The sequence below is a fragment of the Sorex fumeus genome, unplaced genomic scaffold (genome assembly GCF_029834395.1).
Source record: "Sorex fumeus unplaced genomic scaffold, SorFum_2.1 ptg000098l, whole genome shotgun sequence".
Classification (NCBI taxonomy): Eukaryota; Metazoa; Chordata; class Mammalia; order Eulipotyphla; family Soricidae; genus Sorex; species Sorex fumeus.
The window spans coordinates 44564824-44636912 of NW_026606155.1; the positions used below are offsets into that span (position 1 = coordinate 44564824).

Sequence of the window (72089 nt, forward strand, 5' to 3'; positions counted from 1 at the left end):
CTACTATCCTTGGGTGTTAGTCTCCCATTCTGTTGCTTTATATTCCACAAATGAGCGCCGTTCTTCTATGTCTATCCCTCTCTTTCTGACTCATTTCACTTAGCATGATACTCTCCATGTTGATCACTTATATGCAAATTTCATGACTTCATCTTTTCTAACAGCTGTACAGTATTCCATTGTGTAGATGTACCAAAGTCTAAGTAGTTGGAAATTTAAATTACATAATTAAATTACAATAGGTAAAGGTAAAGGTAAAGGCCCTCCCGTTGATCGTCGATTTGCTCGAACGGGCCCAGTAACGTCTCCATTAGAGACTTTGTTGTTACTGTGTCTGGCATATCGAATACTCTCGGTAGCTTGCCGGGCTCTCTGAGAGGGGTGGAGGAATCGAACTCAGGTCGGCCATGCTGGCCGCTTGTAAGGCGAACGCCCTACCCGCTGTGCTAAATTACAATATATAGTTGAATTAAAGACAGAATAATAAAGGGATAAGAAACTCAAAAGGGAATGAAATAGATATTGAGAACAGAGAGTATTTTTGTAAGAGTACTAATAGAAAATGTAAGACTAAGTTAATATTTAAGATATGGTAGCCAAAACTTATCCAAAATGAATAAAGGGTACAAAACCTCAGATTAAGCAATCATGATGGATCACAGGAGCTTACATTTTGTCACTAGAAAACAATGAGAGAACAGCCAAGCAGGTTTCAAATGCAGCCAGAAGAAACTCACATAATTACTGGCTTTTAAGTTTCAGGAGACTTATTCTAGAAAGAAGTAAAGGAGGCTCAAATATTGTTTATCATAAAAACACTAATTCAAAAAGCTATAAGCACACCTATGCTCATTGCAGTAATATTTAAAATAGCCAAGATCCAGAAACAACTCAAGTGTCCAATGGCAGGTGATTAGATAAAGAAATGGTGGTAGATTTACATAGTGGAACATTACTCAGCTCAGCTATAAAAAGGATGAAACCTTGCCTTTTTTCTGTATCATGAATGGAGCTGAAGGAGTTCATACTAAACAGGGTAGCACTGTAGCACTGTCCTCCCATTGTTCATCAATTTGCTCGAGCAGGCCCAGTAACATCTCCATTGTGAGAATTGTTGTTACTGTGTTTGGCATATCGAATACACTACGGGTAGCTTGCCAGGCTTTGCGGTGCAGGCGAGATACTCTCAGTAGCTTGCTGGGCTCTCTGAGAGGGGCAGAGGAATCGAACTCGGGTTGGCCGGGTCAGCCACATGCAAGGCAAACACACTACCCACTGTGTTATCGCTCCAGCACAAACAGGGTAAATACTCTAAAGGAAATGGGGCAAGAGAGATGACACAGAGTAAAGTGCTTGCTTTGCATGAAACCAACTGGGTATGATTCCCTACATTCACATGTAGTTCCCTAAGCATCACTTAGGCACAGAGCCACCAGTAAACCTTGCGTATCACTGGGTATGGTCCAAACTGACATAACACCTGCCACACACCAAAAAAAAAAAAGAGAGAGAGAGAGAGAGACAAAAATAAGTCTGAAAGAGAATGACAAATACCAGCTGCCTCACTCATGTGTGGAATATAAGAGAACACAATAGAATAGACAACTAATGTGAACATATCCTTAGAACCTAACCACAGAATGAGTATGACGAGGGTGGGTGGGGGGTAGGCTAAAAGGGTTCAATGGATCATGGTAAAGGACATGGACACTGTGGTAGTAGATGTGTATGGTTATACATTGTAACCTGAAAACACATAAAGATTTATGCTCTTATGAACCAATGTTACCTAAATAACAAATTTAAAAATGATAGTTTGTGATGCAAAAACCAATGGTGAGTATAAATAAGTGGGAGACACTGATTAATTTTTACTACATGAAACAAAAATAGTAACGATAATAATAACAAGGACAGAATTCTTTGGCATATGAAAAGTTCCATGTTCAACTACCTGAACAGTTTTTGAAAATATAATGTTATTAGAATGCTACCACATTCATTTATTTATGCATTCTCTGAAGTTTATTTTTGTGTTACAGTTGCAAAGTTAAGTTTGTCAACAAACTCAGACCCTGATTCTTCTTAACCACCATAAATCTTTCTGCCTATTTGTAGAAAAGAGATCAGACAAGTTTTTTAACATTGTGATTCCAACTCATGAGAACTTACAGAACTACTGACTTAATACAATTTTTCTCTTGACCTAGTGGTAAAACTTGCTGTGGAAAAGGCACAGCTACAGCAGCTTAACTCATTTATTTGAAGACTTGTCTTGAAGTTTTTTCTAAATGCAATAATGGCTGGTGCTTTCCAATCTTTGCTGCTCATCGAAAATGCTCATTTCTCAGCAAGAGTGCTTACCTAACAAAATTCTATTACTTTCCACTTTATAAATTTCCACCCACTGTTGTATCTGAAATACTGCTTTTATTATCTGGGGTACAGAAAACTTGGAGCAATTTAACTATAAGAACAAAAGCAGATTTACTGAAAAGTTCAGATTTAAACTTCTTTGTTGATGGATCAAATCTAAAGACTTATAAATAAAAGTATGATGAGAGCAACACTATAGCAGGTCTAACTTCACCTCCAGGATATGACCCCCTTGCAAAGTTAGCCAAGATGGCAGCACTCATTACAATCACCATAGTTTGTTGGTAACTTAGACATAAGAGAATTAATAAAATAACTATATATTTCATATAATGTTATATAAACTAACATATAGTAGACATGGGGGTATAGTCTATGATTTTAGAATGCATAGCATACAATAAGGAATTTTGATTAGAATAAATTTAGAAATTAACAGAATATCCAGTCCTCACGCCAGGCTGTCTTCACTGGGGCAACTCAGAGGGGGGAGACTGAGTTGCCCTCCCCACCCCAACAGAGCCCTGGCAACTGAAAACCCAACCACCGCCATGTTCACAGCCACTCTCCACAGGCTCAGATGAGCCTCATCCATGAGGGAATCTGCCGAAAAACCTAGGTATGTGGGGTCTGTGACTGAAATCTCCAAGCTCACTCAGAGCGGGAATAGGCCCTCCTCCCCACTTCTCCCCAGTTCACCAGTAGCTTGGCAGTCACACCCACAAACTGCCCCTAGTGCCATATAATCTCATAAATAACCATGATCCAGAGACTCAGAAATAAAGCTCCCAGAAGAGAGCAGCAATAGGCCTCATCCATGAGTGAATCTGCTATATAATCATATTCTAAATTTTAGAATTTCTGGAGCGAATGCGGCCATACAACCTCTCATACTATACATCACTCATGTACCAAGAGTAGCAGACAATATTTGATTGGGTTTAAAAAAAAACATGTTTGTAATCTCTTATACAAGGGTTGAATGGCTCCAGGATGAAATACAATAATCTTCACACACGTTTCCTCTAAGGAAACTTAATTGGACCATTTTTAGTGAATTAATCATAATAAGCAATACAAAATTCATTGTTTTGTTCTGCTTTGAGGGGCACAATTTGAAATTTGAGGTGAAAACAATTGGAATATGGTGGTGGCAAAGTGCAATGGTGGGGGATTGGTGTTTGAATATTAAATGTAATGAATTATTATGAACAACTTTATAAAAATTTAAAATAAAAAATTTAGAAATTAATGAACTTTTTTTGATCTTGGGTAGCTTTTAATGTTGGGCTTTTGATGATGACCAACCAAACAGTTCTCATGAGCCTGGGAACCAGAACCAACAGATACTCAGAAAACTAGGTAAGGCTGCTGGATGCTTGGGCTTGAATATGGAACTATAAGGATCCTGCAGTGCTAAGGACCACCAGGGTCACTCCAGTGATGTTCAGGGGCCTCCAATGTCAGTGCTGAGAATGTGGAGGTGGGGGAGGGGAAGAATGAGTTACCAGGATTCAGATTCAAGTCCTGTTCATATGCAAAGTATATGTCCCTGACCTCTGAGCTATAAGTTCAAAGAGGTCATTACAAAATGCTAACAATTAGATCCATAGTCAACAAAGAAGTACTGAGAGAAATTTGAATGCAAATCACATAACAATAACATCTGGCAATCTCATGTAATAAATTTACATGAAATTACTTACCAGCATAAAGAAAATTTAGCCACTATACTACATTAATATTGGTGCATATGTTCATAAGGGTTCCTGAGAAATAGAACAAATGGAATACACACAAACACACAAAAATACACAAACACACACACAACAAAGATTTATCATACTCATTAGATCACATGATTATGAAGGCTAACAATCCCATTATCTGCCATTTGCAAGCTCAAGAACCAGAAAAGCCAGTGGTATAATTCAACCCATATCTGAAAACCCAAAACCTTGAGGGGGTAATAATTTCCTACAAGGAAAAGAGGATTTACCCTCCCTACATCTTTCCTTAAATCCAGTTCCTTAATTGATTTGATGTTTGCTGATACTGGTGAGGGCAATCTGATGTTCATTTATTCCACTGCTCTAAATTTTAATCTAGATAAGGAGGCAAGGAGGAACCTTGGATCACTGATGGAGGGATGTTGACACTGTGGGTGTAGATTTTGAACTTATATGCCTGAAATCCTTATTAACAATATTTTAAATAATGGTGCTGAAATAAAATTGATTAAATAAATTTTAATGTCTTTCAGAGCAACCTGATATACCCAGAAATAATGTTTTACCAACTGCTCATGAGTTACTTAACCCAGCCAAGTTGACACATAAAATTTAGTGTCACAAGGAAAGAACTTTAGTAAAATTTTTGGCAATGTCTCTGATACACATTTTATGTTACTAACAGAGCCCTAGTGAAACTTTAAGAGTTGAAAAAACAAAAGTCCCCAAATTCAGGTCCACTTTGAACACTTCCAAATGAATTTCATACTAGTTTGCCCTGGAATGGATGTTTAATATACTCCAGTCATTGTAAATTTATTCTCAAGATAGACTGAAGTCTTTCTTTGCCAGAAAGCTCTGGCACTATTGTAGGAAAAATATTTCATTTCTCAAACTGGAAAATTCAAATATATCTCTCCAGTGAAAGGGACACCAATTTTTTTTTTTTGCATTATTAAAGATCTTTTAAAACCTGACTACTTACTCAGAAAGTTTGGACCCAGATCACATTCATTTTTCAGGAAAAGAGAAGAGGAAATGGAATTCCGAAATTCAATTTTGCCAAGCCCTTAGGGCCTCTCAAAGTTCTGTGTCCCAAGCATTCCTACTAGTTTTAACGACTCCTCTGGGGATCATCAACTCTTGCCTTAGGAGTAATTAACAATCTCCTCAGGCGTCTAGGTACAGTACTTCCAATTCTAATCTCCACATACTCCTAGCAAAGAAGCTTTATCAAATATAGCTCATATGCCTGCAACATATCCAATGCTATTACGAACAAGAGCAGATTTTCCACAAAATTCTCCTAACCCCTATGCAAACTAAAAATCACAAGACTTAAGGAAGTGACAATGTACCCATAAGCAGGGCAAATCACACAACCAAATTAACTACTGATACTTAACAGATTTTCCACCCAGCTTCCTTTGATTCTGTCCTTTGTGTTGATATCACATAATTTTTCTGACTAAATGTACTCGTTTTATTAGGAAAAATTTTAAAAATAGCAAATAACACAAAGACAGAAATCTAAAATCTCCTGTTATATCGTATCTAGAAAAAAAAATTTTATTTCTAATAAAACGAACATTTATGGGTGCTAGTCACAATACCCAAACTTTCACACAAAGAGAGCTCAGAACAGAGTAAGAGTCCGGGGTGTTTATTTGGAAGCTGCCTCAACTATTTCCAATTTTACACATAAAGCAATTTCTCTTTCACTTCAGATTTGCCTACTTTATGGTCTCAGATTCATGACCAGGGTCTCAAAATAGAAAAATTACTTGACAACCACACAGGGATATTTTGACCAAAAACAAATGACAGGGTGGCCCCTGATGACTCCAGCTATTGACATCAAATTAGACCTGCAAAACTATTAGATCTAAAACACACAGCCTATTGGCTAGCACTTGAAAGTAAAGCACTTGCAAGTAAATCTTCATGAAAGGATTCTTGCACTCAGTTAAATATGACATCAGATCTATTCTATACCATCAAATTCCCTCTTCAAAAAAGAGACAGATTCAATAACTTCATAAACGCAGAAAAACTGAACCATGTTTGAGAAGGGAACTCTAATCAAGGAATTCTAGATTGCTGCCTTGTCTTCTAGATTCTTCACTTCATTTTACAAGAGGCCTAAAAGCAGAGAAACATCTCACATACTCTGCATCAGAGAAAAGTAAGAGAGACAGCAAAGACTAGAAGGTTCTATCAAGGAACTTATTTATAAAGCCTGGAAATTGAACTGAATTCTCCATCATGTTTATATTTTTGAGAGGGCATGTGCATTCCTTAAGAATGTACGGGTACAGCAAGAAAATGACAGGCTATATCCTGCAGAACCCTCTGGAGTCTTCAATACTAGTCAAGATATCTGGTGCACTAACAAATCACAAAATTAGATGACTTGGCTAATAACCTTATATCTGGTAACAGAGTCATCACATTGAAAAAAAAATGTTTTTCTGGCTTACTTTGGTTAGACTTGTTAACTACTTAGAAGAACTTTACAAATTCTAATAATTATCTTGAAATATGTCTGTGATAGGTGGTTTGTTCTTTGTCTTTATATAATTAATTTTTATTTATTTTGCTTTTTGAGTCACACCCAGCAATGCATAGGGGTTACTCCTGGCTCGTGCACTCAGAAATTACTCCTGGTGGTGCTCTAGGGACCATATGGGATGCTAGGAATCGAACCCGGGTCGCCCACGTGCAAGGCAAAGGCCCTACCCACTGTGCTATCACTCCAGCCCCTATTTAATTAATTTTTGGGGAGGTGGGGTGCCAGTGATCTGCAGCCCAGGGCCTCACACATGCAATATAAGTGTTCTACTGCTGAGCTACATCCCCAACAAGTAAACAAAGTTTTAATTCTGCTATGCAACTTTTGTCCCTTTAATATGACTCAACAAATGAAAAAACTTTAGTTTCTAAAAACAAACCCTGGAATGCTGCTCTGGTCTTCTTCCCCACCAGGTCAGTCTGCCCACTGGTATTCAAACCCGGGACTTTGTGTTCGCCCTGCACAGCTCCAGGCGTCCTCTAGGACCCTGGGACAAAATCAGACGTGAGCATCTTCCTCTTCACCCCCAAAGCTGCTCTGGTCTTGTTCCCCACCCAGCCTTTACCCCCCCCCCCCCCACACACACACCAGGTTCCCATGGGGGAGTGTCCTCTTCTGAAGTGGCCGTGGCTTCCTAAGAAGTGGGCACGGCCTAATTTTAGGTGGGCCAATGCTCACATGGCCGCAGGTAGTTTAGTGTACCAAGAATCTAGTATAACATCATAGTTCCTATACCTCCACACCAACATGAAGAAACAACGCAAATCCCCACCACATGGGGAGGACGATGAAAAGAGTCCAAAAGGCTCAGTAGGTGTTACTGACCTAAGGGACCTCTCTGAGAAAGAATTCAGATATGAAGTCATGAAGATGTTCAATGAACTCAATGAAACAGTCAGACAGATATCCAGTAAATTGAAAGAGGACATGAAAGAAACAATGGATTGCACAATTGAGAACATACAGGAAAAAATGAGAGCAGAAATTGGAAAGCTACGCACAGAAAAGTCACGAATGAAAAATTCCGTAGATAAAATAAAAAACTCAGTCTGTGCCCTCAACAGTAGAATGACCACAGCTGAAGACAGAATCAGTGAGCTGGAAGATCAGCAGCACCAAGCCAACAGGCAACAACAATCAATAATAGCTCGAGAGCGAATCAGAGTCCTAGGAGATGATTCCAAGAGGAACAATGTTAGAATCATAGGAGTACCAGAAGCTCAGGGAAACAATCCCAATGAAAAAGTCGCGGTTAAACAAATCATTGCTGAAAAATTCCCAGAGCTCAACAATGCAGCCATTCAGATTCAAGGAGCCCGAAGGCTGCCAGCTAAAAGAGACCCTAACAAAAACACTCCAAGATATATCATAGTTAGAATGATCGATGCCACCGATAGAGACACAATACTGCAAGTAGCAAGGGCAAAGAAGGAAATCACATACAAAGGATCACCCCTTCGATTCACAGCAGACCTATCAGAGGAAACCCTCCAAGCACAAAGGCAATGGCGGGATATAGAGAAAAAAACTCACTGAAATGAATGCTTCACCAAGAATACTCTATCCGGCTAAATTCTCACTCAAACTCGAAGGAACGGTACACTATTTTCTAGAGAAACAGCAGCTCAGGAACTTCATAGACTCAAAATCAAACCTAAAACAAGGGCTAAAGGGGCTCTATAAGATAAGACAAACCCTACAAGCACAACAGACTCTTACAGAAAGATGACACTAAACCCCATAACAATAATCTCTCTCAATGTCAATGGTCTAAATTCACCAATTAAGAGACACAGAGTGGCAAAATGGATTCAGAGACAGAACCCAACATTCTGCTGCCTATAAGAAACTCATCTCAACAGTCAGAGCAAACACAGACTCAAAGTGAAAGGGTGAAAAACAATACTGCAAGCAAACAGCTCCCTCAAAAAAGCTGGGGTGGCCCTACTAGTATCCAACAACATCAAGTTCAAGTTGAAAAAGATTAGAAGGGACAGTGAAGGCTATTTTAAGTTCATCAAGGGATGTGTACAACAGGAAGAAATCACACTTTTAAATGTATACACACCTAATGAGGGAACAACTAAATATTTAAAACAACTGCTAACAAATTTTAAGGAGGACACTGCTAGCAACACAATAGTAGCTGGAGACTTCAACATCACCTTATCACCTCTGGATGGATCAACAAGAACAAAACTCAACAAGGAAACATTGGCTTTGAAAGAAGAAATAGAAGAGAGAGAGCTTATAGACCTATAGAGGGCTTTACACCCCAAAAAGAAAGAGTACACATTCTTCTCCAGTGCACATGGAACATTTTCCAAAATAGACCATGTGCTAAGACACAAAACATACCTCAACAGTATCAGGAAGATAGAAATAATATCAACAATCTTTTCAGACCACAATGCACTGAGAATAGAATTGAATCACACACAGACACGGAGAACCAAGTCAAACAAGTGAAAATTACACAATGGAGTACTATGTAGCTGTTAGAAAAGATGAAGTCATGAAATTTATATACAAGTGGTACCATATGGAAAGTATCATTCTAAGTGAAATAAGTCAGAAAGAGAGGGACAGACAGAAAAATTGCATTCATCTGGGGAACATAAAGTAACAAAATGGGAGACTAACACCCAAGAATAACTGAGATAAGTACCATGAAGTTTACTCCACGGCTTGGAAGCTAGCCGCACATGCTAGGGGAAAAGGCAGCTCAGATAAAGAAGGGAGCACCGAATAAAGGGTGTTGGGAGGATCCTCCCAGGATGAGACATCCGTGCTGAGAGTGGACTGTGGGCCGAACATGATTGCCACTCAATGCCTCTGTTGCAAACCACAGCACCCAAAAGGAGAGAGAACAAAAGGAAATGTCCTGCCACAGAGGCAGGGTGGGATAGGGGGGATGGGGAGTAGAAGGGATACTGGGATCAGTGGTGGTGGAGAATGGGCACTGGTAGAGGGATGGGTGTTCGATCATTGTATAACTGAAACCAAAGCACAAAAATTTGTAAGTCTAAAATCATATCTCATGGTGTTTCACTAATAAAAATTTAAAAAATAAAATAAATAAAATAAAAACAAACCCTGTAGCACTGTCCTCCTGTTGTTCATCAAGTTGCTCGAGCGGGTCCAGTAACATCTCCATTGTGAGACTTGTTGTTACTGTGTTTGGCATATTGAATACATCACAGGTAGCTTGCCAGGCTCTGCCATGCGGGCAAGATACTCTCAGTAGCTTGCCGGGTTCTTCGACAGGGGAGGAGGAATCGAACCTGGGTCAGCCGGGTTGGCCGTGTGCAAGGCAAATGCCCTACAAAGTGCTATCGCTCCAGCCCCTAAAACGTATAAATGTTGAAACCCCTATCCAAAAAAATTGCTACCTAATTATGATAGCACAGCGGTAGGGCATTTGCCTTGCATGCAGTCAGCTTGGCCGAGCTGAGTTCGATTGCTCCGCCCATCTCGGAGAGCCCGGCAAGCACCCGAGAGTATCTCGCCCCCACGGCAAAGCCGGGCAAGCTTCACGTGATGTATTCAATATGCCAAACAGAGTAACAACAAGTTTCACAATGGAGACGTTAATGGGCCCACTCGAGCAACTCGATGAACAATAGGAGGACAGTGACAATGACAGTGAAGATGTGATCTGAAGACTGAGAGATTATATATCCAGTTTTTACAAACGTTATGTAATTAAAGGGCTGAAGCAATAGCACAGCGGGTAGGGCATTTGCCTTGCATGCGGTCAACCTGGCTGGCCCAGGTTCGATTTCTTTGCCCCTCTCAGAGAGCCCGGCAAGCTACTGAGAGTATCTTGCCTGCACAGCAAAGCCTCGCAAGCTACCCGTGTCATATTCAATATGCCAGTAACAAGTGTCACAATGGACACATTACTGGGGCCGCTCGAGCAAATTGATGGACATAGGGAGGACAGTGACAGTGACAGTGATGTAATTAAAAGTTACCAAAGTTATTTGGCTTCTCTAGCATGAAGTGTTAATGCATGCTGGGAAGGAGTGTGAAAATTATATCTAAAAAAGTAATCTTGGCTTGCAAATTAACACTTCAAAAATGGTCCAAGTTCGATGAGTTGGAAATGATTACTCTGGACAGGAACTGAATGCTGAAAGTAAAGTAAGTAAAGGGATAGATATATGATAAGCTTTCAGAACCTGTATTGCAAACCATAATGTCCAGAAGGAAAGATAATGAGAGGAGAGAGAGAGAGAGAGAGAGAGAGAGAGAGAGAGAGAGAGAGAGAGAGAGAGAAGTGCTTGCCATAGAGGCAGGCTGGGGCAGGGGTCAGTGGGAAGGAAGCTGAGGGACAATGGTGGTGGGAAATGTACACTGGTGAAAGAACAGGTATTGGAACATTGTATGATTGAAACCTGGTCATGAACAAGTTTGTAACTGCATATCTCACAGTGACTGGATTTAAAAATTGGTTCAAGTACTAACACAAGTAAAAGACTCTCTTGCATTATGATTATTATTATTACGTGGAATTCCCTTACATAAGCATTAGATTAAGAAAAATTCCAAAAGACTCTCAGGTATATGTTCTCCTGAAAGGGACAAAATGGCAAAGTTCCTTCTTCTTGCCTTCAAACTAACATGGGTCTTCCCCAATATCCAAAATTAGCCTCACTGTCATATATCAAAAAGCAATTTGCACTAATTTATGTGGGAAAATGTTTGAGTTTTCCCTGACCCCAAATCATACCAAGTAACACATTACACCTAAAATAATACTCACCTATAGCTAAAGCAGGAATGATAGGATAAATACAGTCATTCTAGAGAAGAAATCTCTCTTGAAGCTTGGTGTGTGGCCTTTAGAATAGCTGTGGCAAGATAAACGCTGAACAGCTTTTTTTCCCCACTTTTATTGCAGAAGCAAGTATCCTCTTTAGATTTTCTTCCATCTGTGAACACAAAGACTAATGTAGGTCTTTTGTAAACCTGAAGTCAATAACCTGGACTTTGGAGATACCTGCAGTGTTCCCATTCTCTGGAAAAGACTCAAATTACTATCTACAACAATAAAAAGGATTTGTTGCTCAGTGAACACTAAGTTCAAATGAAAGAATCTTAAATGTCAAATACAACTTTTAGGCTCAAAGTCTCATTTCATAGTAAACAGCTACACCTGAACTTAACAAACACCATTTTCAGTTTCTAGGATTACATGCCCTAATACTTGTATAATAAAATATGAATTTTTTAAAATTGCTCTCAAAAAGTAAACATTTCAAAAACTGCTTCCAAAAAGGATAATTTAGCCTTTCAATACTAGGAAAGTCTGAAATACATCTCTGACTTGATCTCTGATTATTTTTGACCATAGATAGAAAGATGAGCTCTACTTCCTATGAATTGTCCCAGAAAGAGAAGCCAAAGCTAGCACTGAGCTCTCTCAGAAAAATGAAATGAAGCTGCACTGTGCTAAGTTAAATCACAATACTGTTGTTCTCAAGGTGCAGAGCAGATCTCTATGCTGATATTTTACTTTCAAATAACTGAAAAGCATGAGGAAGAAAAATTACCTCAAATAATGAGGTGTTCATAAGGAAAGCACACTCCGGGGCTAAGGCTTTTGGTTTGTTTTTCTGAGGTTCTTCCGAATCTTCTCTCCTCTTACTAGATTCATCTTCAGGCTGTTAGAGGGCTACAAAATCCTAGGAATCACATTCGGATAAGGCAAGCTTCTGAGTCTCTTTAACAGTTAAAGAAGGATCTGGCCTAGAGGAATAACACACAATGGCTTAGAGAGACTGTCTTGCAAGCATTGGGTGATGAGTTCACATGGACTAGGGGTGATTTTGGCAGTTCTGCTGTTTGAGTCTGATAGCCCCATCTGCCATCCCCAGTATCACAATGATTTTCAGCATTATCACAGCCAAATGTGTGGAAGCACCATAAAGGAGCATCAAAACTAAAATGATTTGTGCAATAGCCTTGAAGTACAATCCTTGAGCACATGCATGAGTAGCACCATGGCCACTGGTGGGCACCATAGCTGTGTGAGACCCCTGGCGATCACATGTGCAACTACAACTAAAGCAGTGCAAAGGACTTAAGGAATTGAGCATTGAGACTCAGTGAGCATCGAGACTGGCTGTACAGGCACCACCACTCCATGTAACCCTCAGGAAGCAAACTAAATGTGCCAGCACCTCAGGCAGATAGGTGTGGGTGCAAGCTCATTATCATTTCAATAGCAATGAAGGTAAGAGAGGAGGGGATGAAACCCCATCTCCTTACTGGCACCAATGGTTCATATCAATTGACCATGTCAATCATTGAGTTTGATTACTATGCCTCAATACAAAATCCATCCCTAGAAAGAATGGGGTCAGCTTCTAATCACAAAGAGAACACAGAACATTAGACTGTCATATCTATGATGATGGTAGAGGCAGGGCAGCCTCTGTTATTCCCTGTTCCATCTCAGTAGGCTGAGAACACAATCAGGGAAGTGACTTTTCATTTTACAAATGGACAGAGACAAAAAAATGAAGTCAGGTCTCTCTCCCTCTCTTCTTCATGTTACTGCCATGAGTCCACTTATGAGATTCTTAGAGTGATCCAATCCACAGAAACAGAAAGTAGAATAGTGGTTACTGGGGAAAGTAGATGAGATACTGGGGTCTCTTAACCGTCCCCCAGTCTTTCCCATAGCACAGGTTGTGTTAAACAAACAGTAAGCTTTTTGGTTTCAAGGAGTTGACAGTCAGGTTTTGTAAATATAAATGCAGCGATTATCTTGTTAAATGATTCTGCATACCAATTAAGGCCCCGAGACATTTGTAGACTGGTTCAGCATCACTAATTAGGATAATAAATGTAAGAGAAGAAATATTACAAAACAGAATGACTTCACTGCCAGAGAATGACAAAACCCCACTAGAGTTCCCTTATAAGTGAAAGTACTGTAGGCCAGAAAGGATTTTCGGATTTCAGTTGACACATTAATCACAACTAAATATGAAGCATATTTATGGAATAGCTGATATGTTAAGGAGTTTTAGAAATATTAACTATTGTTGAGTTGGTGCAGGGAAAGATACAAGTAAGAACATTTAAAATTTCCAACTAAGTATATACTTAACTGTGTGAAGAGACATTACGATTAGAAAGTTTCTCCAGCAAGTACAAATGTTCATTCCAAATACATGGATTGATGTATTTCAATCTAGTAACAATCATTTTTATCCAATAGGTTTTAGTAAAATGCTGACACTAGTTTTTAAAAATTTGCTACTTGTTATTCAAAACAAAGTTTATTTTCCCTACGCTTTAAATAGTGGTTATTTACATTTAGATTTAAAAGAAGTTCAAGTAAATCAAACCACTGTTTGATAAACTGAAATCCTATTTTTCCTTTTTCACATTTTCATTTCCAAGACACCACCAGTCTGAGCTGTGACAGCACAATGAAAAGCAATAAACAGCCAAAAGTAGAGAGGGAGAAACTGATTCCATTAATGAATATAATACTGTTATTAAAACCATATGTAATTAATCGAAATAATCATTTTAAAAAGAAAATAAATGTGTTCAAGTATATAACCTTACATATAAACTTTCAGCTTACATTTTGTGTTATTAAAACCGTATGTAATTAATCAAAATAATCATTTTAAAAAGAAAATAAATGTGTTCAAGTATATAACCTTACATATAAACTTCCAGCTTACGTTTTGTGTTATTTTAGTTTTTATGGTCTCAAGACAAATGCTAGATATAAAATACCAACACTTATTAAATCTGCAATACTCAATTAAAAACTTAATTTTTTTTTTGGAGAGATGAGTGTTGGACCATTGTATGACTGATACCCAATCATGAACAGCTTTGTAATTCTCTATTTCATGGTGATTGAATAAAAAATAAACACATATAAAAATCATTTAACTTTGGCAGAGTACAAAATGAAAACTTTATTTTTATATTTACACAATTACCCAGTAAATACCATTTCAAATCAATTGGGGATTAGGAAGCATCTCCCAAGTGTGCTCAGAAAGTTAGGATCCCCTCCAGGACACGATTAGTCACCTAAGGCGAGGTGCAATGCCGGGGTGTGAGGATGCAGTGCTGTGCAGGTCTTACTGAGCTGGGGGTTACTCAGGCTCTTCAGTGGTGCTCAGGACCCTCCAGAGTCAAACCTGGCAGTGCTCAGTCTTCAAGGCTGCACCTGGCAATGCTATGGGGACCATCTACGGTGCTGGGGACTGAACCAGTATCAGCCACATGCAAAGCATGTTCCTTAACTTCAGGGCTATCTCTCCCACTGTCAAATCAATTTCTTATAAAGATCTACACTTCAGATTTGTCAATATACCTCAATAAAGCAGAGGAAATTTAAAAACTAATTACTATCATTCTACATCAAACCATGGCTAATGCAAAAATGAATGTCCAGCCTATCATAATGAAGTCTGGAGCTATGCCTAGCACTGGGTTGTATAAGGACACAGTGACTTGCAAGAAAATTACTTCAAAAGCATCCTTTACTCCGGGTGCAAATGTATCTGCAAGAAATGCTGCTACTACCATTGCCTCCTGGGCAGCACAATTTTGCAAACCAGGGCCGTTTGCAAAGTGGTGTCAAAGTATACTGCAGCAACTGCACCTGATGCCAGGAAGAGCCTGCTTAGGATGCAGTATAGTAAAATGCTAAACTGAGTTTTAAAAAAATCAATTCTGATCCTGAGCTAGAGAGATGGCTCAATGGGCTGGAGTGCAAGTTGTGCATGTAGAAGGTTCTTCAGTGGTGCTCTCTAGTACAATTCCCAGCACCCCACTGTCCCCTGCCAGAATGACCCCCAAAGCACCTGATGAGAAGTCCCAAGCACCACTGGGTGTGGCCAAAAAATTTTAAAAAATTAGCACAATCCTCTTCCAATGGGAACCTATCTTTTTTTGAAAAAACTCTATGAAATATAAAATGAAATATGAATGAAGATAAGTTGTTTACTTAAGGGAAAATTACCTTTTACTGTAATAATCCTTAATTCTTTAAGTAGTATTTGTTAGCACAAGAATGCAAATATTTAATTCTGGTATTTCTGTGTACTATGTGAAGTAATTTTCTCAAAGGGAAATTTTAATTTAAAACACATTTTTTTTAATATATTACTGAATTCTCAATCTCATACTGGGATAAAAGGACAAAATTTAAATCAGAAATGGATTCACATTTCACCTATTTCTGTCATGGCTCTCAGAGCTTTCACCTGAAAGATGTCTCATGCTTACTTACCCATCTGACATTATAATTAGGAACAAATGAACACAGGAAAATAACGTACCACAACTCTGGATAGTAGCATACATACACAGCAATCTGAAAATTACCAGTACTGCTGATTAGTATGCAGTATGTGGTAAGCTGCATTTCCCACTGGAATGTTAAGATTTGACAATATTTCCAAGGTAGAGGAGAGCTTGCCTTCTTGGGCTTCTGATCATCTTTAACACGTTCTTTACTTGTTTTCACTCGGGAGAAGTCCGTGTTCTTTCTTGAATATGTATTCGTCTCTTTTTCTTCCCTCACAACTAAGTAAATTTTGTTCAATTAAAAACTACCCTGTTTCGTTAAAAACAATAAACAAAATATAGGTAGAACAGAATGATTTCTGCGGGAACCAACCAAGAGTTCTCTAAATGCTGATACTGCTCTTAAACTCTCCTGAACTATTTGTAGTTAAACTGCCAGACTGAGTGAGTTCCTTTAAACTGATAATGGAAATAAAAAAGCATCTATTATTATATTAATCATAAAGTATCTGTAAGCCTTAGTGTGAGTGAAAATTGATTATTTAGGTATCCACAACGATAATCCTGAAGAACTCTCAAGTCATGTGCTTTTCTAAACTATGAAATCTCTGTTACTACAGCCTACCTTTCAATTTTCTATATACATGTATTTTCTCATTACTAAAAATCCTGAAACTTCAGCATCATAAATATGAAAATACTCCTTGAACAATGAGCACTCTTTTCTTCAACCATCCCAAGAGAATAAAATGTGTACTTGACTCTAGCCTTAGGATTACAGACTTAAATACATTAAAAAGTGATAGGACTATTTGTACAGTGTTAAATACAAAGCATTTATAAATATGCAACTAGAAATCACATCCATCTTTAACTTCAGTGAAGCACTTAGAAAAGTTTATTTTGTGCTTTGAATACATTTTTTAAAGCATTCTAAACTTAATAAACATCCAAACCATTCAACGGTTGGATATTTAATATTCTAAAAAGAAAATTAAAATTTAAAAGAAAATTGCTATACAACATTATATTCTAGGTCTAATGGATTCACACATTAGAATCTAGACAAAAGAAAGCTGTACAGAAATTGCTGACTACATAATAAACAGGTGATCGATTCATTCTAAATGTTTGTGGTTTCCCCCTAACTACATTACTGTAATCCACCACTAAGATTAAAATTCAGTTCTAGCTCTTTAAGGAAGAAAATATCCTAAATATCTCCTCTTGATTATTTCCCACCTGTAACATACCACACTACAGATAGAACAGTAGAGATGTACTCTATCTTCAAAAACAGAAGAAAGTTATGGTTCTAAAACACACAGTATACACCCACATCGTATAATCAACTAAGAGCTTTCTGTATACTAGGGTAAATTTACAGTGAGAACATACACTCAAAGGTGGAATTTTTTCCTGAGTAGAATGCAAACTTTTATATCAAATTAAGCTTCTCATGATTTTCAAAAATCTAAAATACCAAGGCTTTTCCATACATGAAATAAAAATCAGGAATGTTCATCTTCATAACAAAAATTATTAAAAATAAAGTTCAAGTAGAGCTTAACAAGAATGATGTAAAATCTGAAATGAGTAGCCAAAATTTTAATTAGCTGATAGCTCAAACAAAAAAGTATGAAACCAAAAAAAGTACTAGTTATTAAAACATATTGCTAAGAAATTATCTAACTTTGAAAATAAAAAGTGTAACTCATGGTATTTAAGAAAAGTACAGAGGCCCAAGAGATAGTACAGCACATAGGGTGCTTGCCTTGCACATGGCGAACCCAGGTTCCATTCCCCAGCATTCCATATAGTCCCCAAGTCTGCCAGGAGTGATACCTGAGTGCAGAGCCAGGCGCAACCCTTGAGCATCACCAGGTGTGACCCAAAAAACAAAAATCAAAAAAAGAAAAGAAAAAGAAAAGTACATACCCCCAAAAAAAAAAAATCAAAAAAAGAAAAGAAAAAGAAAAGTACATACCATACATTGAACAAAGAGGAACAGAAAGGCAAGCAATCTGTATAGGAATCAAGACGGCACAGTAGATTAAGAGAAAAAAAAAAGCCTCCCTAAATCAGTAGCAATTCCTATAGGGAAGCACAAATTATATGTAGAAAATTTATGATTATTTTTATTAGTTGCATAACCTAAAAATACAAGAAATTTTGTAGTCTACCTTTTAAAAAGAGCATAGAGTTGCTACTAATATATGCATTTCTTGAGACAAGGGGCAAAGTTCCCATTTATGGGAAATGTTCTTTTTTTTCACACAGTGAAACTGAGAAAAATTATATCAGATGAGAAACTGTTTTCTCTAATCTCCTTAAATACCTCAATAATGTAATACTTGGGAAATGTAATTTTTCAACTCAGACTTGAAAGGTTTTATTACTTAAACACACAAATCTCATTGCTTGGCACCAGATATTTCCAAAAGCTCATCAAAAAATTTAAAGAATTCTATAAACCATCATTTTGTTCTTAAATACAACTTTCAAAGTTCTTAGCTACTTTACTTTCTGAAAGTAGACCTTTCAATCCAATGACAATCAAGACTGAATTCTGCAAGCAATTCACAGTTAATTTCAACCCAAAAGAAAAGCTCATTCTTCTGTTTTGTCAAGACCATATTAAGATATCTATAAAAGTGAACTAGGATTTATCTGTGGCCAGTGACGGGCCCACAGGACGCTGTCTGAGGGCACTCTGTGACAAGTCTTTGTGTGTTTCTTCTTTCCTTTCAGCTTCCTCTTCTGAAGCATCTTCTTCATCAGCCTCTTGTTTCTTCTCCACTTCTTTCACCGGTAGAGATGATTCCGATAATTTGTCTTAAAAATAGGAGAAAGATCAGAAATGTGTTTTTTGTTGATGTTTGAGATTGGTATTAGAGTAAGAGCAAAATTAACTGCTTTTGCATTTACCAGTCTTATGTGTGGCATTTGGGGAAAAAAAAGTTAGGAAGAAAAAAGTTAGGGAGAATGATACTGTTTCCAAAAGAAATGGTCTGGGGGGTTGAAGAGATAGTATATATAATGGGTAGGCATATACCTTGCCAGGATTAATCCTCAAAATTCCATATGGTCCATGAGAAACTACTGGGAGCACAGGAGTAAACCCTGAGCACTTCAGGGTATGGCTTCCAAAACAAAAATTAATTAGTTAATTTTTAAATGTATAGATACACGGCCGGGAAGAATGCAACTAAAAATCATAACCCAGATTAATGCTGTGAATTTGAGATCTTGTGAATTTGAGAAGAACTACAATACACCAAAATACTGTATAAAGATCAGTACATTTTTGAGTATGTACACACATACACTTATACCCTAATTTTTTGCTACCCTGGCATCGAGATGGGCCTGGCCAAAGTGCCATAATGCTTAACTAAAAGTTAAGAGCTTGGTCATGGACAAATGCTGTCACAATCCAAAAAGTAGTAACCAGATTCGGACCCTGCTAGGGTTAGGAATGATTGATCTGGCCTGAGCGCTGTAGTCTGAGTCTGTGGCAAGATGTTCCCAGGAGAGCTGCCCTATAAGCCTCAATGTTATCTCTTAAGTGTTCATACAAAAATGCACAAAAATTTGTAAGTCTACAACTGTACCTCATTGTGTCTCACTAATAAAAATAAAATAAATAAATAAATATTAAGTGGTTGATAGTTATTGGACTGAGGAAAGGAGAAAAACACCTTAAGAGGTATTTTGGCCTTGAGCAGACAGGAAGGGCTTTGGAATACCTCTTCCGTAGTGTTTCCCTTGTTTCCTTTTCCAGAAGGTGGGCCTTCTGGAAGGGCTTTTTTATGCTGATTTTGCTACCTGACAGGGTGCTGTGTCAGCCCAGAATGCTGGGAAGTTGGAGACAAGAGAACTGGGGAGAGCTTGAGAAAGAGCAGGGAGGCAAGATGGACCCTGGAGAGGCTAGTAAGGGGGATAGAGAGAGAAGAACGTAGAAGAAGAACACAGGAGCAGGCACGTGGAGAGAGAGAGAGAAAGCCCAGGCTGCGAGACGGAGCACGAAGAGATGAGCGGGAGAGACAGGAGACGGGAATGAGTAGCAGTGAGAGACTAGAATGGGAGGCTCAGAGAGACTGGGGCAATGTGGAGCATTTTTTTAATCAAAACAACAATGAGATATCATCTCACACCAGAGACTGGCACACATTCAAAAGAACAAAAGCAACCAGTGCTGGCATGGATGTGCGGAAAAAGGGACACTCTTTCACTATTGGTGGGAATGCCCACTAGTCCAGCCTTTCTGCAAAACAATATAGACAGTCCTTCAAAAACTAGAAATTGAGCTTCGATATGACCCCGCAATACCACTTCTGGGAATATATCCTGAGGATGCAAAAAAGCACAGTAGAAATGACATCTGTACCTATATATTCATTGCAGCATTGTTCACAATAGCCAAAATCTGGAAACAACCCAAGTGCCCGAGAACAGATGACTGGTTAAAGAAACTTTGCTACATCTACACAATGGAATACTATGCAGCTGTCAGGAGAGATGAAGTCATGAACTTTGCTTATAAATGGATAGACATGAAGAGTATCATGCTAAGTGAAATGAGTCAGAAAGAGAGGGACAGACAGAGAAAGACTGCACTCATTTGTGGAGTATAAAACAATATAACATGAGGCTGACACCTAAGGACAGTAGATACACAGGACAGATAGATTGCTCCATAGCTGGAAGCCTACCTCATGAGCAAAGGGGAGAAGGCAGCTGGAATAGAGAAGGGATCGCTAAGAAAAAGATAGCTGGAGGAATTGGTTGGGATGGGAGATGTGTGCAGAAAGTGGATAAAGGACCAAACATGATGGCCTTTCAGTGTCTGTATTGCAAACCATAATGCCCAAAAATAGAGAGAGATTATGGAGAATCATGTCTGCCATGGAGGCAGGGGGAGGGTGGGAAAGGGGGGATATACTGGAGATATTGGTGGTGGGGAATGTGCACTGGTGGAGGGATGGGTGTTTGATCATTCTGTGATTGTAACCTAAACATGAAAGCTTATAACTATCTCACAGTGATTCAATAAAATTAAAAAATAAATAAATAAGAGAGACTGGGGCAGGCAAGTGGAGAGAATGGAATAGATGGCAACTGATCAACCAACCTGCTTGGCCCTCCTTTCCTCCTCCGTCTGCCCCAAGGCCCAGGCCGCCCTGGCCGCCCTGGCTGGGGGAGTGGCCTGGGTCCATCCCAAACGCAGGTGGCTATGGGAAGAGCCATCGGGGGCCCCCCTGACCGCCCCTTGAGAGTTTATACAAGAGTTAATAACCCCCTTCCCTATTCCTCACTGCACATGGCTGTAATCCAAACTACAATTTGCAGTAGCAGTTGTACTCCCATCACCCATGCCACCCTCCTCCCCAAACACAACTTAGTGGTATCTAGATACTTTTTGTTGTCCAAACTGAGAAGGATGGCAGTACTTGCATCTAGTGCAATGCTGCTGATTATCTAACAGTGTACAAAAGACAATTTAAAAATTATCCAGCTCAAGGACTAAAGAGGGAGAGAGTTTACTTATGTGCCTCCAGTTCAATCCACAGTAGTACATGGCCCCCGAGAACCACTAGGGGGGCCCTGGTGATGCCCAGTGAATATGGCTCATATTTTAAAAATGAACATTACACAACTCAAAAGGTCATGAGTGTCCAGAATATGAAGGTTTATAATGACTATTACAAGAAATGAGCGCTTTATACAAGTGAAATGATCCAGAATTTCTCCAGAAGATAAGTGGATATAGGGAGAAATCAGGTTTTCTTTTATACTCTATGGCTTTCTAAATAATTCCGTGCTAGAAAAAAAAGCCAAAAATAGAGCAAACAAAGGCACAGAGATAACTGAGAAATCTAAAAACAGCATCCTAACACTCGAGTCCAGGATCCATTCAACTCTGACTTCAATCTTTCTTGTTATATGAACCAAAGACTCCTACTTTCCTTCATGTCTGACTTACTTGGATGTTTTCCTAACCAAATATGGGATGAAAAAGCAATTTGAATCATGTGACTTCCACAACAGGAGAGTACAGCATTAAAGCATAGATTAGTAACTACCAGCTCTTTCACAAGTTGAAAGACAAATATGTTGTTAGGGTTAGGTTTATGAAGTATAAAAAAATGTAAACTGTTCAGGGTCAGGGTTATAACATAAGTGCTACATTCAGGATATCCAGGTTCAGTACACAGCACTGCCTGGTTTAGTCCCCTGGGTTGGTCCTTTGAGCATCTAATCATAGGTAGCCCTTAAGCACTGCCGAACTAGACCCCAAATAAGTAGTATTTTAATTGATCAACTTTTAAATTGTTTAAGTAATCTACATTTTTTCCTGTAATTTTTTTAGGGGGCTACACTCAGTAGTGCTACTGAGGGTTGAGAGAGAGGGAATGGAGGGTATGTGGTACCAAAGACAGAATGCAGGATGGTGAGCTTTTCCCAACCTTACAATTTTTCCCTCTATATCAGTGGCCCTTGTTAAATAACAAGATTCCCTTCCCTTCCTCCTTTATCAGCACAACCTACCACTTAGTCATTGAACAAAGTATCAATAAATACAATTTCACATTAGAAGTTTTGATCAAGAAACCCTCAAGCATCAAAGCAATATAATGAAACAAATGCCAGGTCAAAGGTCACAATACTATTCTTAGCCCTTCTGTATGACGTTGGGTAAGCATTTCACCTCTCTAAACCTGAGTTTCTTCAACCACAAAAAATGGGAAGTACATCACTTATGCAGTCGACTTGAGATATCTGCTCAAAAGTAAGCAAATGACAGGAAGCAGAGTTCTTCATAAACCTCAAACAGGAGGGGCTCCCATGACAAGAAGGTTACTAAAAGTAAATGACTGGTAGGAAACTGTATTGAAGCAGATAACAGTCAATGCGTTTAGTTACACAAACTCACAGTGAAGCCTATGTCAATGCCAGTCCTAAACCGTAACTAAAGTTTCCTGTCCCAATACCCAACCAGTAAAACCTTAGCTACCATATACAGAAAATATCCAAAAGTGGTTCCTATCCTAATGAATTCAAGAATAGAACCAGTAAAACCTTAGCTACCATATACAAAAAATATCCAAAAGTGGTTCCTATACTAATGAATTCAAGAATAGAATGCCCAACTATTCCTTGATTTAAGTATATTAGGGCTGGAGCAATAGCACAGCGGTAGGGCGTTTGCCTTGCACGCAGCCAACATGGCCGACCAGAGTTCGATTCCTCCGCCCCTCTCGGAGAGCCCGGCAAGCTACCAAGAGTCTCTCGCCCGCACGGCAGAGCCTGGCAAGCTACCCGTGATGTATTCGATATGCCAGACACAGTAACAACAAAGTCTCCAATGGAGACGTTACTGGGCCCGCTCGAGCAAATCGATGAACAACAGGAGGACAGTGATGACAGTGATGAAGTATATTAAATGGATCCATGATTATCAAAGAATTTTCAAATAAGCTGGTAGCAGATCAAGTTTATTAATCATCTCAATAGTATATAATCACAATTTATATGCACCTTCCATATTACAAAAGCCAATAAAATATCTATGTTCTAAAATCCAGTGGGTGAACTTTCTTATATGATATATGTATCTCCTTTCCCATTCAATATAGATACCACTCCATTTTAAAAAACTTAAGATAAAGGGAAGCCTGTTAAGTCTAATTTACATTTGTATTTTAAAATATACTTACTGGAAGGGTATGGCTGGGGTCTACGTCTTTTTGAAGGACAAAGGCAATCGGCCACAAATATCATACACTATAAAAACAAACATAAGAAATCTAAATGTCTAATATATGATACAACTAGTACTAGAACTATATCATCAAATTTTTAAATAGTCTTAGTACCCTAAAAAGGAAGTACTTACAAGTCCTAGTAGTAGTCCTGAAAATAGAGTGGCTAGAGCAAAAACTGTGTATGATCCCCAAACTGGTAATCCAAGGTCTTCAGTAAAATAATTGTGACAAGTCTAAAAAAGAAAAAAAAAGAAAGAAAAGAAAGGACTGAAAAGCTGGTCATTTAAAAAATAAAGTTAAAAATGTTTTAAATAGATATAAAATGTTAGCCATACCCTGATCCACATAGACAGCTGAAAGAGCGCTGACATGCTACTCATCCTAAAAGAAAAGAGGCTCATTATGATGTAGTTTGAAAACAGAATATATAGATCTCTATTTTCCTTTCTTTTTATATATACACATTTATTTATTGAATCACCGTGAGAGCAGTTACAAAGCTTTCGGGTTTAAGTCTCAATCATACAATGATAAAATACTTGTCCCTTCACTAGTGCACATTTTCCACCACCAAAAACCCCAATCTACCCCCCATCCTAGATCCTCCCCTACCTGTGTGGCAGACGGTTTCCACATTACTCTCTATTTTGATTACATTCAATATTTCAACACCAGATCCACCATTATTATTTGGGATTTTGGCCCAACACTCACACCTACTGAAAAGGCAACATTAGACAATTTGTTTCCTATTGCTGATAATGAATAATATACAATATCGTGTGGGCGCGGTAGCAGCCTTGCGATTTTGGAATTCGGAAATCTTAATAATTAAATCTGGAGGGATTTCTGCCAAAAACCGCTGGATTTGGAGATTTGTTTCTGAGTTTCTGGGACCATGGATTAAGCCGCTTGTTGAGTAGCCAGAGGGCTCGTTCGTGGGCGGTGTCTATCTCTTTATTTTCTATATGTAACTGTTACTCCTTCTATATATAGCAACAAAATCTGACAGATTTTATTGTCCTTTTAATCAAGATAAAGTGATCACTGACTTCATATATGTAATTGAGACTCATTAATTGAAAGTAAACTTATGAATTAAAGCAACGATATGATGTCCTCCTAAATAAAATATTTAATAATTTTTTTTCCTTTTCATCCTTTAGCTTTGAGTTTATTAAACTTTCAACTTTCATCAGTCACTCCAATACAGTCTGAATAACAGGTTTTAAGGTCTCTGGAAGTAGGCTGTATAAATTACGTACAACAGTAAACTAATGTCAACTCTTACTCTGACTTAAGTGCCCACAAATAATGAGGAGAGAAGGAAGCCTGAAGGGAAAATATGGAACACCTACTGAGACTGTCTTTCCCAGGTAGCAATTAACTGCCCCTTTTACTAAAATAAAACTTACCATAGCATTAGTTTGATATGGCTTCAAAACAAAACAAAACAAAAAGTGACTGCAACTGAAATAAATACTAAGTCATTGTCATATAAATGAAAAGAAATTTTCCAGAACTAATTGGCTTCTTAGGTGGACAACCAAAAAAAGGGCACAGGGCTAGAAAGCTTGTTCAACAGGCTAAATGCATGATATGCATGTGGGAGGTCATGCTTCAATCCTCAGCACCTCATGGGTCCTCAAGCTCTGCCAGGAGCAACCCATAGGAATAGCAGACATAGGAATAGCTCCCTGAATACCACTGAATGAGCCAAAGGCAAAAGACCACAGGCAGGACAGGGGAATGAGCAGAGCATTTGCTTTGCATGCAGTCTATCTAGGTTCAATTACCAGTAGCCCATATGGACTCTAAGCCCTTCTAGGAGTGATCCCTGAGCACAGAGCCACAAGTAAGCCCTGAGCACAGCCAGATGTAGCTCCTAAACAAACAGTAACACTCTTCCCAACTATAACAAAGCAAAAGACACAGAAGAAAATCAAGGATAAAAGTTTGAGACTTCTCATTCAAATTACTAAACCCAAAGAGTAGCTTTACACATCATACTGCTCACACTCTTAAGGAGTTTACTTAGATTCTGCTGATAAAAAGTTCCTTTCTACAAAAGCCAAAATATTCCTGAAATGATATTCAACTTCTATATAATGCCTGTTACTTTTTTTTTTCTTCTGCTTTTTGGGTCACACCCGGCAATGCTCAGGAGTTACTCCTGGCTCATGCACTCAGGAATTACCCCTGGCGGTGCCCGGGGGACCATATGAGATGCTGGGAATCAATCCGGGTCGGCAAGGCAAACACCCTACCCACTGTGCTATCACTCCAGCCCCAGCCTGTTACTTTTATATGGATGAAAATATTATTTCACTTAAGATAAGGTCAAACTAAAAATATCTCTGAAAAATCCTTTAGATTCAAGAAATAAACCGTGAATATCTTCTTCCATGAAATATAATTATGATCTAATATATTATAATCGGTTTGAGGCTCTTCATGTTCCTGGAGCGAGCAGACGCCATTGGGCTACACTACCGTGTTACAGGAATGGAGATGTTTCTGGCGCCCACTCGAGCAAATCGACAAGAGTGAGAGGATGTCAAGTGATCAAGTGACCAAGTGATATTATAAAATAAGTAAGACAAAAATTACTTATACTTACAGAACAGAACCTGGGCCAAACCATGCTGAAACAGGTTCAATATTCTTCCACTCTTTTTCACTTATGAAATTTATGAAGTCCTTCTTAGTCCTTGGGCCCTGGTAGCGTCTAAAATGACCATCTTTACAACTAGAGGATATTAAAATGAAATCTTAACCACCAACAACTGAAAAACACTTGTATTTGTTCTATTTCTCTAAACTCATTTCAAAGTGAATCCCAATTTTGAAAGTGATCAGCAATGCACAAGCAATAAATTAATACTATGTACTTATAACATCTTAGTTCCAATTGAATGAGGTTTCTTTTTAAACAGCCTTAAGTCTTTTCCAGTACACACACACACACACACACACACACACACACACACACCACAAAATGAGCCTTAAAATAAATTATTTTGTTGCTCTTTCCAATAATAAAACAATGAAACATTAGAAGTAGGTATGTGTCGATTATATCTCAAAACTGGAAGGTAGGAAGAAGACACCTACGGAAAGGAGATAAATCTCAGAAAAATCACTTTAAGCCCATATATAATATACATATTAAAGCAGCAATTATATGAAGTTGTTAGGAGAATGTCTGCCCCTTAGTAATTATTAGCTATTACTCAACTATGGATTAAAGATACACAGAATTTTTCTATTATTTTCTGTCACAATGACATCATCTCAGCCATCAAGCTTGATAACTCACTACTTCAGGGCTTCCCTTCCTCCTTTTTCAGTAGCAGTTTCTGAAAATCCAATTTGACTCTTCCTGACAACTACCTTTTTCCCTTCCCTAGTATATGGAGTTCTGATTCAGTCACCCGTGCTCTGGATCCCACAGCATATCCATGTGACACACTTTAAAATATAATACTGTCAATCAAGCCGATCTAACTGTTTTATCATGAAGTTCAAGGACTTCAATGTCAACTTGACAGTAGGGCTAGGAGACCACCATTCAGAACTCAAAAGCAGGAGACAAGTCCCAATTCAAAAGAATCAAAGTTTTGAGTAGAAAATGGCTTTTGGGCCTTTGTTTGGAAGATGGATAGGAGTTCAACAGGCAAAGAGTAAGGGAATAAATAAGATAACCAATGTGACTAGAAGAAAAAGGGAAGGACAACTCAAGATCAGTTCAGGGGTATTATTGAGAGATAAAAAACAAAGTTACTCTAGTTACTTCAGGGGCATTTAGGATAAAGGACTGAAAGAAGGAAGAGGGAGAAAAGCTATGATGGAAACTGAGAATAGGCATTTAAACAGATACAATGTAAGTAAGGATAAAAAAGACGTAGGCTAGTATAAAAATGAGAGGGAAATATGACAAAGAGCTAGATATAGACACACAAAGAACTTCAAACTCGTTGCTTCCCTAACTGTAGGTGAGAGAAGTGCTTCCTTCTAACTCACCCCCTAGATTACATTAAGGTAGAGGGCAGGTAGACATGTTTAGAAGATAAAATCAAACTAAGAGACCTGAAACTGAAGACCACACACTCGTTTATTCTGAAAACACCTATGGCAACCTCTCTTCCCACCACAGTTGAATGATAGCACTTTCTTAATTTGATAGACCGTGCTTTTATTTATGACGTTAAGGAGATATGCCTTAGGATCCAATACTTAGTCTATACTCCAGAAAGTTCTCCTCCAAAGCTGGGTTTAATTCCCAGAACCACTCCAGAGCATGGTGATTTTTCCCTTATCAAAATTCCTACAAGAACCACAACTCTAGGCTCATTTACTACTCTGAATATTACCATACCATTTTATGCAAATATCACCTCTAAAACAATGAGAAGTATTTAAGAACAGGGACATTTCATACACCATTCTAAAGGTGGCTGGACTAGCAAACACACCTTCCAACATACTTGCTGAAAATGCTTGCTCTTTGAACATGATCCAGGCCAGATGCCACCAATTCTGATTACATTTCTAATGCACTCCACTGTATAAAGAAACTTCAAATACTTACTGATAAATAGTAGGAAGAGCAGTTATGATAAATCGTCCACTCAGTCCTGCAAATGATAGATTATAAATAAATGTAAGAAATAACACACAGATTTTATATGTTGCCACTATGTGCTGCTTAAAAGTTGATTCCAAATTATTCAAATACAAATAAAGTTTATTTAAATAGTAAGCATGAGTATGAAATTAACTTCAATTGTAGCATTTTATAAAAAATGAAAAGAACATCAAGTAGGAACTTATGTAAATTGAGAACACCCTTCTACATATATCTTAGTTAAAAAATATGTGGAGTTTGAATATTAAAAGCATTTGATCAATTATATATTGATTATACTGTGTATAAGACTGCTAGCGATAAGTGGGTTCAGCACATAAATCTTAGAAAGGTATGAAATCACATTCATAAAACAAAGGATGAGCTTAAGCATTGTTAAAAAAGGAAATAGGATTCTTTCACAAGATAAGCAATAATAAGAGCTTGTAAACTTTAGTAAACACGTATTGAACACTAACATAACTATGGTGTGGGCTTGTTTTGCATCTATGAAAATGAGAATATTCTCTATTATGCAATGCTGTGTCAGGATTAAACAAAAAAATACAAAATACCTGGAGCAATGCCTATAATAGGTAAATGCTCAACAAATATTAGTTATTAATATCATAAGGAATGAGAGCAGAGTGAAGAACCCAGATTTACTGTCACCAAGGACATGTTAAGAAAAGTTGGTCTGAGAAAGAAGCATCCTTGCAAGGCTGCTACTTATCCAGGGGACTAAGTCAAGACTGTACTTGACCCTACAACTGAGCAGGCTGTCATCAACAATTCACGACAAATCACATGCATTAAATTTAGCACCAAATGACAGAGGTTTCCATCACTTGTCAGGGAATGTGACCTTGACTCTACAAAGAATCTTAATCACAAGCTCTTTTCTTCTGAAGTTTGGCACAAGTGAAAAGGATGTCTTGGTCCAATGTCCAATACAGACCACAGCATTCTAAAAAGTCTGAAAAACCATGTTAGAGCAAGAGGTTCAACCAGCAACTCTTGCACGCTTTCCATATTTGAAAGGCCTTGAGTCTGAAAGGCCTTGGGTTCAATACCCAACAATGTGAAAAATATCTTTCTGAAAAAGGCATTGCACCTACAAAGCTAAGGCCTGGGATACAAAGGGGGAAAAGATCAAATGCAGTTCTGTGGGAAAGAATGGGGCAGAGGCAGAGTTCCCCAGCACCTTCAGAATCACCCACACAAAGAACCAGGAGATCTGCTTTTTTGATATCACAAGCTGAGTTCTGACTAGGGAGGAGAGTGGGTAAATTTTGCTAGCTGCAGACAGTTATGATCTTAAAACCCAATGAAAGAGCAATGAAGACCGTGTAATGTGGAACAAACAGGACAAACATCAACCCAATATGCAAAGAAGCACAATAAATCCAACTTAACAAACAGTACCTGTCTGATCTGTGACGTCTACTTTTGCAACATTGACCTCAAGATCTTCTCCCCATTCAGCAAAACTTTCCCATTCTGGTTGAAGGTTCTGACATGCAGGACACCATGGAGCATAACTAAGACAGAGTTACAAATAACAATAAAAAGTTAGATACTCTAATGTGACCATATAGGGACTGCAACTTTAAAATGATTAAGATTTGCAAAGAACATTTTATTCTTAAAACATAGGAGCAAAGAGGCTAACTTGTAAAGAGGTTAATTTGCATTGATCAAATTCTCTGAGAAGGAAGAATTATGACGATGCTACTCCAAAGCAATTCTGAAAGTAAGTTTTTTAGTTACATGAACTTCTCGGATACAAAACAGCTCTTTACAATCCTTTTAATGTCTCTATGAAAAATGTATCCACTAGAAAGTGCCAAGTTAAATTTGGAGTTCACAAGTTTCAATAATTCCATGTAAAATCGCACAAATGTACGGTGGCAGTAGGGAAAAAAATTGAAAGCCACACAAACCCCACCTTAAGGAATTGCAACTCAGTTCAGAATGACTGCCACAAGGATAGCTGGTCTGGTAAGGCAGGATATTTTTAATTAAAGAAGTTAAAAATCTGCATTCCAGTATAAAAATATTACCTGAAAATTTAACCTACATAGAAAGAGTCAGACAGACAAAATTCTTGGTCAGCACCTGACCTTAAGACCTACCATTTATTAACCTAAGGAGAAACACATTAGTATTCAGCTATTCTTCTGTTACTCAGATCTTCCAAGACTGTGACATTTCCCTTGGATTTAACATTACTTTATTGTACATTATCTTATAATTTACTCATTTTTTAAAAAAAATGGAACCAGGGAAATAATAAAGCTTCCACCGGTTTTACGTAAGTGCAGTTTCTGTATTTCATCACATTTTCTTAACTTCTTTTATGAAAGCGAAAGTTCTAAAACAGGCATTGTTTAAGGACTAGTGCCATATATGAAAGTCAAAGTCCCCAGTAACAAATTGCACTACAATTATAATATCTTTGTGGCAAAACTTTTGAACAAAAACATGTCAAGGTGAAGAGCTGATTTCTAATAAAAGCAGATGAATGTTAGGAATACTACTTCCCTTGTCCAAGTTCCTTAATTTTCTTGACTGCTTTCTAAAGATGCAAACTCAATCAGCAGGCCAAGGGAGCAGGGAATGGGTATAGGGAGAGGGGAATACTAGCAATACACTTCTACAGATGCTCTAATTCAAATCCTTTCATACTCCACTTTTAAATGCAATATTTATATAGTTTGAGCAAATGGGTTTTGTAAAAAAAAAAATCTCTGAGCAACACTTGACTACATCTGGTATATAAATTCATAATCAGCAATGCTGAAAACATTTCTTTTGAAACCGAGTATTTTATGAACCCACTATAAAACACATTCTCAAGACAATGAAAACTAAATGCTGTTACTGGTTATATCTTCTCCTCTGCAGTTTCAATAGTGCCTGAAAATTCACTTCACCAACTTATAGATTACATGCATACAATAAACATTTCCACCATATTCTCCATATATAAATACTCAATGCCTTTTGTGGATTTTATGGTTGTTAGGTTAATGATCCTGGTTCTCAATTCTCCTGTGGACGATATCCACCTTCACCTCTCTAATTAACTGGCAACCCAAAGACAAAGGGAAATACATAATACTTTGTTAAAGAGAGATGGTGTGTGTGTGTGGGTTGGGGGGGGGGTCCTAATAATTTATTACCGCATGCTTACTATGTGTTACCTTAAACTCTAGAAATATCTCACTTTATAGAATGTATACAAGATTAAGGACATGTCAAATGCTTAGTAATCTCTAGTACACTGTTAATACTCAATTTAATACTGCTTTTATTAGTGTTACTATATTTTGCTAGCATACCAATTTAGCACCTAAAGCAAAGGTATAGAGTTTTATATTCTACTGTTCAGAAGTAATGTTATTTTCTTTCTACAGTAAACAATGACCTGGCACTTTCTCAAATTTATTATCCACCCACATATTTTCTTTTGAGGCTACCCCCCTTACAAAGGCCTAAGAGTCAGAGCCCAAGTTGAAAAACATACATGGAGTACATTGCAAAAACACACATCAAAAGCAGAAACATGAGTTGGGGTAGAGAGAGGGTAGGGGAAAGCGACTAATAACGAAGAGAACGTGTATGTGAACCAACCAACTTAAATTTACTTTGCATTCAAAACCGAACCAAAGGCACCTAATCTATAACGTTAAACGAGTCCCGATTTCCAACTCTACAGGCTTATTAGACAAAAGAAGGAAGATTCCGCTCAATTCCCTCTTTTGCAACGTTCTGGAAAGTCTCTGCAAAGGATCGCTTTCGAATACAACTATAGGGAAGTTGTCAGATCCATCACCTCTCTGCAAAGCCTTCAAGAGACTGGGAGAAGAGGGAAAAGAAATGCAACCTCCGAGGAGCAGCCCAGTTTTAGAATCAGAAGCAGGGAACACACTTCACAGGAAACTTAATATTCCCTGGAAACCGACAGAGGGGTGGGACCCAGCCGGGACCAAATTCCAAGAGGAGTTTGGGGATCTGGTCGAATCCGGGGCAGCCGCTCTGGGGTTCGAAGTTCCAGTCACCCGGAACTCAGTGCCAGGCAGAGGGGGGAGTCAGGGGCTAAACTCGTCGTCAGTTCAGACGTGGATGGGGGACCCCAACCTGCCCGAGCTGGGCATCCCGACACGATTGCGCCACACTCACAATTCCAGCATCCACTCTCCTTCCAACAACTCTCTCCAGTTCTCCTCGGTGATGACGCGCACGTCGCTCCGCCGTCCTTGTGTCCTGGGAGCGCAGCACAGCAACAGCCCCAGCGCGGCCAGGTGAAGCGCGAGCGTCCGGGAGTGGACCATGTCGGCCACTCACCCACCCCGCAGCCGGCGCTGCAGCCCCCACCTCCGCCCGCCCGCCCGCGTCCCACTTCCGCCCCGGGCGCGGCTTTGCGCGTGCGCACAGGCGTGACGCGCGCCGCGAGGACGCTCACTGCGCACGACCAGGCCGGGTCCCAGCGTGCAGGTGGAGCAGGGAAGAAAGAGACGCGGTTATCCCCAACAGTAGCGGACTCTGCATCGCCTGGCGTGCCCCCAGTGTTGACCCGACTGGAAGAGCAGGAAATGTAGAAAGGGAGGCGCTGCCCTAAAGATTTTGGCGCCAAAATGACTAGCATTTATACTTAGACAATTGGTGAGTTTGCATTAAAGCCAGTTAAATGCCCTTCGGAATGATCATTCGTTTCCGTTTAAGTTTTTGTTAATGAAGTTGACGAGTGTTCACATGAATCAAAATATTGGTTTACTTCTAGGGGATTAGAGGCTGGAAAAGTGTACGAGGTGATTCTTTTTTTTTCTTTATTTTTCTTATCTCGCTCTGAACAGTGCATACCAGGGCGTGCACATCATTAAAAAAAAAAAATCAAGAGGTACATGTGAAGGCTGTATGGTGTATGCTTTAAGTGAAGAGAACCTTGGCTTAAAAACTCAAAATGTGACAAGGCACAGGAGCTCGTAACAAACATTTGTTTGGTTTTATTATTATAATTATCATTATCATTAAAGCAACATGTTTACAGTGGTGTTGACATTTATGGTCTTGGTGCACATGGTTACCACCACCACCAAAGGATCTAAGGATCCCTCATCCATATCCATGTCTCTGTGTTATTTACCCTTTCCACTACTTTTTTTTTCCCCTATTTGAAGTTCTTGGGGCTTGTTCTCCAGTACACAGCGTTTGTTTTCAATCAGTATTATCTCTTACCTTGTTTAGTTTCCCTCTGCACTGTAGATCAGTAAAGATCATTCACTGTTGTTCTCCATCTGGTTGGTTTTATTCAGCACAATGCCCTCCAGTTCCATCCAAGATGCAACAAATTGTATGATTCCATCCCTTATAGCTGCACAGTATTCTATTGTGCATGCCACTACTGTCACATCTGTAGTTGAGATATCCCAACTGTTGTATTAAACATGCAGTAAGCATAGGTATGCTTGTATCTTTTCAGGCGATAGATGCCAAGGAGTGGAATTGTTGGATCATAGAGAAACTTTATTCTTTTTTGCTTCTTTTGGGGCTACACCTATGGTGTTCATGACTTACCACTGGCTCTGTGCTGAGGGATTCCTCCTGACAGTAGTCAGGGCACCCATATGTGCTGCCACAGTCAAATGAAGCATCTTACCTACTCTGCTATCTCTACAGCCCAAGAAGCTCTGTTAGTTTTTTGTGACACCCCATATAGTTGGGTTTTTTGAAATTTTTCATAGAGGCTGAACCAGACATTTCCACTAGCAGTAAATGAGAGTTCTTTTTGAAATGTTTTTGGAATTTTTTAAAATTTTTTATTTTTTGCATTTTGGGTGCACAGGGGTTACTCCTGTCTCTGCACTCAGGAGTTAACTCCTGGCGGTGCTCAGGGGATCATATGGAATGCTGGGAATCGATCCCAGGTCAGCTGCGTGCAAGGCATACGCCCTACCCGCTGTGCTATCACTTCAGCCCCTAGAGTTCTTTTGAAACACATCCCTGCCAACACTGGTTGTTTCCTGTATATCTTATGTATGGCCATTGTCACTGGTATAAGATTGTTGTTTTGATATGCATTTCCCTGATAATAAGTGATGATGAACATATGCTTATTGGCTGTCTGCAAGTACACCATACACAAAAATTAATTCAAAATGGATTAAAAACATTAAAATTAGATCGGAATCTATAAAATACACTGAGGAAAATATAGGGAGAGCTCTCCAGGATCTGGATCTCAAAAGCATCTTGAATGATTTCATCCCACTGGCAAAAAGAGCAAAATTAAAATATTTGAGGTTTTCCCAAGCATTTGTAAATACAAAATGCAACTCAAAATATGAGGTGCATTTCACACTGCTGTGAGAAAGTATAAATCAGATGAAAATAGTTGCCTTTATACTTCCTTGACCTCATAGAATATTAGACCTCTACTGCAAACATTTTCTAGTAATCAAATGGTTAATAGAGTCAAGCATTTTTCTCAGTAAACCTGACTGATAGCAGGCAGCCTATTAAAATCACTGATGTAGGTGGGAGACATGTCTCCTCCAAAGAAGAAATTCTCCCGGATGGTTCAAGAAATATTGCAGGTCACCGGACTCCTGGCTTCATGGCCAAGCGTTGTTGGTGACGAATGCAGTAAGACAGGAAGTAGCTCAACAAAGGGAGAGTACTGCTGACTTCCTGCTCACTGCCTTGCTCTCCTAGAGGAAGTGCCTGGCTGAACTGGATCTGGTAGAGGTTGCCATGAACACTTGCCCAGTGTGGACACTTATGTCTCACCGGCTTAACTGGGAGGTAGTCTAGCTGCATCTGAGGTCCACTTACTCTTCACAACAGTAGCTAGTTCTCCAAACCTCACACCCACTCCAGTTCTCTAGGACCCATGGCCTTAAACTGAATTGTGATCTCCACCTGATGTAAGCAGGCAGGTAAATTAGGGAAGGGCCTCCGATATCATGGCAGTGAAATTATGGAAGGTAATAAAGCTTGTCCTAAGGCTGACCCACCTTATGACCACAGAAAGCAAGACCTTATAAGACCTTCTCCACCAGCAGACCCTGAAGAGACTGAACCCCTCCCTACAGATCATCACGTAATCACTTAACTTCCCGTTAGTCATCGATTTGCTCGAGCGGGCGCCAGTAACATCTCCATTTGTCCCTGTCGCGTGCTAGTGTAGCCCAATGGCATCTGTTCGCTCTGGGAACATGAAGAGCCTCAAACTGATCGTTCATGATCTTGACGAAGAAGTCTGACCATCTGGTAGGTGGGCGGCCACGTGGTCTTTTGACATCCCGTGGAATCCAGTCAGTAACAGCTCTAGTCCAGCGGTCGTCTTTAAATCTCATTACGTGACTGGCCCATCTGATTTTTGACACCTTGGCAAACAAGACAGAGTCCCTGATTCTTGATCATCGACAGATGTCAGAACTCCGGATTCTTTCTCTCATTTGAGTGAAACGTGATATTCCAAGCATAGCTCTTCAATTCTTCTTTGGGAGACCTGAATAGCGTTCTCATCTTGTTTGCGTAGGGCCCAGGTCTCTGAGGCATATGTTAATGCAGGAAGAATAGTGGAATCAAAGAGATGTGCTGGAGCCAGAGGTTCTTCCTCCTCTCAGTTATTTCTTCGATGTTCTTGAAGGCGTTCCAAGCCGCTCTCTTCCTCCTGTGCAGCTCAGGTGCCAGGTCATTTGTCATGTTGACTTCTCGACCTAAGTACACATAGCTGTTGCATTCGGAGATGGTCATTCCGTTGAGAGCGAATGGGGCATCAGGAATGAGGCTGTTTCTCATAAACATTGTCTTCGTAAGATTCAGCTGTAGTCCGACCTTTCCACACTCACGGTCAAAGTCGGCCAGCATTTGTGCCACTTGGCTGATGTTTGGTGTTATTAAAACAATGTCATCAGCAAAGCGGAGGTGGTGTAATTGCCGACCATCTATCTTCACTCCCATTCCTTCCCATTCCAGTCGTCGCATGATGTTCTCGAGTGTGGCACTGAAGAGTCTTGGTGAAATGGTATCACCCTGCCGAACCCTTCTCTTGACATCAATGATTACTTCTTTGTAGAATGGTGAGATCCTGGTAGTGAATCCGCAATACAGCTCACGGAGGATCTTGATGTATTGGGCTACAGATAGGGGCTGAAAAAAAGTTTTCTGAGGACCCTCAATTCCTTCCTTTAATTCTATTAACCCTCAGCTAGCCAGACCACAGAAAGCTGACCCACCCCACTAGAGAAGATTCAGCAGAAACAAAGGTCAAAAAAAGAAGTTTCAATGAAAATTACTCCCAACTCTACCCCCTTAATAAGCCCTAGCAATAAACCCTAGCAATACCCCTAGCAATAAACTCTTACCTTCCTCAAAAGCTCCACATTGAGTTGGAGAAACTATAAAAGTCACCCTGAACAAAAGAAGGGTGTGCATATGCTGCCCAAGCTGATGTGCTGCTTGTGCCCATGTGGCTAAGTGCATGTGTCACCCACATCTCCCTCTTGAGCTGTGTACTTTCATATGTAATGCTGGGATGTGTGTAGGGGCTGTCTCCTTTGGAGAAGCCCATGTTCACTCTTGAGTGGTTACTCTACTCTCTCACTTTCCCTTCCCCCCTCCCCTTCCTAAAACCCTCCAAATAAAATCTGCTTCACTTCACTGCTCATCTTCCTGAAATTCTTTTTTGCAAGACTAGAACCCAGTAACCCTTGGTAAGGCCTAGGACTAACTTTCCTTTCCTGCAAAGAGCAGTTCCTCACCCTAACCCGAGTCCATGGCTCCCCCAAAAATCAAATAGTGGGGATCAACTCCCATGCTGAGTCCAAGCAGACTTCAGGTGTGGCTTGCAGGCCACCTCATGGCCCTGATCGGGCTCTGATCTAGGCTGTGCTAGGGCTCTTTGCAGATTTTATCAGACCTAGCCCTCCCAACCAGCCTCAGGGTAGAAGAGGCAGATCAGGAGAAAGTGACCACCTCTATCCTCTTTGCTTCAGTTACGCCACCCTTGGGGGATTGGGGGTGGGGGGAGGAGAAGTAAGGTATCTTTATTCAGGAACTATAGGGAATGAGAAAAGAAACTGAATATGGGTTTCTCTGGAGGAGAACTGGGGGCAAGTCCCCATCCCAAGTGGAGGGTGTATACCTCCCAAGTGTAGATATAGGCAGCCCCCCTCAAAGTGAGGAATACTCTTGTGTGCCTTTGTTTATAGGGTTTTCTCAAAAGACCTCCCAGTTGGGGATAGTATAGATAAGTCTATTGTCAGGGTATTGTCAGAGGAAGAGCTTAGAGCTTTTCATGGCCTTCTTTCACATTCTTATTACAGTGTTTTGTTCCTGATAAAGGCTTTTCTTGATTTTTATTTTTTGTTTGTTTCTTTGTTTGTTTTTATCTGATCTTCTCTCAGGGCCCAAGCCTTTTCTGGGCCTTTGTCTCTGCAACTTCAAGTGTTTCTAGCATCCATGATTTTTTGCTGGTTCCAGAGTAACTTCCATAGTCCACATTGCCGGGGTCCCTTCTCTTTCTGCCTGCTTGAAACACTTGCTGGTGTAAGCAGGTAGATTAGTGATTACATCATAGCAATGAAATTTCTGGGAAGTAATAAAGCCACCAGTCCTAAGTCTAACCCACCTTGTGGATTCAGAAAACAAGACCTTCTCTGGCAGCGGACCCTGAGGAAACTGGACCCCTACCTACAGAAAGGGCCTGAAGGAAATTACTTCCATTACTTTAATTCCTAGAAGGCTGGACCCACCCTCAGAAGATCAGCAGGAACAAAGGTCAAGACAAGGAATTTCAAAGAAGACCACTCCCAACTCTTCCCACTTAGCAACAACCCTAGCAATAGACTCTTATCTAGCTAGAAGTTTTATTTTCTTTTTCTTCTTTTTTAAAGGTAGGTGGTTAAATTTAGTTTCTCTCTTTAGTGGCATTCCAGATTTTTATCATGTATCATTTCATTTGTGTAAAAATATTTAGTAATTATTAATTTTTTTCTTTTGATGGCGGTGGCCATACCTGGCAGTGCTCAGGAGTGCTCAGGAATCAGTCTTGGCAATGTTCAAAGGATAGCATGCTGTACCAGGGATGGGACTGGGGTGAGCCTCTAACAGATGCAGTAAGTCAAGTGCCTTAATTATGTCGTATGTCTCCAGTCTATGGTTTCCCCCCTTTATTGGGGGGGTGGGGTCACACCCGTAGGAAGGATAGCACAGTGGTAAGGCATTTGCCTGAGAGCAGCCGGCCCTGCCGATCCGGGTTCAATTTCTCCGCCTCTCTCGGAGACCCCGGCAAGCTACTGAGAGTATCTCACCCAAGGGGCAAAGCCTGGCAAGCTACCCGTGATGTATCCGATATGCCAAACACAGTATCAAGTGTTCACAATGGAGACGTTACTGGGCCTGCTCGAGCAAATCAATGAACAACGGGAGGACAGTGCTACAGTGCAGTGCTACCCAGTGATGCTCAGGGGTTACTCCTGGCTTGCACTCAAGAATTACTCCGTCCAGTGCTCGGGGAACCATATGGGCTGCTTGGAATGAAACCCGGGTCAGTCACGTGCAAGGCAAACGCCCTACCTCTTGTGCTATCACTCCAGCCCCCATGGTTTCCCTTTTTATGTCATCTTTATCCATTGGCAATGTAGAACTGTGTTGTTCATTTTCAAAATTTGTAAATTTCCTAATTTTTCACATTACTAATTTCTAATTTCACTCTGTAGTGATCAAAGACTGCACTTTCTATGATTTCAGTTCTTTCTAACTTATTTGTTTTATAACCTGGTATTTTATATCCCAGAGTGCTTCCAAGCACTGGAGAGGAATTTGCATCTGTATACTGTTGGACAGAGTGCATTATAGATGTTTGTTAGGTCTAGTTAGTGTAAAGCATCATTCAAGTCTTTTAACTATTTTTTTTAAATCTTCTAAGTTTTTTATCAGTCATTGAAAGCAGACTACTCCTAAAATTTGGCCAAGAGAATTGTGATGCGAGGATGTCAAGGGAACAGGGACTGGGACAACAGTAGAGGGGTCTTAGCATTTTGGTAGTGGGCATGTGTAGTTGTACTAAAGTATAAAATAATAATATTGGTACCATTGTAAAAAATATAACAGATAAATACTTTGAAAGATCAGGAGGTGGGAAATTTTAAACAGCAGAGGATTGGTTATAGAGATAGTAAAACAGGTAAGGTTCTTTCCTTGGATACAGAGAAACAGGTTTGATCCTGGCACCTCTTATGGTCCTCTGAGTCCTATCAGGAGTGACCCCTGAGTGCAGTGCCAGCAGTAAGGCCTAAGCACCACCAAGTGTGGCCCCCAAACCAAAATAGTGAAATATTGGTGGATTATTATTAAATCTTTCTATTTTCTCTAATTCTACAATTTCTCATGTATTTTGGAGCTCTGTTGTATAATCTTTTATTATTACATATTTCTTATAGATTGATTCTTTTTATTCTTTTAATAACTAGATTTTTTCTTTACATCGAGTACCATTTTTTCAAAGGTTCATAATTTTTTTTAAGTTGGGGTGACACTATTATACAAGAGTTTAAATGTTTATGTGCTGGAGATATAGTGTTACCACAATATACTCACAGCTAAAGTTATCACAACACATTTCTACTGCTGTTCCTTCCTGTAAATCAGTTTTCCCTCCACCCCACCCCTTCCCTTGGCTACCTCAATTCTAGGTTCAGTCTAGGAGTTGATTTTCTTTGGACACTGTTTTCCCCCTGCTTTGTATCTTTTTATATCACATGTGAGCAAGATGATTGATTTGGTATTTGTCTTTCTTCTTCTGACTTATTTTGGTTAACATGTAGTCATTTTCTGTTTTATAGACTATTTTTGTCTTATAGTCATATAGACACTTCTAGTGGATTTATTAAATTAATACTTATAAATAGAGTCCTTATAAGTACCACACGCTGGAGCGATAGCACAGTGGGTAGGGCATTTGCCTTGCACATGGCCGACCCAGGCTCGATTCCTCCATCCTTCTCGGAGAGCCCAGCAAGTTACCGAAAGTATCCCCCCGCACAGCAGAGCCTGGCAAGCTCCCCGTGGCATATTTGATATGCCAAAAACAGTAACAAGAAGTGTCACAATGAAGACTTTACTGGTGCCCGCTTGAGCAAATTGATGAACAACGGGAGGACAGTGCTATAGTGCTAAGTAGAGCCCTGGGGTGCTGATAGCCAGACATTCATCAAAGACCAGAAGGGAAGTTGAAATAGAGAAGTTTATTACTCATAGGTCTTGGGGAAAATGCACAGTGTTTTGAGGATTCTGGACAGAGAGCAGATAGAATTTAACAAAATCTGCATTATTTGTTAGGATTCTAAGAACTGGAGAATTCAAGTTAAAAAGAGCAGGCTCTGGTTAAGCTTTCCAAGAGTCTAATCTAAGAAGTGTGCAAAGAGAAAACTCTTGGAGGAGGGAAGACTGTTTATCATGAGGGTCATTGAACAAGCATCATATCAAGAATTTACATTTGCTTGCTTCTCTTGTGGTTGTTATCTAGCACTTGTGTACCACTATTATTGAGGAGTTAGTGTCAGTTCAAGGCCTTCACATGCTGCTTGCTACTCAAAATAGATGTGGAGGAGCAATATTATGCAATAACTCAACTAAACTTCCTTAAGTAATACTATCTGTAAGATATCCTCAAATGATCTCTTGACTTTTTAAAGTCAAGACTAGAAAAATTAATTCTTCTTCTTTCTCATCTGCATGGAAAAAGACAAAAGTCACGGTCATTCTAAATTTATGAGGCTGGCATTAAAATTTAACTTTAAAGAAACTTACTGAATATTTTACTATGTTCCTATTCATGCATACAGTGTTTAAATCTAGCTAGAGAAAATTCTAAATGTCAGAAATACTATCAAATGAAACTATAAATAAGTTTATAAATTAAAGTTTGACCACTAAAAACGTTGCTAATCACTGAATAATTACTTGACAAGTTTCAGGGGATTTTTAGCTTAAGGTTAGCTTTATGAACCTTAGCACAGCGGGTAGGGCGTTTGCCTTGCACGCAGCCAACATGGCTGACCCGAGTTCGATTCCTCCGCCCCTCTCGGAGAGCCCGGCAAGCTACCGAGAGTATTTGATATGCCAGACACAGTAACAACAAAGTCTCCAATGGAGACGTTACTGGGCCCACTCGAGCAAATCGATGATGAACGGGAGGGCCTTTACTTTACTTTACTTACTTACTATAATTGTCCAAGAAGCACAAAAAATGCTAAAGCTACATTTTTAATGTAGACAACAGAGTTAAATTCTGAAGGCTAGTCTATTTCAGCAGGGAAAAGAAAAGTATGCTTGCCTATCACTAAAATCTGACATAATTAACAGTTTTTTCTACGCAGATCACACTATGCATAGAAAGAACCATAAGTGATATAGAATCAGGACAAAAAGAAATGCTTGAACTGGACAGAACAGAGATGATTATCAGAGAACACCTGCATATGAAAGTCACATTTCCCCTGCATCTGAGAATTGGCAGTTCCCTGCATATCATAATATCATAATAGGGCAGCATTGAATATTAACTTTTATTCACATGTATATAAATGATAATAGTTAATAAATTATATATATGAATATGAGTGGATATAGATAGACACACATGCATTGATATGTCATATCTAAGAGATAAACATCTCTCTGAAAGTTAACTTAATCACTTAACTTCCCGTTAGTCGTCGATTTGCTTGAGCGGGTGCCAGTAACGTCTCCATTTGTCCCTGTCGCGTGCTAGTGTAGCCCAGTGGCATCTGTTCGCTCTGGGAACATGAAGAGCCTCAAACCGATCGTTCATGATCTTGACGAAGAAGTCTGACCATCTGGTAGGTGGGCGGCCACGCAGTCTTTTGACATCCCGTGGAATCTAGTCAGTAACAGCTCTAGTCCAGCGGTCATCTTTAAATCTCATTACGTGACTGGCCCATCTGATTTTTGACACCTTGGCAAACGAGACAGCGTCCCTGATTCTTGATTGTCGACAGATGTCAGAACTCCGGATTCTTTCTCTCATTTGAGTGAAACGTGATATTCCAAGCATAGCTCTTTTTATTCTTCTTTGTGAGACCTGAATAGCGTTCTCATCCTGTTTGCGTAGGGCCCAGGTCTCTGAGGCATATGTTAATGCAGGAAGAACAGTGGAATCAAAGAGATGTGCCAGGAGCCAGAGGTTCTTCGTCCTCTTAGCTATTTCTTCGACGTTCTTGAAGGCGTTCCAAGCCGCTCTCTTCCTCCTGCACAGCTCGGGTGCCAGGTCATTTGTCATGTTGACTTCTCGACCTAGGTACGCATAGCTGTTGCATTCGGAGATGGTCATTCCGTTGAGAGCGAATGGGGCATCAGGAACGAGGCTGTTTCTCATAAATATTGTCTTCGTAAGATTCAGCTGGAGTCCTACCTTTCCATACTCACGGTCGAAGTCGGCCAGCATTTGTGCCGCTTGGCGGATGTTTGGTGTTATTAAAACAATGTCATCAGCAAAGCGGAGGTGGTGTAATTGCCGACCATCTATCTTCACTCCCATTCCTTCCCATTCCAGTCATCGCATGATGTTCTCGAGGGTGGCACTGAAGAGTTTCGGTGAAATGGTATCACCCTGCTGAACCCCTCTCTTGACATCAACGATCATTTCTTTGTAGAATGGTGAGATCTTGGTAGTGAATCCGCAATACAGCTCACGGAGGATCTTGATGTATTGGGCTTGAATGCCCTGATTGGCTAGGGCTTCAATGACCGCTTCCGTCTCAACAGAATCAAAGGCCTTCTTTAAATCAATGAATGTTAAATAGAGCGGCATCTTGAACTCCCAAGAAACCTCAATGAGTTTGGTTATTGTGTGGATATGGTCGATGGTGATGAATCCTTTGCGGAACCCGGCTTGCTTTCATGGTTGTCCATCTAGTGTTCTGCCAATCCTATTTAGGATGACTCGAGTGAACAACTTGTAGATGACAGACAATAGGCAGATCGGGTGATAGTTGCCAATGTCATGAATGTCTCCCTTGAAGAGTAGTACGGTCCTGCTGGTTTTCCATTGGGATGGAACCTTGCATTCAGACAGGTAGCGAGTGAAGAGCCGAGCCAGTGTATTGATGAGTACTGATGGCAGGTTCTTCAGGTGTTCAGGTCTGACCTTGTCTGGGCCGGGTGCTGTTTGTTTCTTTACCGACGAAATGGCGTGTGGGATTTCGGAAGGGAGAACATTGGGAATGACATATCCATCCTGTGGAATTTGGTATGTAGGCAAGTGGACATGGCTATCGAAGAGATTTGAGTAGAAGTCATGGATAATCTTCTCCATTGCCGTTCTGGAGGATGTGATGGATCCATCAGGACGTCGGAGGGCAGTCATCCTGGTCTTGTAGTTGGCGAAGGACAGGCGGGCATTACGAATACTTTTCCTGGCTTCTGCCGCATCTACCAGCACTTCTGCTCTTCTCTCTTTGAGGTCTTCCTTGATCGCATCTCTGCACTGCTTTGCGAGCTCGGACATTCGCTTGCAGTTGCCTGAGGCATGCGCCAAACCACGCTGGAGAATTAGCTCAAGAGTTTTCGAAGACAGGTGATTTTTTGTGGCTATCTCTCTCTTGGCGTTCCTCGCCCATTCATGGAGGTGCTGAACCAGTCGATCATATTCCTCGTCAATGTTGTCAACAATGGCATCTTCCCATGTTGCCGCAATAGTGCCAAAGAGTTCCCAGTTGGTGGTCATTCTGGGAGTTCTCTTTTTGAACTTTGCAGCCCTTTCTCCCCGCTCTGTGAAGTAGAATTTTGCACGAAGGAGACGGTGGTCCGATCCTGTTCGAAATTTTGGGACAACAGCGACATCGGTCAGGCAAAACCGTCGATTGAATATGATGTGGTCTATTTCGTTATGGAATCGTCCACTGGGAGACTCCCATGTCCAACGTTTAGATTCTGCCTTCTGGAACTGTGAGTTACCATGGATGGTCTTGGTCGACATGATGAACTCAGACAGTCTCTCACCCTGTTCGTTCCATTCTAGGCCATTGGTCCCAATGTGAAGTTCTTCAGCTGATCTTCTCGGTCCTATCTTGGCATTAAAATCACCCACAATGATCTTATAGAAGGTGTGGTCTTCTTTATAGAACTTCTCCAGCTCCATGTAGAACTTCTCGATTTCTTTTTCATCATAATGAGATGTTGGTGAGTAGACAATGAAGATAGAAATGGCAGGCAGTGAGCCACATCTATTCAAATGCAAACGTCCGATTCGGGTTGTTAGGCATTCGAATGAATCAATGCTCTTGGCCAAGTTTGTGTTGACAAGGACACCGACGCCTCCGACACCTCTTTTATCGCATGTTCCAAGGAACAATTCTTCTCCAGTGTCAAAAACGGCATGGTGAGATTGGTGCCTTCTTATCTCTGTCAGGCCAATGATGTCGTACTTGATCTTTCGCGCTTGTACCATCAGGTCCTCGATGGATGTATCTGATGTATCTGATCCAACTTCTTAGAGGGACAAGTGGCATTCAGCCACCCGAGATTGAGCAATAACAGGTCTGTGATGCCCTTAGATGTCCAGGGCTGCACGCGCGCTACACTGACTGGCTCAGCGTGTGCCTACCCTACGCCGGCAGGCACGAGTAACCAAAGTTAACTAGTATAGAAAATGTCCACATAACTATTACAGATTAAGTGTGTCTCCACAAAATGTATATGTTGCAATCCTAAGCTTTAGGATGGTATTAGCAAGTGGAATTTTGAAAGATCACTTGGGTTATATGAAGTCATGAAGTTGGAACCACTAGATGGGATTAATTCTCACAAAGAAGAGACACCAGAGCTAGTTCTCTTTGCCACGTAATGATAGAGTAAGAAGGCAGGAAGAAGGGCCTTGCCAAGAACCAAATCTGCTGACACATTGAGCTTTGACTTTCCAGTCTCTAGAACTGTGAGAAATAAATATTATTTAAGTCATCAAATTTTTGATATTTTTCTTATAGCAACCTAAGCATGCTAAAATATTCAGTTAAAAAATTAAAAGGCTAGCAGAAAATGAGGCCCCTATAGCCATGCCAATGGACTCCACACACACCAGGCTGTTATCACTCAGGGTGCCCCAGAGGGGGGCAGGTGAAAGCTCTCCCCCGCCCAAGGGACCCAACCCTGGCAGCCGACCTCCACAATCCAAATGTCACCATGCTCAAGGCTACTCTCCACACGCTCAGGCTGATCCTCACGCATGAGAGAAGTCCCACGGAACCCAGGTAATGAGGAACTTTGTCACCTTGGACTCTGGGCTCAACGGGACCTGAGAGCAGAGATCCTCTGCCCGTTTCCCCCAGTCTTCGGTGACCCAGAAGTCACTCCCATAGGCCTCCTCCTGCTGGCACCAGATAATCTCGTCATCAGCCACCCTCCAGATCACACAGCTGCTTCTCCCGGGAGAGAGCATAAAATGAGGCCCCCATAGCCATGCCACTGGACTCCGCATCAGGCTGTTTTCACTCAGGGTGCCCCAAGGGACCCAGCCCCGGCAACCGACCTCCACAACCCAACTGCCTCCATGTTCAAGGCCACTCCCCACACACTCGGGCTGAGCCTCACATGTGAGTGAGCATATTCCTGGACCACGCGACACATCATAAAATACTCTTTACCCATTCTCCATAATTACCACACCATATTTGATGGGGTTCAGAGAGTAGGCAACAAATTATAGAGGGAAATATATATATATATATATACGCACGCATACATATTTTCAGATATATATACCAAAGCTCACATCACCCAAACTTTAACAACACGTTAGTGATATCCTATAGAATATCTTAATGGCTCCTGCCAAAATAGAACAATCTTCACACTGTTTCCTATATGAACACTTTTTTGTAAGCATTTCAGCAGTTCTTCTTAAAAGACAATACAAAATCTATTCTTTTGGTTGTGTTTTGGAACAGGGATTGGGCCTTGGGATGGAAACATACCGAATTTGGTGGTGAGAAGGTATAAGGGTGGTGGGATTGGAGTTCGAATATTAAATGTAATGAAATATTGTGAAATAACTTATAAAAAATTTTTAAAAATTAAAAGGCAGTAAGTCAATACATTTTGTTTTTAAATATATTCATAATATTTGGACTGTATAGTATAAATTACATTTGTTTTTATATTAATTATCTCATTTTTCCATTTCTGTGTATCAGAAATTCAGGAGTGACTTAATTCTAGGTGATCTGCCTCAGAGTTGTTCATAAAGTTATTGGAAAGATGTTGTTCATATTATGTAAAGATTTAACTGCTATTGGAGGATTCCCCTCCCAGATGTGATTCTTATGTGTTTGCCAAGTTGGTGGTGGCTAGTGGGAAGGCATTGGCAACTTTCCTGATAAACTTCTCTCTGAGTTGCTTGAAATCTTCATGATTGGTTTCTGATAGAATAGGCCATCTCCCAAAGCAAGGCAGTATCAATGATTTCTTTTATGATGTAACTTCTGAAAGGTCTCTTGCCATTAGTTATTTCCACAATATTGTATTGGTCTCAAGGATTAAATCTGTTTGTTACGGGAGAGTACCAACCAAGAATGTGAAACAAGCAGACAAGGATCACTGGGGAGCATCTTGGAGGCTAGCTAACACAACTGATAGTTCCATTTTAATGTCACAATGGTTTAGGGCACAATGATTAAAAGCCTGATTTAGGGGATCATACTAACCAACATTCCAATTTTTGATGCACTATCTACTTACTATCCTTATCTGTTGTAATAAAACATTTCCTCATAGCTTTTCTCTAAGCATTATTTAGTTACCACATGAGAAATAATTCTTTAACAGATCATGTCATTTTGCAGCTCAAAATCCTCCCATTGTTTTCCATCAGACTTAGAAATTCAACTGGTCTACCAGATTCTGACCTAGGTGCTAACTGGCTTAGCCAATGCCTCTAAGCCTTCCCCCATTACTACTGCTGCTACTACTGCCCCCACTAACACTTACCCTCACTACTACTCTGCCTTACTTCTCACTGTTCCCTTCCCTAATGCCCCTCCATCCTCTGTCTACCTTGTCTCTCAAAAAATGCTTTACTTTCTCTTACCTCAGAGTCTTTTGATCTTACTCTTGCTTCTGACTAGAAAATTCTTTACTTATATGTTTTCATGGAATATTCATTCAAATCTCTACTTAAATATTAACTCCTCAGAGATTTTCTCAAAACACTCCTCCCATACCATTATCTTGCTTTAATTTTCTCCTTATTGCATTCTCATTAAGTCATATTATTTGCTTGCCAATTATGGCTATTGTGCTTCTCCTTCATTAATCTGTCAGTTCCAAATGGATTATGTCTCAATCATACCTTGTCCTTAGTCCCTAGAAGTGTGCCTAGCTTAGAGTAAGTGTTCCACAAACATCTATTTAAAATTCAAATAATACAATAAAATTATTCAACATAATGGTTGACACATAACATTATGGGAATTCAATAAATCTTAACTGATTCCAGCTTCATCATCAGCATTCTTCCCATTATCCCATGACCACCTAATAATTTTACACGAATATTATACTTCATATTTTTCATTTCTTTTGTCCTTTATAGTGAATATGTAATAATATTTTTGAAATAAAGCTGTAATTGTGTGCCTGCAGGCTCTGGCAGTTAATGAACTGTTAAATGCAAAGAAAAGGATTTGTCTCCTTATATGTGATTTTTTCTCCCCAGATAGCCCCACTTGAACTTTTCCCTCCAAATTCGCAGAATTTCCTCAGGGCAAATGAATGTGATAATCTGATAATTCCTAATTCACTTAATACTTGACTCCTGAAAAAAACCATAGTGATTGAGCCATATCCTAGATCTTTCTAGGCCATGTTCTGATCAGAGAATCATAAGCGAGGGCACATCACTGACCACTGGAACAGACTGAATTTGTCTTTTATTATTATAATTGTCTAATTTCCATCTTACATATTTTTGATGATTCCTACTATTCTGCAGTTAAGGCCTAACGTTTTGGGATTGGGAATCTCCTGTTCTTTTCTTTCTTATTCCCTTTTTCCTAAACCTTCCAGCCTCCAAACTTGGAATAAAAAGCAGCTTCCATTGCCTACTAGTGTACATATCCTGTCTTTTACACCTATTATCCCCTTCTAAATAAACTTTCTTGCTTCTTTTCCCCCAGTAAGCTATTATTTTTATATAGATCATAAATATTTAATTTAAACAGTAATAATATAGGTTAGGTGCTTGCTTTCTGTGTGGTCTACCTGGGTTCAATTCCTAATGTCACACATGGTCCCTGAGTCTCATCAGGAGTGATCTTGGAGCAGAGTCAAGAATAATCCCTGGGCACAGGACTGGCCAAGCCCACTACAAAGAATAATAATAATAACAACAGCAACAACAACAACAACAATAATAAACACATACCTACCCCCAGATAAAGGAGTATAAATATATGCTGAAGATCCTTTAATCAGCATTTGTGATACTTGTATTTTTTTAAAAAAGAAAATTCTTATGTTTATATATCACACCTGTCATGAAGAAACCAAGGAATTTAATTTTGGTCTAAAAGCCATATAAGTTCCTAGTCACTGCAGAAATGCTATTAAGCTATTAAATATTCAAATGAAATCGGACCAATATAATATTATGAAAGAAAAGATTTCATAGAGTTTTATTGTTTTAATCTCAACCAGTTTTATCCTTCAATATATCTCTTCGTTTGAAAATGTATTTTCCTTTGTTTAAAAAAAATATGGTGGATGAATTTGGTTTTGTTTTTGTCTTTCTTGACAGGACATAAGGTCTGCCACTAGGTGGCAGAGAATACTTCTTTTGATTCCAGTGAGAACGCGTTGAAATTCAGCAGAAAAATAAAACCATAAAAACATATAATTCAGCAGAAACAGATTTGGGAAAGCATAATAAGCACCAAACTATAACTTCACAAATTCGCATCTTAATATCCCATGACTCTATCGGTGGTTTTAAGTTATTGGCTCTATTATAGAAACAATCACCACCATAAGAACATCAAACCTACCAACATTTATTGAATGTGCTAGCTACCAAACACATCCACGCATTACACTGTTTAATTTCCATAGACATCAGATGAGGCAAACGCTGTTAATCTTTTCCCCCCAAGAATGCTGAACCTTGAAGAGAAGGAACAATGTGTTGAGGACTCTAAATTCAGAGATCAGATTCAAATCCAATTCAGGTCTATTGGGGTTTTTTTTAGCCTGACAGAATAACTTCACTTCCAAGACTCTCAGAACTGGGAGAATATTTAATTTGTCTATGTATGTAACGTGAGGGGGGAGGTTATTATATAATTATATCATGATATATATATTCTCTTGTGATGTAGAGTTTTCTCTGTGTATTTATTTACCTCTGATATCATCTAATATTTTACTATTATCTGTTCCTTAATCCTTAGGACATTGTGAAAGTAAGAGTCTAAGGTTGTGTACCTATGGAAATGAATAAAGGAAAGCTTATTTGGAATGAAGTTGGAAGCCATGAAGGGCAAGTTCTTACATACTGCTCATCCTAATTTTTATGACCATTAGGAGGAAGGGAAATTTCCACATACCTAAGTAACTGCAAACTTCTTTAGCTACCACTTACTACCAATAAGAAGCCCAACTACATTGCCAAACCTAATTCTCCTGCACAGAAATTCTTTTCCAAACAATTCTCCCAATTTCTTTCTGGAACTAGACAAAGACCAATTCTCTTTGTCTCTTTGGACTTCCCGTGGAGCACCTTATAAGTTTGCTTCTCCCAGCTGCAGTTCCTCTGCTATTCCCAAATGACCCTATTTGTATAATAATAACTTATTTTATTTAAGATTTGACAGTCTCAACCTTTTGAACCCAATTCATAATCATCATGATAATCCATTCCCTGAGAACCTCCTTTCCATTAGTGCCTATATGCCAGAAAAAGGCAATCTATTAATGGAAGCCAGTTTCCCCCCCTGTGTTTTATAGCTTTTTCTCTATCCAAAAATGATTAAATTCCCTGCAACAGCATGATTGACAAGAACAATATTATAATGTTATCAATACACACATGTGGAAAGTCAAGTTATAGTAAATGATATATTAATGGCAGTTACTCAAGAGTTCATTTTTGTAATTCAGTATGAATTCAGTGTGCTTTTCTTTAGAAAGACTTTTTGAGAGCCTCAAACTGAAATAAGACATCCTGATAGCAAAAAGTCAGTTTTTTTTTATATTCTAAGTAGTACTTAATATTGTCAAAATATGTAATGGGAAAAGTGATATATTAAGGGGCTGGAGCGAGAGCACAGCGGTAGGGCATTTGTCTTGCACGCAGCCAACATGGCCGACCCGAGTTCGATTCCTCCGCCCCTCTCGGAGAGCCCGGCAAGCTACCGAGAGTATCTCGCCCGCGTGGCAAACCCTGGCAAGCTCCCCGTGACGTATTAGATATGCCAAACACAGTGACAAGAAGTCTCACGATGGAGACGTTACTGGGCCCGCTCAAGCAAATCGATGGAAAACCGGAGCACCATGGACTGTGGACCATGGATATATTAGGGAGGCAACTATGTTAATTATTATTGCTCATGGTAAACTTTGTTATATGGTGCAACTATATTATAAATCTTAAAAGGGGTAGTAGTCAAGAAATGTTCTATGCTTCATTGGAGAACTGCGGGTCTTCTAATTGGCTATATTTTACTTTTCTGTCTCCATCTTTGTGTTTCTTTATTTCTTGGGGAAAAATTATGGGACCTGTTATGAGAGTAAACATGATACCCTTAATTGCCATAGATGTTATTTCATTAAGAGGTAGTGTCACAGATTTTCATCTTTGGGACTTTGAAGTGGGAATCAGGCTGAAATAAAAACAACAAACAAACACTGTCCTCCCGTTGTTCATCGATTTGCTGGAGCGGGCCCAGTAACATCTCTATTTTGAGACTTGTTGTTACTGTGTTTGGCACATTGATTACGTCACAGATAGCTTGCCAGGCTTTGCTGCTGGGCGAGATATTCTCAGTAGCTTGCCAGGCTCTCTGAGAGGGGTGGAGGAATCGAACCCGGCTCAGTCGGGCTGGCTGCATGCAAGGCAAATGCCCTACCACTGTGCTCTGGCTGGATATTCAATATGCCAAACACAGACTGAAATAAGGAAACTTAAATTTCATCTTTTTTTTTTTTGGCTTTTTAGGCCACACCCAGAGATGTTCAGGGGTTACTCCTGGTTCTGCACTCAGGAATTACTCCTGGCTTTGCTCAGGGGACCATATGGGATGCTGAGAATTGAAACCGGGTCAGCCATGTGCAAGGCAAATGCCCTACCTGCTGTGCTATTGCTCCAGCCCCCATCTTTCTTTTTATTGATATTAAGTAAAGACAAATAATCAACACTAAATGATGGTTTCATATGCTAGGTTCATATTTTAGTTTAATGGGTGCTTTCAAAGTCATTAGCTTTTGTATATTTAAAACTATCTTTAAAATAAAGGGGGAGCTCCCCCAGGTCAGTTAGCCCATCAGTATTTGAACCCAGAACTTGGCTTTCTCCGCATATGCGCCCCAGGCATCCTCTAGGACCCTGGGAAACTCAACATCCCTGAGCAACTTCCTGTTCATCTCCAATGCTGTGCCGGTCTTCTTCCCCCCCCAAGTCCCAAGTCAGTTAGTCCTTCAGTATTCGAACCCGGGACTTGGCTTTCTCTGTGTACACACCCCAGGCATCCTCTAGGACCCTGGGATGCTCACCATCCCTGAGCCTCTTCCTGTTTGCCCCCAACTCTGTGCTGGACTTCTTCCTCCACCAGGTTGTACCCCCCACCCCCGCACACACACCAGGTACCCATAGGGGGCGTGGCCTATTCAGAAGTGGGCGTGGCTTCTGTAGAAGAGCATGTGGTCTAATTTGGGGCCAGCAGACTCTCAGCAGCCACAAGTAATCTACTCATACCCAGCAATCTCAAGTAACATCTCAGTTTCCATACCTCCACACCAACATGAAGAAACAACGCAAATCCACACCATGTGGGGAGGATGATGGAAAGAGTCCAGAAGCCTCAGTAGGTGCTACTCACCTAAGGGACCTCTCTAAGAAATAATTCAGATATGAAGTCATGAAGATGTTCAATGAACTCAGTGAAACAGTCAGACAGATATCCAGTAAATTAAAGGAGGACATTAAAGAAACAGTCGAGAAAATTTGGAAAGAAATGAGAGCAGGAATTGGAAAGCTATGCACAGAAATGTCATGAATAAAAGATTCTGTAGAGGAAATAAAAATTCAGTCTGTGCCCTCAACAGTAGAATGGCCACAGCTGAAGACAGAATCAGTGAGCTGGAAGATCAGCTGCACAAAGCCAACAGACAACAACAAACAATGGCAAGAGACCTCAAAATAGCTATAGAACGAATCAGAGTCCTAGGAGATGATTCCAAGAGGAACAACATTAGAATCACTGGAGTACCAGAAGATCAGGGAAACAATCCCATGAAATAGCCATCAAAATCATTGCTGAAAAATTCCCAGAGCTCGACAATGCAGCCATTCAGATTCAAGGAGCCCGAAGGGTGCCAACTAAAAGGGACCCTAACAAAAACACTCCAAGACATATCATAGTTAGAACAATGGATGCAGCAGATAGAGACAAAATACTGCAAGCAGCAAGGTCAAAGAAGGAGATCACATACAAAGGATCACCCCTTCGATTCACAGCAGACCTATCAGAGGAAACCCTCCAAGCACAAAGGCAATGGTGGGATATAGTGAAAAAACTCACTGAAATGAATGCTTCACCAAGAATACTCTATTCAGCTAAATTCTCACTCAAACTTGAAGGAACGGTACACTATTTTCTAGAGAAACAGCAGCTCAGGAACTTCATAGACTCAAAACCAAACCTAAAACAAAGGCTAAAGGGGCTCTATAAGATAAGATAAACCCTACAAGCACAACAGACTCTTACAGAAAGATGACACTAAACCCCATAACAATAATCTCTCTCAATGTCAATGGTCTAAATTCACCAATTAAGAGACACAGAGTGGCAAAATGGATTCAGAGACAGAACCCAACATTCTGCTGCCTACAAGAAACTCATCTCAACAGTCAGAGCAAACACAGACTCAAAGTGAAAGGGTGAAAAACAATACTGCAAGCAAACAGCTCCCTCAAAAAAGCTGGGGTGGCCCTACTAGTATCACAACATCAAGTTCAAGTTGAAAAAAATTAGAAGGGACAGCGAAGGCTGTTTTCTTTTCATCAAAGGATGTGTACAACAGGAAGAAATCACACTCTTAAATGTATACACACCTAATGAGGGAACAACTGAATATTTAAAACAACTGCTAATGGATTTTAAGGAGGACATTGCTAGCAACACAATAGTAGCTGGAGACTTCAACATCACCTTATCACCTCTGGATGGATCAGCAAGAACAAAACTCAACAAGGAAACATTTTATTTTAGGAGAGGAAGAAATTATTCCCTGCATTTGTTTTTCATTATTTGTATATATGGCTATATAGTGAAAATCACAAAAGGTAAACATTTTATATCTTTTCTGTACCCTTCTCTTCTTCTTGGAATCTCTCTAATCACTGTTTGCTTATTAAAAATAGCAAATTTTTTTTCTTTTTTGGGTCACACCCGGCAATGCACAGGGGTTACTCCTGGCTCTGCACTCAGGAATCACCCCTGGCGGTGCTCAGGGGACCATATGGGATGCTGGGAATTGAACCTGGGTTGGCCGCGTGCAAGGCAAACGCCCTACCTGCTGTACTATTGCTCCAGCCCCCCAAATAGCAAATTTTTAGTTCAACTTCTAGCATCAAGAGTCATCTTTTTATTTAAAATGGAGTTGCAGTTTTAACAAAAAGAGGCAATTTCGGCAAACGCATTACAGACAAAATAATTCATATTATCAATTATTAGAGTAATTAAGGATAACTACGGTTACAACTAAATGTTAGAGAGTCCGTGGTTTCACATAATGTCCAAAGTTTCTCTTTTGTTCCCTGGCAAAGTCTAATGAGGATATTCTGGGGTGGAGGACATCCTTCAGTTGTCTACTTCCCCATATGGTTCTACCATCTGCTAGAACCTCAGACTCCTCTGATGGATTCTTTGCATCCAGCTGGCAAATAGAACCTAAGAAGAAATGAAAGATCATGTTTTTATGTCTGGCTTGGAAATGACCAACATGGTTGTGTCCTTGTTCCACTGGCCATAAATCAGTCATGTGCAAAGGAGGTGAGGGAGGGGAGAAAAAATATATTCTAGTGTATTGATCACCTTCCAATCTTTAGAAATGACTGAGTGTAAATTTGATTTGATGGTTTAAACTTAATGTACCACAAAGACCTTAATCCCTTTAATGGAGATTATGAGTACTTCTTCTGTTTACTCATTTTATTGCTATTACTATGGAGATTAGAGAAGGACTAGTCTTCATAAATTCACAACTCAAATGAATTTCCCTTTAAGCAATAGCTGGTTTTAGACATTCACTTTTGAAGTGATTTACATTTTTGTCAAAAATGAATATGTATTTTTTTTACTGACTTGAATTTCATAAATATGCAGTTCAGGATTACGTTATGAATATAATATTAAGTTACTGAAATATTCATTTTGAACATTTATGTTGTTAATTAGTTCATCACAAAATGTCATAGCAACAAAACAACTTATTGTTTTGCTTTTACAGTTACAGATCACTATTATATTGAAAAACCTTGTATACTATTAAGCTTAAGTTAATATTATCTCTAAATTATATAATATTCTGTGATAATAATATTCAGTTCTAAATTTTATAATAGTATATATTCCAAATGAAATCAAAATCACTTAAAATCATGGCAGAAGGAAATTGCTGTTGTCAGTTTCGTGTCAGTCAGTAATGTTTATGACCAGCAGTTAGTTAATTCTCATAACAAACTGCTGAAATAATACCATTTCCTCCTTAAATATTGTTCTTTTCTTATTTAGAAAATATTTAGTTTTCCTTAGTTTATTATTTTTTAATTCTTATCCACTCAGTTCTGAAGAGATAGATTAGGAAGTAAACTTGTTGCTTTACAGGTTGATAGACTGGTTTGATAACATATGCCCCTCAAGCACCATCAGGAGTGAGCCCTGAGTACTTCCAGGTGTGGTTCAAAACCATAAATCAATTAATTAATAAGATTAATTAAATAAGAGGTAATAGACACTCAAGTGCATTCCTTCCTAATTATTTTATTAGCGCCTATGCTTTTGAGGTTATTGCATATCTTGCATCTGTATGGCACAAAAAGTGTAGAATATTTTACACATTATAATTCTATAATGTTTAGTGACATATTGGTAACTTGAATTTGGCTATTGTGGGGAATTTAGGCAGGAAAATTGGCAAATACTACAAATTAAAAAAAATTTTTTTTGAGAGCTGGTTGTCAAACATGCAACAGTTATGCCATCAATATATCATGGAGCATTATGATTTTAGGATTTGTTATATAAAAGGTTTTTTATATATCTATATTTAAAATGTAATATATTGACATGTAAATATATTAAATTGAAATGCAATTATGTTAAATATATGTATGTGTGTATTTAAAAATAAATCAGCTGGAATGAGAGTAAAGGGGTTAAGACATTTGTCTTTTATGCAGTCAGCACTGCTTTGATTCCAGGTACCAAGTATGATTCCTCCAAGCACCTTTAGGAGTTATCCCCAGCCAAAGAGCCAAGAGCAAGCCCTGAGCACTGCCAGTTGTGGCCCCAAACCCTTAATTAATTAGCTGATTAGTATAGTTGGTGCTGTAAATTCTAAAATTGGTTAGTCATTAGTTTTTCTAAGTGTTAACTTCAATGTTCACATCTCTATTTCTTCCCTTTTCTATTTTAGCTGTGTTGGAGTACAAGGAGCTTAGGTTTATCAGGTTGCACCCATCACAGTGCTCCTGAGTCACTCCCATTACTTTGTTTGTCTGTAACTACTTCCTTGTGCTCTTTTCCCCAACCAATTTGTAAGGTCTCATCCTTCTTAGACACTGAAGCTGTACTGTAAGTTAATATTGCCTTTCTCCGCTCCTTATGTCTTTTGAATAGTTTAATACAATGGTCTTTTTGTATAAATACAGGAAGACAATTAATATTATGCTTTATAACTTAGGACTTAATTGGATTTGAATATTATTCACTCCCGGGCATCTGCTTTCTCAACTTAAACCTAAGTTGCCCTCACTTCCTAGCACCCCAAAAGCAGGGTCCCGAAGTGGGACTGGATGGAACCAGGGCAAGCCGGTAAGTTATGTGCTACCCTGGCATCAAGATGGGCCAGGCCAAGGTGCCACGATTCTTACCTCTAGGTTAAGAGTTTGATCATAGGCAAATGCTGTCATGATCCAAAAGTAACGGTGAGACTAGGACCCTGCTGCTAGGAATAGGAAAGATATCTGGTCTGAGCACTGCAGTCTGAGATCGAGATGGCCCTAGGAGAGCAATTCTATAAGCTTAAACTATTTCTTACTGTGTCCATACAAAATGATTTATATTATATATGCTTATATGTTGGTCAGACAAGGAGAGGAGAAACACATCCAGGGAAATCTGTTCCAGAGTGGGTTTGATGTCGGTGGGCCTCACAGGTGACTTATGTGAAGTGGGGAGGAGAAAGACAGTCACTTTCTCCCCACTCACCTCTGCCACGCGGGACCCAGGGTTACTGGGTTCTTGTCTCGCCTCACAGAAAGGAATTTCAGGAGTAGACAAGCAGTGAAATAGATTTTATTTGGAGGATTTTTAGGTGCAGGGGGAGGGGAGGGAAGAGAGAGAGAGAGGGAGAGAGGGGGGAGAGAGAGAGAGAGAGAGAGAGAGAGAGAGAGAGAAACGTACTCAAGAGAGAACATGGACTTCTCAAAGGTGGAGAGAGCCCCTACACACATCCTAGCATTAGACATGAAAGCATGAAAGTACACATCTCAAGAGGGAAGATGCGGGCGACACATGTGCTCAGCCACGTGGGCGTAAGCACACATGGACTCAGGCAGCATATGCTCGCCCTTCCTTTGTTCAAGGTGGTCTTTATAGGGTTTCTCCAGCCTGTCCCCACGTGGGGCCTCTTCCCAGGTAAAAGTTCGTTGCTAAGGAGGTTACCAGGGAGGTCCAAAAAGAGGAATTTCATGGGGAGGCCTATATCCTGAGGGTCTGCAGATGGTCTTATCAGGCCTTTATTTTCTGTATCCACTAGGTGGGTCATTCCTAGAATTCTTCTTCCATGAAACTTTGTTTCATTGCAAAGGGCCTTTCCCTATCTACCTGCCTACATCAGGTTGATCTGCTAAATGAGAATCTGTCCTAGAAGCAGTTTTCCTGTGTGTCCTGACTAGCTTGGATGATACTGAACCTTTCTCCCCTTCAAACTGCCTTCAGTAAATGATTTCAGTATATTGAGGCAGTTTCCCTTATCTCACAGGAACCTAGCTGGCCTTAGGTATGCAGATCCCACCTGCTAAGCCAGGCCTGATCTTTGAGATGTAGATGCCTGGCTCCAGGCAGGCTGATCTTGGAGATGTTGATTCCAAGCTCTAGCAGACTGGTCTTTGATGTGCTAATCCAAGTGCTTGTAGCTTGTAAAAGGTGAGGCCAGGATTACTGTCCTGTGGATGTAAAGAAACAATGTATGGTTTGCCTCCTCAATGTTCTTTCTGTAACTCCTTTTAATGATATCACTATATTGTGCCTTTTAGAGGTTCTATGATCTATATTAGGGGATTTTCGGGGCTTTCAGGGGTGCACGTGCTTGAGAGATCCTGGGGCCTCTATGACATACATTTCTTCCATGTAATAAACTGCTGCTAAGACCAACCAGCTTGGCCCCATTTCCTTCCTTCTCCTGACCATCGCCATCGACCTCCATGGAGTAGGGAAATGGCCTGAGACTACCGAACGCGGGCGGCGGGAGAGATAGGCCGCTGCCATCCCCCTGCCCGTCCTTTTTTGTGTGTTTACACAAGATGTATGTTCCCTCTCCCTTTCTCACACCCACCCGAAGCAATGCTATGGGAAGATATAATAACTGGAAGCCATTCTAATTCCCAATTCTTTTTTTCCCAATCTTCATGACTTGGCTTAAAACCCTTTAAATCTTGCCAGGCCTTTCTCATTGAGCATTCAGTCCCCAGCACCTAGCAATGAGCCTGCCACAGGGCAATCCTGCTCTGCAGATAACCCTCAGGCCAGGGACAGTGCTTTAGGGTCTTTGCAGGGCACTTTCAGTCTTCCATCTGCTTTCTCAGGCTCTCATGACCCAATTAGATCTGGAAAATTAAAGCTGCAGTGAAGTGCTTTTCATAGTGCTCAATGCTAGCTGACCCTGATAGTCTGCTATAAAACTGAGTTTACTAAGTGGGGCTTGGGATAGATGGTAGGGTAGGGAATGAGCAGCGACCTGGGGACAGTGGTGGAGGGATGCTGCTATTCTGTTGGCAGATGTTGGGTGTGACACTGTATTCTTGAGCCATTAATGTTAACACTATTCAAAATCATAGTCCTGAAATTTTTAAAAAGGAAAAAAATTGCTTTTTTCCCCCCTGGCTTCTTGGGTCACACCTGGTGATGCACAGGAGTTACTCCTGGCTTTGCACTCAGGAATTATTCCTAGTGGCACTCAGGGGACCATGTGGGATGCTAAGAATAAAACCCCGGTTGGTTGTCCACGTGCAAGGCAAACTCCCTACCAGCTGTACTACCACTCCAGCCCCAAGAATTGAGTTTTAACACAGTAGCCAACCAGACTCAAAAGTCATTAGAAATATTTTGGAAAATATTCTAGAGTTTATTTGATGAAATGATCTCAAAGAGATGCTAACAACGGTAGATTATTCCTTGATGAAGTCTACAAATAAGATTTGTTAAATTTACATTTATACTTAATTCTAGAATCACTTCATGGTTTCTTTCTTCCTCTATTTTTTATGCATAGTGAAGAGAATTTCCTGTTTGTGATTGTTAAAACTCTGGTTTGTGACTCAGAGGTTTGTCAATTTAAAGACCTGCTTTGGTTCATTTTACAATTAGAGATCCTTATGCCTCATGACCTAATTCATTTTTCATTAATTTTCCTTTTAATGAAGAACCTTGAGATGTAGTTGTACATATCTTGGCTGTGTTCTATTTTAAATTATAGGTTACCATTTTGTCCTAATTCAAACTGACAGTGACACCAGAATTTGAGCTAGAGTTGAGTATATTAAAATGCTGATTTGCTATAGTACATGTCTCCCAAACTATACTTTAACAATTATTTTTATATGGTTATTCACAATTATTTATTATTCAATATTTCAACACCAATCCCACCCCCATTACACCTTCCCACCACCATTGTTTTGAATTTTCCCACCACCACCCAAGCCTGTCACAAAGACAGCTGTTAAATAATTTATTTTGTATTGCTTATTATGAATAATTGACTAAAAATGATCTGAAAAACTTTCCTTTGAGGAAAGTGTATGAAAATTGCTGTATCTCACATTGGAAGCCATTAAGCCCCTGTATAAGAGATCACTAACATGTTGTTATAGATGGAGCCATATATATACATATATGTGTGTGTGTATATATGTATATATACATATATATGTATGTCAAGATCGGTTGCTTTCTACCTTACACCCCATGAAATGTGGTATACTACTCTTGTATATCAGTGGCATAAAATATGAGATGTTGTGTGGCCACTTTTGCAGCCTCCTGCTCCAGGAATTCTAAAATTTTTAATAGAGTTCTAGAGTTGGAGTTCAATTTTATACTGGATGTTGATTTTGGAGCCCAGAGGCATCTCTGCAGGTGTTGCGCTCTTCCAAGATTTATTTGTGTTTCTGGATCATGACTGCTAATGCACTTATATGGTGCGCAGAAGCAGTTCCTCAGATCATACTTTGAGTAAACAGAATAATTTATGTATTCCAAATTCAGAGAGAACTCTTTAAGAAATTCTTATGCTTGACTTTTACCACAATCCCCAGTGATCTTTTTAGTGCTCTTTAAGATCAAGAGTTTTGATATCTGTAACCATCTATTTCATTTATGCCACTGTGACATAAATAATTTTAGTTTAAAAAATAAAATCCTTTCTGCCTTTCTCCCCCCCGGCAGCAAGGTGGTTGCCTCCTCAGAGCTTATTGGAAAGCCAGGTATGGGCCAGTGGTGACGGGGCAACTGCACTTTCATGGAAAGAGGGGTGGTACTGGTTCGTCCTTCACGCCCTACCGAGGTCCTGAGTTGCCCCCCACAAGCGGCTCTCCAGCACAGCCATAACACCAGACGCACAGAAACCAATCTCTAAATTATCTGGCTCTTTGCAGAAATCCAAAATTGTGGGGCCGCAACATTATATGATTCTCATAACCAGCTATAGAAAACAAAGTATTTCACAATGCCTTTTCAGCAATTTTGATTGTTGGGGGGGAAATTCTAAACAATAATGGTGCATCTTTTGTCAAAATGATGATTGTAATCAATGTAGAGAGGAGTTAAGTAGAAATTATCTGCCTCACAGGCATTGGGTGAGGTAGGAGGGGGGTATATTGGGGTTAATAAATAAAACTATGAAAAAAAAAGTAAGGTGGAATTCATGCCCTATTCAATCAGCTAATCAGTGGCTGAGTAAATAGCAGTACTCCTACATTTAAAAAAAATCCTAAAGTACAACCTTTAAAAAATAAATTAAATAAATTAATTGATTAAATAAAATAAATTAAAAAATAGTTTTTTAAATGTTTTTTCCTTTTCTAAAAAATTCACATGCCTTTATCTTGATTTTACTGCCTAAGTTGTCTTAAATAGGCTATGGATTGGCCTGAAGCCACCATCTGGGGGAAACGGGGTAGTTTTTAGGTTAAGTGTGGCCCCCTGCAGGGGTAAATTAATTTTCTCAGGCAATCTCTAGCATTGTCTCAGCGGCAGAGAAGATGATGCAGTGAGCAGAGGGTAGCTATGGGCTGCTTGCAGGTCATGCCACACATTCTCTCTGCTTGGGATTCAAAAACATTCTTTTCCATCTTTGTTTCCCCCAACTCCCAGTACAGACCTAAAGTCTTCCCATGTAATTAAAAGATAATAAAATTACTTCCACACATTGTTTCTAAGAACGTCTTTGAGTTTAGAGAGAAGGTCTGGAATGAGGAGTCCCCTAAAGAACAGGTGCTGCCGTGTATTTGAATGGTGGGCCATCTGCTCAGCTACAGGAGCCTGCTGCCTCACACACCGGGGTGTCACTGATTAATACATCACATAATATTTGTTTGCAGCATAGTCCTAGTAACTAGTGGCGTGTGTGGTTTGAAGCTAATATTTAAGATATCTGTACTCTGTTTTGGGTGGAGCCTAATGTGAGTTTTGAAATGTCTCATATGTGGGCATGTAAGTCATACATTTTGTATTAATTTATTAGTAAAGCTATCAAATGTATTATTTCTTTAAGATTATGTGATCCAGTGACACTCTCTTGCTCAAGTGGGCCCAGTAACGTCTCCATTGTGAGATTACTTGTAACTGTGTTTGGCATATTGAATATTCTCGGTAGCTTGCCAGGCTGTCCGAGAGGGGTGGAGGAATTGAACCTGGCTCGGCGGGGCTGGCTGCACACAAGGCAAATGCCTTACCATTGTGTGGTTCCATGGTGTAATGGTTAGCATTCTGGACTCTGAATCCAGTGACACTATCTTACAGAGTGTTAACTGTCTACCTCTATAAAAATATGATAGAATCAGTATTCTACCCCAAAAGTACATCTCCCAAAGATTTGATTTTTTTCCATAGAAGATTCTTTCGTGTGAACTCGAAATTTTATATTATTATCAGAATCAAATACTTTTATTTTATAAATATAGCATGTATCCTAAATATATTACTTTGTCGAGACTTCCTTTCAATGACATCTTTCTCATTAAGTTTCTTGTTCATATTGTTGGAAGAAGTGGTACTAGTGCCCATTACAGCCATTATATAACTTTCTGAAGTATGCTATGTGTTAACTGAGTGATATGTCTACTATTCTTACATCTCTTAGACTGACAAATTACTAGCAGTGTTCTTCATCTTAAAATACAGTTCACAGGAACTGGAGGGAACACTCTATATAACTTTACAGAGCTTTGCAATATAATTGGATTATAACTCCTCTTCCAAAGGGGAAAAATCATTTAGACATAGGAAATAAGCTGGGAAATATATATTTAGCAGTAGAAATAATTGGATCCATAATACATTGACCATTCTTAGGAATTGTTACTGGAAGTACAAACAAACAAACAAAAGCTCTTCCCCCTAAAGGAAGCACTACATGAAAATAGATCATAGTTTTTACTACATCCTTCTGTTGGAGTTCGCCAACAAAGATCAAAAAAACTGCAACAGATGAATTGCAATAATGTATTAAAAGTCTGAGAAATCAGAGGTAGCATTAGTAATCCTGTTGTTTTTTTTTAAACATTTATTGTGAAGTTTATCTAAAAAAAGCCAATCTGGGTTTTTCATCTTTATCTTGAAAAAGATATAGGGATTGTGTTAGACCCCTGGGGAATGAACTGGTTGAAAGGTTTATGTTGCTCAATCCATTTAGATGCCTTGTGGCCTCTGTTCTGATCAAGACAGTATTATTCTGGTTCTTTGTTGCTATAGTTTGGATAGTCATTAATTATGGGAAGAACCTATCTGATCCTAGATTAGAGAGAAGAGACTTCCCCTCTGGTCTAGCCTGTCTGTAAAGACTGACTAACAGGAAAATTCCATTTACGCAAAGTCCATAGAATAGGTGCTGGCTCAGGGCCAGAGCAACAGTACAGAGAGAAGGGCATTTGCCTTGCATGCATGCAGCTAACCCACGTTCGATCCCCACATCCCATATGGTCCCCTGAACATTGGTGGGAGTAATTCCTGAGCACAGAGCCAGAAGGACCCCAAGCATTGCTCAGTGTACTGATCTGGGTTTGATCCCCTGCATCATATATGGTTTCCTGAGAAATGTCAGGTGTGACACCTCAGAACAGTTAGGAGTAAGTCCTGAGCACCACATAGTGTGGCCCAAACAAGCAAAAACATAAAAAAAAAATAAAATTTTTAAAAGAATTTTTAGTTGTTCCTTTGTTGGGTAATGGTGATGCTACCAGAATTCTGGTTCATCTGGGTGAAATTCAAGGATTGTTGCAATTAGATAAACTAAAAATAGTATTAAATTTAAACAAATTCACTTTAGTTTAGGCAACACAGTTACAATAGTATTATTAGTATTTAATGTACAAAGTTACTGCACCTTCTCCAAGACTTTCTCTCCTTTTAGACACTAGTTTACCTCTTGCTCTCCACCCTTAGTCCTGCCTGCTTTCCACAATCTCAGTTTTGTGAATCAAGGTCAAATTATCTTTTGATATGGTCTATTCTCTTGTTTGTCCATAAAACAACAAAAAATTAAGTTTAATATGTTTGTGTATTTTACTAAGAAGAAAATAAGTCTGTACAGTGTTCAAAGGAAGCATTTTTACAAAGGCATGGGAAGAGCTAAAAATAGGAAATTGAACAGTGGCACACAGCCAATTTTATGTCACTTGGATTGAAAACAAATTGCACCATTACAGCTATCATTGGAATAGAACATATCCTGCCTGAATGGAAGAATGGGTGAAAGTGATTTATGAGGTACTTTTAAAGAAAACATGCTTTCTGGAAAATAAATGAGAGACAGTCAATGAAACAGCTGTAAACAGTGGCTATTAAAATTCAGTAGCCATACCAACGTAAATGGAAACATGAGCGTAAGATGAATCTGTGAGATAGCGGAAGGTCAATACTCATCTTGGGCTCTTTGTAGTAAAATGGCCATAACTAAATAAACAGCTGCTCTTTTATTTTTCCAACATAGATAAATTTTAGTTGTCAGTGGTCTAAAACAAAGCATTTTATATGCCTCTGTTTGTGTTGGATGTGTTTAAAAAGAAATAATAAAGATCTCAAAGAAAAGTCATCCAGTAGAAGTCTATTAGCCAACTAGAACTGGAAATCTAGAAAAAAATGTGTCAGTCAGTTTGTTTTAAAAAATGGTCATTCTGAGAATGGGGGGCAAATCAGGTGATGCTCAGGAGTTACTCCTGTCTCTTCACTCAGAAATTACTTCTAGCAGTGCCTGGGACTATATCAGGTGCCAAGGATCAAACCTGGGTGGACTTTGTGCAAGGCAAATGCCCTACCTGCTCTGGCCCCAAAAATGTTCTTTTTTTTTTTTTAAATCTGGAAACTATATTCTAAGATCAAGAAGCTATCTTCTACAAGCAGTGACCTCTGAAGTAAGACAAGAAGTGGGTCTGTCTGAAACCACATCTGTTTTTAACATAGGAAATGCCGGGCCTATCCTGATTTTGTTTTGGGCTGCTGACACATTCCCAAGCAGAAGGGATGTTCTCCCTTTCATCAATTCCCTCATCTTTTCATCACGGCCATCCTCAGGCCACCACCGGCTCTTATGGTCAGGGGTACCATAGATTATCATGAGATTCGATGTAGTAAAGAGAAGGAACTAGCTCCAGCAGTTTTTAGCTACAGGGGGCAGGGGACTGGGTTGTTTTTCCCACAGGATCTGCTCCTGCTCTTGACTTGGATTAGCACTAAGAATGGTTAAACCAGAGAACCAATAATTGACTCTGTGACCGCAGGCCTGTGCCATGTATGCAGAAAGCTAGGAAACATTCGTTCTAGAAATAGGTACTACATTGTGTTCACGATGGCTATAGGAGGTCGTCACATCCCCCACTTTCACTTAGAGAAAACTTCTGATAAGTTGTATTGGAACTGGGAAACACGTGGCTAATTATCATCTGATCACCAATATGTTGACCATGCCTAAGAATCCAGCACTTATGTTTTTGTTGTTGTTTTGTAAAATGAACTCTGTACAAAATTGTTTAGCCAAGGAAATTAGTATAGAATTTCTCTTTCATTATGTAAATTTTAAAATGCTAAATTTCAAAGATGACAAGGCTGGAATGATAGTACAGGGAGAGGGTGTTTACCTTGCATGTGGCCAACACAGGTTCGATTCCCAGCATTCCCTATGGTCCCTGAATCACTGCCAGGAGTGATTCCTGAGTGCTGAGCCAGGAGTAAACCTGAGCATCACCAGATGTGACCCCCCCCAAAAGAAAAAGCCAAAAACAAAATCTGAACTCACCCAGTTACTACTTTTTTCACAAATGACAAAATTTTTACAGATTATATTTTATTTCTATTGACTTTTTATTTATGCAATTTAAATAAATAAGTAAAAATTATATTTTCTATTGTGAGAAATCATCACCTAACAAAAACTCCAAGGTCTGGATAGTCTCTCCTGAGTAAACAATTTAGGTCTTTGAGATAACAAAGCAGCAAACATAAACCCAGGAATAGATGGAATAAAACAGTTTAGGATCTTATATTAGACAACATAAGCAAGAATAGAAAAAGAAATTACCACAAATTTATACTTTAAGGGTAATTGATGATTGGCTATGTGAAATATCCCAGCCACTGCTCTTAATAGTACGCCTTTTAATTTTGATGTGCTTACTAACTGTCCTTAATGTTTCTGTCAACTTAAACAATGGCTCATATGTTGGGAACCAGGGCCCGTAGACCATTTTGCCAGTAATCATGACATTCTATTAATAAATGTATTTTATTAAAGTTTTCAAAAGTTTTCAATGCAAATGTATCATTTTTCATAAATATAATTATAAAAACAATAAACATTTCCTCTGGGAACTGTCTATTCATTCCCTCCACATTTTTGATAGGGTTTTTGAAATTTTTTTGTGGGTGGATTTTTATGAGTATTTTATTTGCCCTGGATATCAAACTTTTTAATTTTTTTTGGATAAACTTTATCTGATATATTGAATGCAGGTATTTTTTCCCATTCAGTTGTCTGTCTTTAGTTTTAATCCATTTTTTTTTGCCATGCAGATTAAAGAGTTCAAAGTTTAATGGGAAAAAGAAGCTGTATTTTATATCAAAAAGGTTATAAAGTATACTTTTTTGCTTTTTCTTAAAATTTTGTGAAGTTATGAATAATGAAAATAGTACACTGCTTCCGTGTTGACAGAATCTCTGGAGATCTATCAGCTGTATGAAATTTGGTTTTAGAAAGCCTTGTTAAGCCCATCCACACTTCACCTCAGCAGGGATAATTAATGTGTGAACTGGTAAGTTCTATATTCACCACTTGCCATTTTTACTGGGTCTTTCTTTTGACGTAGCATGGTATTTGTTAGGAGCAATGTTCCCTATGGAAAAATACACGAAAAACCTTAAAAATTATTAGCGACAGAAAAAATATTATATAACAAACAAGAAGATGTAGAGAATTAAATCTTTCCTTAGGAACTAAACTCCCCAGAAACATAGACCCTTCTGCCATCTTTATTTCCTTCTGTCTCTTCCCACAGTTCCTGCTTTCCTCTTCTCAGGAGAGCTCTGCTTTTCCTTCTGGTGTCATGTGGATGGGTAAGAAAAACTACCAAGTTTCAAATTCAATCATAAAACTGCCAACTGGTTGTGAATATGTGTCCCCAACATAGTCCTATACCATTTTTTTTACTGAAATAATCCCCAAAGAAGTGATAGAAACAGGGATTTAATGATTACTGGAACAGTTCAAGTTAGACCTTCAAAGAATTTCACGAAGGCAAGATAGATTATCTACTGAAGCTGAATGTTGCACAGAGTTCTCAAGCATCTATGTAGTAGGTCTTTTCTTCAATTTAAATTTTATTAAGAATATATATTTGGGGGGTATGGTGCCGCCAGCAGGTCAATCTGTACCTGTGAGGCGACTACATCAGTAGCCTGATGGTGCCTTCAGACTTCCAGATACCCTAAAATTGCTGCTGTGCCTTTGGCCAGACCCCAAAAACTTGGGGCAAAGTTTACCAAGAAAGTAAAGGGCCAAAATTTAGGTTATATGGGAGACACACCCACAAACCACCTCCTGCTCAGCTATATAATTGGAGGCATGGCCTCTCTGGTTCCTGATTGAACTGCTTAATGGCCATGATCCCAGAGACTCAGAAACAAACCTCAAAACCCAATGGCTTTTGGCAGAACTGTGCCTGGTCCCTGCAGTAGGTTACTGGTGCCAGGCCACCCCAGGTGGAAATAGGTTTCGTGCCTTGGCCTGTCCCCCCTGGCGGCCCGGTGGCCACCATCCTCCAGAGGCCACCAGACAATCAGGTTTGGGCCTGCAGTGACGAGACACGTGGGGCCTCACGGGATGGGGGTGGAGCCGGCCCTTTCCTCCCTGTCCCAACGAGACCCCAATTTGCCTCCCACTAACAGCCTCTCTGGCTCCTGATCAAGCTGCTTAATGGCCATGATCCCAGAGACTCAGAAACAAATCTCAAAACCCAGCAGCTTTTGGTAGAAATGCATCCAGACCCCGCAGTAGGTTACTGTCACTGGGCCACCCAGGGGGAAAAGGGTGCTGTCCCTCCACCTGCTCCCCCTTGGCGGCTCTGCGACTGCCATCCACCAGAGGCTATAAGACAGTCAGGTTTGTTTATTTATTTATTTATTTATTGCTTTTGGAGTCACACCCGGCGATGCACAGAGGTTCCTCCTGGCTCTGCACTCAGGAGTTACTCCTGGCGGTGCTCAGGGGACCATATGGGATGCTGGGAATCAAACCTGGGTCAGCCGCATGTAAGGCAAACGCCCTATCTGCTGTGCTATCTCTCCAGCCCCATAGACAGTCAGGTCTGGACCCTCAGTGACGAGACACTTGGGGCCTCACAGGATGGGGGTGGAGCCAGCCCTTTCCTTCCCATCCCAATGAGACCCTGAGTTGCTGCCACGAACAGCCTCTCTGACTTCTGATCAAGCTGCTTAACAGCCATGATCCCAGAGACTCAGAAACAAATCTTGAAACCCAGTGGCTTTTGGCAGAAATGCATCCGGACCATGCAATAGGTTACTGTCTTTGGGCCACTTCAGGGGGGAAAGGGTGCTGTCCCTACACCTGCTCCCCCTTGGCGACTTGGTGGCTGCCAACAGCCAGAGGCTATTGAACAGTCAGGTTTGGGCCCTCAGTGACAAGACATGTGGGGCCTCGCAGGATGGGGGTGGAACTGGCCCTTTCCTCCCTGTCCCAATGAGACCCCAAGTCGCCGCCCACAAACGGCCTCTCTGGCTCCTGATCAAGCTGCTTAATGTCCATGATCCCAGAGACTCAGGAACAAATCTCGGAACCCAACAGATTTGGCAGAAAAACCTCCAGATTTAATTGTTAAAATTTCAGAATTTCAATATCACGCGGCCACTATTGCAGCCACGCAATATGTTATTCATAACCAGCAATAGAAACCAAATTGTCTACTGTTGCCTTGTTAGCAGATCTGAGTGTTGGGGTAAAATCCTAAATAATAATGGTGGGTCTGGTGTTAAAAAATTGAATGTAATCAAAATAGAGAGAGAGTAATGTGGAAATCATCTGCCCCACAGGTAGGGGGAGAGTGTGGGATGGGATATACTGGGATTTTTGGTGGTGGAGAATGGGCACTGGTGAAGGTATGGGTGTTTTATTGTATGACCTAGACTTAAACCCAAAAGCTTTGTAACTGCTCTCATGGTGATTCAATAAATAAAATTATAAAAAATGAAAAAAAGAGTAAGGTGGAATTCTTGCCCAATTCAATCAGCCTAATCAGTGTCTGAATAAATAGCAGTACTCCTATGTAGGATAACACTCTTTTGTCCTTCCTCAGGTAGCTTAGGTTTGTCAGGTCACACCCATCTAAGAACACTGAACTTGTATTGTAAGCAATGTCCTTTCTGTGTGGACACAGGAAGACAGTTAATATTATGCTTTGTAACTTGGGAGTTGATTGACTCCGAATAATATTTACTCCTGGGCATCTGATTTCTTGACTCAGTTGCCCTTAGTACCTAGCACCCCAAAAGCAGGGTCCCGACGAGGGACTGAATGGACCCAGGGCAAGCAGTGAGCTACCCTGGCATCAAAATGGGCCAGGCCAAAGAGCCACGATACTCAACTATAAGTTGAGGGCATGATCATGGACAAATGCTGTCATGATCTAAAAGTAAGTAACGACGAGACTAGGACCCTGCTGGAGCTAGGAAGATTAACCTGGCCTGAGGACTGCGAAATGTATAGTGAGATGTTCTCAGGAAAAACCAAACTAAATTTATATCTCTTACTGTGCTCATACAGAATGACATTGCTAGAAATATTAGATTTATTACAACTATTTAAGTAGATTACTAACTGAAGGAAGAACACACCATTCTTGGGATCCCACCCTTGGGTGGATCTCCTAGTAATCTGAAGTAATCTCTGTAGATGAGATTTTATCCTTGAGTTAATCTCCTGGAGGAGTGGTCTTACCTCTCTTTGTTGATTCATCAGTATTCAACCCACCTTTATGTCACCGCCTTATGTGACTGCTATATAAACTAAGATGTAAGCTCGGAAAAGGGGGGTCAGAAGTGAGAGAGCTCGGGCTCCAGAGATCCAGAGTCAAAGCCAGAAGGAGAGAGCTTCCAAGACTGGGGCCCAGGAGAGAAGGAGGCAGAGAAAGACAGGAGTGAAGAAGATTGGAATAAACTACTATTGATATAGACCGGCCTGGCCCCCGTTTTTTCTTCCGTCTGCCCTTGGCCAACAGCCGTTCCGATCCACGCCACACACAGTGGCTCAAGAAGCACCGAACGCAGGCGGTGAAACAGTGCCGTCCAGTGAGCCTGTGAACATACAACCTTCGGCGTGATAAGATTTTACACTCCTACATAAAAAAAAAAAAGAATATATATTTGGTGGGCTGGAGTGATAGCACAGCAGGTAGGACGTTTGCCTTGCACATGGTGAACCCAGCTGACCCAGGTTCGATTCCTCTGCCCCTTTTGGAGAATCCAGCAAGCTACTGAGAGAATCTTGCCCACATGGCAAAGCCTGGCAAGCTCCCCGTGACATATTCCATATGCCAAACACAGTAACAACAAGTCTCACAATGGAGACATTACTGGGCCTGCTCAAGCAAATCGATGAACAATGGGAGGACAGTGCTACAGTGCTACATTTTTGGTGTATGACATATTACCAATTTGACACTGTGAATATCATTGATAGGAGGCTTCTGGATCAGAATGTTTTCTTTATATTGCTTATGAATATATAAGAAATATTTGATGGGGAACCCAATGCAACATACTTTTGTTTGTAAGTGACATTCTGCATAAAACGACTTTGAGCCCTGATGTACCTACACTATTTAGCACAGTTATATGCTAAATAAATGGCACAGTGGATTTCTCAGACTGTTTTCCAAATATCATATATTTTTTTAAAAATTTCCTTTTTATTACACAGTCAAGAATATCTTGCAATCCTCAATTTTAAATTTATCCTAATTTAGTTTTATTCATGTAGTTCAGAGGTCCCTGAAGTTATTTGCCTTACCACCCAATTTTCAGAAAGAAAAAAAAGAGATTACCCAGTGCTCCCTTGGAAATATTTCTTCTTGAAGCAAATAAACAGAAAGCAATCCCAGCCAATCGCACCCAAGGCTATAATTAGCTTCCTAGATCATTTCATCACCTCCTATGGGGGTGGTGTCCCCCATTAGGGAAAAACCGAATTCTAGTTATTACATCTGCCAAAAATTATTTCTCAATACACCATGAAGTGTGAAATGAATGGATGATTAATGAATAAAAATAACTAGTAACTATATCCCATAATATCTACAGTAAAATTATAAAAGTGAGAAAATTAAAATCCCCTACAAGATAAATGTTTCTTCTCGCTACTCTATATTCTAATATAAGTTAGAATTGTGGGGCTAAGTTGCTACTTGAATTATGACTGGTAGCATTTTTGAAGAGGAAATGCCAAACTGTTATGAAAAGTTTTAAAAATGCTGAAGAACCAAGGGAGAATAAAAACTATAACTGGAGCAGAAAGAAATCCCTGTCAGTAAGAGATTGACAGTTTCATTCATCTCCTAATTATTTCAGTCAGAAATGTCTTCCATATACACTACCTTAGTCATCTCAGTTATCATTGCTCTGGGATTGAACACCGTATTCCTCCTACTCATTCCTATACACAATCTGCATAGATTTCATTCCTAAAAAATTTCCTGTTGTACATATCCTGCTATATGAAAGAATTCAAGGTGAATATTTATCCTAAGGAATTACCTGGGCATAGTCTATTACTTTTAGACTATTTAAGAAATTGCCTAATCTTAGTCTATTACTTTTACTAGTGAGCTCATATTCTCATCTTGATCTTATTACTCATTGGTAATTTATATTAAGTTTGTTCCAGAATAGAATCTGGCATTTTCAGTTGTTCTAATGTAAATGCTATGTTGCCATACCAACATCTTTGGTGCCTTATAGTACATTCTCTCCTTAATATTGGCATTTTATAGTGTTTTTTTTTTATTCGTAAGACATGTTTTGTTCAGCCTCTTTGGGTCGGAGATTAGAAACCAATGACTATAAACTAATCTTCCTTTAAGTATCTGGTTGTTTTTTGTTTTTTGGTGTTTTTTTTCTTTTTGGGTCACACTGGGCAATGCACAGGGGTTATTCCTGGATTTGCACTCAGGAATTATTTCTGGTGCTCGGGGG

General features: G+C 39.7%; 1 protein-coding gene across 1 annotated transcript; it reads right to left on the reverse strand.

Annotated features, from left to right (window-relative positions):
* Positions 1-17922: 17922 nt before the first annotated feature.
* TMX1 (thioredoxin related transmembrane protein 1) lies at positions 17923-32709 on the reverse strand. Its single transcript, XM_056133592.1, has 8 exons — positions 32557-32709; positions 29797-29912; positions 28336-28381; positions 26365-26493; positions 24080-24125; positions 23876-23977; positions 23697-23763; positions 17923-18810 (listed from the first exon to the last, which is right to left on the reverse strand). The coding sequence occupies exons 1-8, from the start codon at positions 32706-32708 to the stop codon at positions 18635-18637; spliced, it is 834 nt and encodes a 277-aa protein (XP_055989567.1). The 5' UTR covers position 32709; the 3' UTR covers positions 17923-18634.
* Positions 32710-72089: the final 39380 nt, after the last annotated feature.

Bases quoted from the DNA above. Each gene is read 5' to 3' on its own strand.
- TMX1 (XM_056133592.1), bottom strand. From the start codon at position 32,708: ATGGTCCACTCCCGGACGCTCGCGCTTCACCTGGCCGCGCTGGGGCTG. The intron at 26,494-28,335 runs GTAAGTATTTGA...AATATCCTCTAG, and splicing joins GCTCTTCCTACTATTTATCA to TTGTAAAGATGGTCATTTTA. The intron at 18,811-23,696 runs GTAAGTATATTT...CCTATTTTTAAG, and splicing joins ACCCCAGCCATACCCTTCCA to ACAAATTATCGGAATCATCT.